This window comes from Xenopus laevis, chromosome 9_10L, assembly GCF_017654675.1.
Source record: "Xenopus laevis strain J_2021 chromosome 9_10L, Xenopus_laevis_v10.1, whole genome shotgun sequence".
Lineage (NCBI taxonomy): Eukaryota > Metazoa > Chordata > Amphibia > Anura > Pipidae > Xenopus > Xenopus laevis.
The window spans coordinates 78,479,135-78,551,223 of record NC_054387.1 but is presented as its reverse complement, the minus strand read 5'-3'; the positions used below and the strand labels follow the sequence as shown (position 1 = coordinate 78,551,223).

General features: G+C 38.3%; 6 protein-coding genes across 7 annotated transcripts in view; all 6 read left to right on the top strand.

The window, feature by feature from the left end:
• LOC121397930 overlaps positions 1-16,506 on the top strand; it is a 26,680-nt gene extending 10,174 nt beyond the window's left edge. Inside the window, exon 2 of the mRNA XM_041576216.1 lies at positions 15,263-16,506. Within this exon, the coding sequence (XP_041432150.1) occupies positions 15,330-16,082 (753 nt within the window). The 5' untranslated portion in view covers positions 15,263-15,329 and the 3' untranslated portion in view covers positions 16,083-16,506. The remainder of the gene's footprint in view (positions 1-15,262) is intronic.
• On the top strand, positions 842-4,209 carry hoxd10.L (homeobox D10 L homeolog). Its single transcript, NM_001090166.1, is given in 2 exon segments — positions 842-1,588; positions 3,477-4,209. Coding segments are annotated over 2 exon segments (1,014 nt in total). The 5' UTR covers positions 842-852; the 3' UTR covers positions 3,755-4,209.
• On the top strand, positions 6,948-10,607 carry hoxd9.L (homeobox D9 L homeolog). Its single transcript, XM_018235933.2, has 2 exons — positions 6,948-8,411; positions 8,756-10,607. The coding sequence occupies exons 1-2, from the start codon at positions 7,829-7,831 to the stop codon at positions 8,995-8,997; spliced, it is 825 nt and encodes a 274-aa protein (XP_018091422.1). The 5' UTR covers positions 6,948-7,828; the 3' UTR covers positions 8,998-10,607.
• A 3,649-nt stretch (positions 16,507-20,155) lies between the features above and the next one.
• On the top strand, positions 20,156-23,285 carry hoxd8.L (homeobox D8 L homeolog; the record flags this gene model as incomplete). Its single annotated transcript, NM_001089872.1, is given in 2 exon segments — positions 20,156-20,601; positions 21,816-23,285. Coding segments are annotated over 2 exon segments (702 nt in total). The 3' UTR covers positions 22,109-23,285.
• Positions 23,286-25,489: 2,204 nt separating this feature from the next.
• Positions 25,490-49,739, top strand: hoxd4.L (homeobox D4 L homeolog). 2 transcript variants are annotated; one of them, NM_001173995.1, is given in 4 exon segments: positions 25,490-25,653; positions 42,764-42,790; positions 47,384-47,801; positions 48,167-49,193. In NM_001173995.1, coding segments are annotated over 2 exon segments (714 nt in total). In that variant the 5' UTR covers positions 25,490-25,653; positions 42,764-42,790; positions 47,384-47,389; the 3' UTR covers positions 48,469-49,193.
• Positions 42,760-64,639, top strand: hoxd3.L (homeobox D3 L homeolog; the record flags this gene model as incomplete). The annotated part of the gene is given in 4 exon segments (NM_001097687.1): positions 42,760-42,790; positions 58,378-58,459; positions 61,589-62,118; positions 63,527-64,639. Coding segments are annotated over 2 exon segments (1,242 nt in total). The 3' UTR covers positions 64,279-64,639.
• Between the last annotated feature and the right edge of the window lie 7,450 nt (positions 64,640-72,089).

Sequence of the window (72,089 nt, the reverse complement as noted above, 5' to 3'; positions counted from 1 at the left end):
TTTAACAATCACCAGAAGGTAGAAATGGACCAAGTATCTCAAGAATGTAGATGGGAATGGTATTGATCGCCCCTGATTCTTCTTAATATGTATTAATAAATTCCGCCACCTTTGTGCCTTTAACTTGTCAGGAATGAATGCTTTTACCAAATCCATAAAAGGAAAACACATCTGTCTTGGCATTATTATAATGACACGTTAAAATGCCTCTGTGTGGGGGATGCTTTTTTTAAAAAAACTGCTAAAGGTGTATGGAAACATTCCCAAGTGGATCTGCACTGGGGGGGACCTCCCTCACCAACTTTCTGCCTTTTATTCTAATGGCTGCCCACAAGCTGTGAAGTTCCTGGCAAGGCATGAAGTCACTGGGGTATTTCATTTACATATAAAACAATGAAAAGACAGGTTTGATCTTGTTTTATTGGGGGGTAGACGTGAGTGTATTAAAAAGCATTGTCACCAGGTTGTTGGTTTTTTTTTTTTTTTTTTTTTGGGCTAAACGGTAGCCCAGGGCTGTCAGTGGATCGGTGTAAATGGAATAATCTTGTTGGTATTTAAAAAAAAAAGTGTCCTTAAATCAGCGCAGTGCGCCAGGATGGCTGAGAAGCAGCGCTCGGTCGCACTTTCGCTCTGACGTCGTAGGTGTCGCTGTTGACCACGGTTTGAGCGCAGCCCAGGCTGGCCGAGCACCACGTGACCCACAGGGAGGCAGCAGCTCAAGGCCATTTTCAAATCTCATTGGCTCGCTTGTCATGTGGTTGTGCAGAGGCTTCACAATTACACAGGGAATGTTTTGCTAGAGATGTCAGCCTACAAAGGACACAATCCCTCTTCTCCTAATTCCTCCCCAAAATGTCCTTTCCCAACAGCTCTCCTGCTGCAAATACTTTTTTAGTAGATTCCTTGATCAGTGCCTGTAGAAGTGACAGTTTCTATTCTAACAGCGCCAGCATGTACATGCCACCCAGCACAGAGATTGGCACTTATGGCATGCAAACCTGTGGACTGCTACCCTCTCTGGCAAAAAGAGAAATCAATCACCAAAACATGGGCATGAATGTGCATCCCTATATACCTCAAGTAGACTCTTGGACTGATCCGAGCAGGTCCTGTAGGATAGAACAACCTGTTACACAGCAGCTCCCCACTTGCTCCTTTCCTACCAACATTAAGGAGGAGACCAACTGCTGCATGTATTCTGATAAGAGATCCAAAGTGATTTCTGCAGAGTCCTCGTACCCGAGGCTGGTGCCTGACAACTGTCCTGTGGAGAACTCAGAGGTGCCAGTCCCAGGATATTTCAGGCTGAGCCAGAGCTACGCCACCGGCAAACCCCAAGAGTACAATAATAACCCAGAAAGCAGCTCATCCCTAATGTTACAGCTCAACCCTCGCTCCAGCTCCAAACAGCAGATCCCTCCTCAACTTCACATGGACAAGAAAATGAATGAGAATCCGGCCAGCCAAGACTCATGCAAAGTCCCATCTGGGGAGAGTCCCGACCCCAAGTCTGCGCTGCAGGAGGACAGGAGCTGCCTGGCTGAGGTGTCTGTGTCCAGCCCAGAAGTGCAGGACAAGGAGACTAAAGGTTGGTACTGTACAACTTCTATGTTCTCTGCTCTACCCCTCCAGCTCATAAAACAACGTATAAAATACTAGCAAAGCATTATAAGCCATAACATTTAATGGTAACTAGATGCTGGGACTGAGCTGCCCCTCTCAACTATTTAAAAATAGCATTGAGCCCCAGCAGAGACTAGAAATCAATATATCTGCTCATATGTGCCTTATAAACTGGAGCCGGCATGTCAAACATTAACTTGGAAGCCAGCATCCGCATGTAACACTAAACGTTAATTGTATATAGCCATGCCAAGAGAGTACTATATGATCATAGAAATGCCATTTCTGGGTGCCTCTCATGTAATTGCAACACTACTGCTGGAAAGTGGGCGCAGGGCTAATGCTACGTTTCTCATGCTCTGTCCCATTCCCAATTTACCAAAATACGTTTACATGTAAGTTAAAAACAAAAAAAAAATAGCTACAGGAAAAACCACACTCCTCTCTATTTTACAATAAGAATTCATTGTGCCATTAAATGTCCATTATTAGCCAGAATGGAAGATATGTCTTTGATTATGAATGTTATTACAAATGAAATGCGTGGCCAGATATACAGCCCTCTCTTTTCTACAGGCTCATCTAGTTTATTCCTCCATTCTTTCAATACAGGGTTAATGGTGGCATTTAGAGAAATAACCATGATTATTATTATTCACCTTTTGGTTTCTTACCCACACTTGGGGCTCATGGTGTATTTCTGCATCATCTGTGCTGAAATAATGGCGAAAACATTTACTGGAGTTATAAATTGTACATGGAATTATTATGCATATATTTGAGTAGATACAGTAAAATAAATTGTTCTTACATTCATTGAATTCATTAATTCATGTATACACACTAGTGTAAAAGTGTGAAACATAAAAACAGTTGTATTTGTTTGTGTGCTGTGCGTATCCATCAATCAGTCCATCTGTCTACTAATGCATATATGTTGTATATAATATGTGTGCGTTGCATATATGATCTATATATATATACACACACACACATATATATATACATATATATATATTTTTTTTTTTTGGTACCAGAAACATTTTTTGTGTGTGCAAAAGATAACTAGATAGCTACTAGGATGGATAGATATATAAATACATATATATTAATATATTTTATATTTAATGAGGAGTGAGTTGGTCATAAATACATAGATGGCATTATAGATAGATAGATGATAGAAAATAGATATGTGCCTCTACACTATAACAAACATAGAGAACAGTGTGTGGGTTTATACTTTTAATAGCATAGATACCTATTAGAAGGCAAAAGGGAAAGAGACTAATAGAGTCAGAAGTGGATGTCTGAATTGAATATTATAAATAAGTTAAAGATATAAGCTAGAAAAATATAAAGGTCAAATATAGATAAATAGACATATGCATAAACAATATTGGTAAATTAGATATAAAAGCATGAAACAAATACAAACAGAGAATAAATAGACAGACAAATGATAGATAGATAGATAGATAGATAGATAGATAGATAGATAGATAGATAGATAGATAGATAGATAGATAGATACCAGATAGACTGGTAATTATAGAAGCCTAAAAGACGATACATAAATTAGTGATATATGCTTGTGGATAGATGATAGATAGATAGATAGATAGATAGATAGATAGATAGATAGATAGATAGATAGATAGATAGATAAGTATGCTGCCATTCGTGATTACATTAATTGTAATTGGCTGAAAAGCAGGTAGAGTTGTCTGTAGCAAAGTCTGACATTTTGCTTTAAGGTTCATTGTCAAGTCTGCTCAGCCAAAAGCCATGCACTTCATTCTCTGCCTCCTTTATTTGTGCCCTTATATTATCATTTTGTTTGTTTATGATAGAGGAAATCAAGTCCGATACCCCAACAAGCAATTGGTTAACTGCAAAGAGTGGCAGAAAGAAGAGGTGTCCCTATACCAAACACCAGACATTGGAGTTAGAGAAGGAATTCTTGTTTAATATGTATCTGACGCGAGAGCGCCGCCTAGAGATCAGTAAGAGTGTGAATCTCACTGACAGGCAGGTCAAGATCTGGTTTCAAAATCGCAGAATGAAGTTAAAGAAGATGAGCAGAGAGAACCGAATCCGCGAATTGACCGCGAATCTAACTTTTTCGTAAGAACTGACCAACATGCTATTTAACCTTTGACAAAGCATCAGCCATTGCAACACTCTGAGAGACTTTAAGAACATTTCACAAACATATCTTTTTTAATTTCTGTGATAGGGAATGTGGTCCATTGTCATTTTTTAGTGCTTCAAGTGTCTCTATGTATTTCCATGGGACTAGTAATAATGAAAGAATAAATCGAGCACATGTAATTTATTTTTTTTCACCGACTGGCAAGGTAAATGTGACAAAAAAGTTTATCCTTTGATCTTTAACTTATTGGGACTGTTGGACACATCTAAGCAATGTGACTTTTTATGTTTTTACTCAAATGGTATTTCTGTGTGCTACTTCATGGACCTTGGTATTTTAAACCATGAGTACTCTTGATGACTTTTAGGGGGGGGAAAAAAGCACATTTTTTCTGTAAATGTCTGCTCAGATGAATTGAAAAAAAAAAAAAACCATGTTCGTAGCAGTGTAGTTTATTCCAGTCGTATTCCTGGTGATTCCATTATTGTTCTATGTGATATTCTGGGACAGCAATATCTTCACACAGTGCATGCTCCCTTCGCATGTAATATGCAATAAACTCTGTAAAACTCCCAGGGTTCCTGTTATTTCCTTTGCAGAAAGAGAGGGATTCTGTCAGTAACCATGTGACTATTCTCATAGTATTGCCTGGCTAATGAATCCAGCATTGCCTATAAAATCATGTGAATAACATTTGTTTTCATGCTTTGTGGTCATTAAAAGCATTTTAGGACAGGGAAGGAAATGTGGTGAGATATGTGCTGGTATGAAAAGGCCAAGCCAGACAGGTAAGTAAGTGGTACCTTCTCAAATTCCTTTGGTAAAAAGTGAGTGTGGTAATGTGCTAGATATCCTGATATTAATGTTTGACATGTGGAGTTTGGGAATAAATTGCCACTGTTTGCCCTTGCTGCAATGTGTATATATACCTGAGTATATGTTTTATGCGTTTCTGTTTTTCTTGGTAAACTGTCTAGTGTCTGGTGTGTGATGATAGAGTGTACTTGTGTGTATGTATTACAATACACAAAATGATATACATACAATATCATCTATGTGTACACACATATATATATCCATATGTCTCTGTGTAGAGAGAGACAGACACCAGTAAATACACAGACAGGCAGGTAACTAAAGAAAAAGGAGGAAGGAAGGAAGGAAGGAAGGAAGGAAGGAAGGAAGGACAATTTCTGAGGTGTCTATAATGTGTGTGTGTTTGAGAAAGGTATTGAGATGCGAAACGTTGGTTGCTTGTACAATATGCTCTTGAATAAACGACCTATGTGGTTCACTAAGAGATTGCTGATCCTAAAGACATGAATACGTTCTATAACTGTATATATATATTTTAAGCCTGTTTAGAATCTATCATTAACTTTTGCAAAACTGCCACACCAATATGATGCTTATATGATATAACTCAACTGTAGATCTGTTTACTTGAGGGTATATCTATGTGTGTGTTTGTGTGTGTAAATAAATACATGTTTAGCAGTTTACCCATTGCACCTATGTCTATGTGTGTTGTGTTTGTGCGTTGTTTGGGTAAATATATATATATATATATAAAACTGTATATACACAGAAACCGTGAGTAATGTGCCTGTATTTCAGCGATATACACGTTTTTCTTCTATATTTAATAAACAGCTTTAAGTATTTCGAGGCTTTCGCACACACCCTCTACAGTTAATTTGCCGTAATTGGCAATATTAACAATGCTGATGACTTTTCCATTACACTTGCGTTATTCACTTTTAGCTACAATATTAGATGCACTAAAATGGAAGTGGAATTGCTGACACTGAGTGTGACTGATGACTGACATGCCACATATTTCCACAGTAAGAGGCAACATGTAATACTATTATAGCATGCATGAACAATAGTGGCTTTAATGCAAAGGGTTTGATGTCAGTCTGTGTGTTTGTTTAGGAGTATGACTACACATGACATTTGTATTTATTACAGCGTACCTACCATATGCTCATGCAATATCTTTGATTTCTTTGCTATAACAGCATTTGGTATGATAACAAGGTATTAATAAGCTTACTAACAGCAGTATTAATAAATCCAAAGTGTGTTTCATTCTTTATATCAAAGTAACAATAGCTAAATACAGTTAAAAACTATTTTATATTTCCCTCCAAGAGAAAAAAAAGAGGTGTCCAGGTATACAAGGAAAAGACAAAATCAGATTTAAGCGGTAAGTATATCGCATGGGAGGCCAGTTCTGTGTTTCTTACCCTCGATCAATGGTCAGGGGATAATATTGCAGTGTTGTTTCCTGAGCCTCACATAAGCGTTTATGGCAGAAGTACATACAGCTCCTGCTTGTTCAGGTTAAATGCACTTTTATTTCAGGAAACAGCACCAATAAACCAAGTGTCTTCCTGCAAATCCTTCCAATCTCACCGAACAACGCTAAGGCTGAAATGTGTTTATTGCAGGAAAGTACACTCAGGGTGATGGGGCTAAAATCCTGTTTGGCTTGAGGGTTTCTTATCATTGTGAGATCTGCTAAGGTTCTTTCTCTATTTCTTTTTACAGCGTATAAAGTAGGTAAGCGTGTCCAATAACTTATACATACTTGTATAATGTATGCCTGTATATAGGTAGATAAAGGTCCCAGGTGTCAACCGAAACGTTGATCTGCTAAAATTAGCAATATTATTAGATGTGCATAAGCCTTACCCTATATGCGGTTGTCAATTTATGTCGGTACATTGGGCTCGATTATTCATTTAGGTTTTGACAGTAGGAGTGTTTGTTTGCTTGTGTGTGTAAGGGTAGGTGTGTATTTTTGTGAATGTATACGCATTTGGTTCTTAAAATATGTATGTGTATGTGGGAGAGAGTGAAATATTTAATTGAGAAAGATAGATGATTAGATAGATAGATTAGATAGATGATTGATAAAGATATATAGATAGATAGATAGATAGATAGATAGATAGATAGATAGATAGATAGATAGATAGATAGATAGATAGATAGATAGACAGACAGACAGATAGATTAGATATTTAGTAAGTTACATGGATAATGTATGGGCTTGTTTATCTTAAAATCTAAATGTGTGTGAGACAGATTTAGAAATATATACCCAGAAAGATATATATATATATATAATAGTGTTTTAAACGTTTAGTATGGATATTTATATATACACACACACACACACAAACACACACAAAGCAGCTTAGTGCAGTAAATACACAAAGAGACACGGTGGAATTGAACACAATGGACTCACACTGCCCCTGCTGATACTAACAAGAACAGAGTCCAGCTACAGATTCGGTTTAGTGGAGGGTTTAATGTTGCCTCAGTCTATTTTACTATAGCACATATTAATGTATAATCAAATGCACCTCATAAAATGTTTATTGAAAGCCATTAAAAGCCTGATAGTTCTCCTCCACCTGTTTGGAAAGACAGAAAGGATTTTGCGCCCGGGCAGCCCTGCCCTGTGTAAGTGAATAGCAGCTCCAGCACCACGTTGCCCCTTCCCAAGGCGCTGCCTTCTCTCACATGTCACTGGGGCTCCCTGGATTCTTGTTTGTGCCTAGTAAAACAAGTTTTATTTTCTCAGGTCAATAATCAGAACATGCCCCTCTCTGGTGCTGCCATGTGGGTGCCTATGGTTTAAAGGGTAATTAAACAAATTCGGCAAAGTGATTAAAAATGAATGGCAGGCAGGGCTGAAAGGGATGGCAAGAAATAGTCCCTATTTAGTGCTGCTTTATATTTTTACAAGGACTCCGAGTCTTTGTGCGCAAAGACGCAATGTGCCCCCTGTCCCCCGTGCGCCTTTCTCTCTATCTGTGCGCACTTACACTTTGATTCTTAATTGTATGTGTTTTTAATCACATCAGCCCCGTTAAGCGGATTGATTTACTCAGTATTGGTAAATATGATCACGTGGGCTCCGCAACCAATGGATGGAGGTTGCAGTCTGCAAAATACTATGATTGTTCTCAGGGAGGGTATTGCATACAGTTAAGAGTGTAACCTTTTATATGAGGGAGAGGGGAGCCCAAAATGTCGTCAAGTGGGACCATAAGTAACTATTATGTGGATTCTCTCATAGGACATGAGAGCGAGGAGGGCTACGGGGGTAGGTTTTCCCAGGGAGGTCAGAACGCGACCTCTAGGCCATCAGGTGACGGGGACCCTTCAGACTTCCATCCCTGTAGCTTTGCTTCCAAATCCGGTGTCTTCCCCACGTCCTGGTCAACGGTTCAGCCTCAGCCTTCTGCAGGGATGACAGGGATCTACCACCCGTATGTGGCCCAGTCCCACCTTGCAGCAGCAGCAGCAACAGACAGCGGCAGATACACAGTGCGCTCCTGGCTGGATCCCATCTCCAGCGCTGCGCCCTCCTTCTCTGGATTCCAAGCTAACGGGCGCAACTACGGGATCAAACCTGAGAGTGCTGCAAAGAGGACAGAGTGCTCATCCTTTGCTTCCCAGGGACTCAGCCTGCCCGAATACACGTGCAATTCCTTCCCAGAAAGCACAGAGAAGCCCCCGGCCAAGGAGCCTGCAGCACCAGCCAGCGAGGAGTCCAACAGCACTGAACTAAAGGAAGAGAAGGAGCAACAGCAGCAACAAATTGACCCAAGTAAGTATAAAAAGAGAGGGAGAGAGAAAAGAAATTGCAGCTTGATTTACTGCCCAAACCTGCAAGGCTCTAAATGTGCAAAACTGATAGTTTTACTAACCTATAAAACCGTCTAGACGCCTACCATATAGCCCAAGCAGCAACAAGAGGCTATAAAAATATTCTATTACTCACATAACCACCTCGGATCAAGACATCATTTGTACTGTAAACACTTTCTCTGCATTAAGATCCCTTTTTATGATAATTCTTTAAAAGTGGAGCGAGTAGGTCATCCTGATTGCCAACGAATTTGCCACCATTTCACCCCACTCTCCTCCTCTTCTTCTTCTTCCCTTCCACAGATAATCCTGCAGCCAACTGGATCCACGCTCGCTCCACCAGGAAAAAGCGATGCCCCTACACCAAATACCAAACTTTGGAACTGGAAAAGGAATTTCTCTTCAATATGTACCTCACCCGGGACCGCAGATACGAGGTGGCCAGGATTTTAAATCTCACCGAGAGGCAAGTTAAAATCTGGTTCCAGAACAGGAGAATGAAGATGAAGAAAATGAACAAGGAAAAGGGGAATAAGGACCAATAACCCGTTGGGGGATGCACTGATTTCCTTGTGTAAAAACATGGAGCAGTTAAATATAAATATATATATATAAAACGGTCTTTTTTCCGCAGTAGATGTAAATGTGTAATTGTATTTGGTTTTGTTTTTGTTCTGAAAACTTAGTTTACTGCCAGTGCGCATCGAAAGGTGCAACATTTTATCTGTTAATTTTTTTTTTACAATTCACTGTGATTGCACGTTAGGTCTTACAGGTAGGTATTGCGATTTTGTTATGAGTTCTAATACATCGAAATTGTTGTAGGATAGTAGATTTATGTACCTGGAAAAGTTAGGAGGTGCAGATAGGAATGCGTTGGCTGATGTTAGCATTAGGGCCACGGTTCATAAAACAAATGTTCTCATTAGGAATCTAGGCGCAGGGCATTTTCAACATATTTACACGTAAACAGAAACCTATAATTTGCATGGGCCGCCACAGATCGATTCTTTCTCTTCGTGTCATGAAATAAAGTGCATATTTACCTCTGCAACATATAGGAAAGGCCTAGGTTTAGATGGCAAGGCTAGTTATTTATTTACGGTTTTCTTTTGAAACAGTTCTTAAAAATTCAACTCGTTTCGTACTGAATTAAATACGGTGTGGAATCTGGTTCATATTTTTGTGCTTGTGGATGAGAAAGTGAATCAGATTGCAGGAAGGCGGAGGGGTGTTAAGAAATAAATGCCCAGTGCCGCTAGCTTTTGTTTATCCTATGTACAAAAATGTCATTCGATGGTGTTTTAGAAACAGCACAGCTTTGAGATATGTTGAGGATTTAAGGGCGAATTTATAATAATCTGGGGCATTTAGATAACTCATTTTTCTGATGGTTCCTATAACCAGTGAGGCATTCCCGAGTTACACTGGACTGTACTATTCTCTGGCCAAATGTTCTCATGTGAATCAGATATCCTTGTGGTTCTGTGTTTCAGAAGTTCCTTGAATTCCCATCTCTTGTTCCACAATGCTCGCCCAAAGTTCACTGACTGATACACTAATATATATATTTTAATTTAAACGAAAGCACTGAAAATGGTTTTATATGTGTATTATTGTGGTTTGCTATGTAAAAATGACATCCCTAGGAATGGACAATCTGTTGGCTGTAATAAGGAGGAAACTAAATAGTTCCAGCATCTGTGCTTGGGAAGAATAAGAGAATTTAAGCAGTTGGGACCCCCTCATTGTCTTATAATTCTTTTAAAACAGGAAGAAGCACGGTGCAATAAAGCCATTTGGATGGCTAGACGTCTGGACTTAATGGTTTTACGATGTACCATTGCGTTTTTTCTTTGAAACCAGTTTATTTTGATGTTTGTCTCAACTGACAACAAAATCCTGAAAAACTTGGACTATGTTTACGGTCAGCCTTTAGATGCCCAGACTGGGAAAATAATCTGTACAATGAGTTACAAAAAAATCTCTACTTTTGGGGACCGGCCTTACAATTTGAACTGAAAAATACTGAAATGGAGAGACAATTTTTTTCCTAATAACTGATTTTTTTTTTAAACAGATCAACCTATGCTTGGTCTTTAAATATTTTAATGGAGTAGCGCGTAAAACGAAAATAAAATGTCTGTGATTGTGAGTGTGTTTATTTTTGTTTCAGCTAAATTACGCATCGATTTTCTGTGGGATTCGTTAGGGCCCAGCTTTAATTTTTTAATTTTTGGTTCCCTCATTTATTTTGCAAATGACACAAGGGTATGAAAGAATCAAGACGCCCTGGTTGGATCAATGGCTATATTCGTAATTACGAAAACATAAAACGCAATAAAGCTAAAACAGAAATAATTTCGATTGCGTCTGTTTTGATAGATCCAAATTTCACAACATCCTTATCATTTGAATTTGACCACGTCTTATTTATGCAGATGTATTCAGTGATCCCCCTCTATGTTTAAGTAGTTTATACAACCATTGGGTCATTAGCAGGGGGGACCTCATTCTTTGAACATGAACAGTTTATATAACAAAATCTCACCCACCGCCAACAAAAAAAGTGCATAAAAAGGAACCACTAAAAAGGGAACAGTTGCTTTGTAACTCTCTGCTGAAACCTTCTATAAATGACAATTGGCAGTCAGGTTACCCTTGTAAAACCTACACTCGGCAATAACTCCAATTGCTGTGAAATAAACATTTACTGGAAGATAAAGAAATTTATGGTGTGATCAACTTGCCTGTGACCACTAGGTATCGCCCTTGCTCCATTTGTTTCCTTAATACGTTTGCGAGCGCTCATTGCCTTAAACTTTACAAAGTAGCCTCAAATAATATGTTTCATTTGTGAAATTCTGTACAGTTGTTTCCATTGACGGGAATATATGTACACGAGATTAAATCATTTCTAATGAGAAAAAAAACAGGAAATATCTTATCAAATCCATTTTCTTATGTGACTTCAGACAAGGCTCATCCTCCTCTTACATATTCAAATATAAAATCTCGATTCGTTTGCGATTATTCATAGAAGGATCAGCGTAAAAGCAAAATCGTTATTGTACTTGGCACTCCGTTCCTCGGGGAAATGTCGCCTTAATGTACCGAACCTGATTTCAAGATTTTAAACAAAACTTTTAAACACATCTGCTTTTTTGTGTGTCTGCAAGTGGGTTGTGTGCAGTCATTGTCGCTTACTTGTTGTTTGCGCTTCATTTAAGTGGATGAAAGGATGGGGACTGGAGCTGAGGGGGCAAGGTAAGAAAGCTGGAATTAAATAATTTTACAATCACACGAGTGTAAATTCATGGTAATCATTTCTGAAAAGTTAAATTAAACCCCAAACGAAATTTCCAATCTCATACCTCTCAGCCCCTTTAAATCCATGCCCTGCCTTTGCCTCACCTGGCCATGGCTTTTTCAGTTTCTTATCAAGGGTGAAATGATGGGAAATCTATTCATAGACATGATTTCCATTTAGTATCAATTAACCTGCGAGTCTCAGCCATGCGTGCAAGCAGCCAAGGGGAAACGTTCATTGTATTTGCAAATGACCTTATAACTACAATGAGTTACTCTGTACTCTGGCCAAATGGAACTGCAAGGACATCAGACTTTCTGCCTGCTTCTTTGTGCTTTCTCACACTCACTTGTTACACACACACACTCACACTCTTCCTGTCTCTCTCTATCACAAATACACTCACACTCTTAACCCTCACACATATAAACATCCTTTCCCTCTCTCTCACACACACTCACAAACATACTCCCACACATATGTGTACACACACACACACACACACACAATCTCTTTTTAGCACATACGCAGACACTGTAGAACCTTTATCTGAACCTTGCAATATTGCTCAATTACTGCTAGAGATCCAATACTTGGATCTGGCCTATTATTCATTAGAGTGATGGTTCTGTACAATGTGCTGCTTTGTGTGTTCCTGTACACAGTACATTGGAGCTGCTGGTTTGTGCATTTGTCTCTGTTGGTGACAGTGTGTAAACATGGGGGGTATAATAGAGATTTAGGAAAGATGGGTCTTTCTTAAAAGGAGCCAAACTTCTATCTCTGCATATATCAGTATTAGTTGCCCAATGAAATGCTTTCTGTTGGTAGTTTCCCCAGACACAAAATTTCTCATACTCCCCTGTTTATTGAATTAGTATGAATGTATGTGGGTACACAGGGAGGGTGAATTTCTATTGGGCAAGTTGGGTGCTCAAACTGAAGGCCAATTATTCTCTACTTTGCAGTGAATGAATGTTTGCTTTCCTAGAGCACAGCTTGAGAGTTGATTAGGTTAATATTTGCTCCCAAATATTCCTGGAACTATACTGTAACTGGGGTACTGGTAAACCAATGTTTCCCTATGTCCATAAACTGATAATAAACTAGGGAGGCACTGACCCAGAACACAGGCCCAAACAGACAATCTTTAGATTCTGAAGGGCAGCTCTAATATGACACAGGCATAAACGGTCACAATTTATGTTGATATAATCTATACATATATACCATACAAGTATATCTTGTTTGGGCCTCTGTCTGCTTGAAATGTCTGGGCCTATTTTGAATCATAGTCTGGACCTGGTTGGACATCCAGAATGGAACTGACCAACAACCATTGCTATTAAAGTAAATATGTGCTTGTTTTGTTTGAGTGTGTTGAAGCACATGGGCCTGTGTGCAGAAAAGATGTATGGAGAGAGTGTTCTGCTAGAGCATGGATAGCATTTTGTTATGCTAGTATATAGGGTGTGTTTTGTGTAAATATTTAGGTTGTGTGTTTAGGGTTGTAGGTTTGTGCTAGTATTTAGGGTGTGGGTTTGTGCTAGTATGAAAGGATATTTATGTTGCTTGTGGGTGATTTGCAGGATGAGTGTGGGGAGAGTGTGAGTGTTTAGTGATTTGTGTTTTTGCTTTAATTCGTGTTTGTTTTCCTGTGTGTAATGATATAAGTGTGGTGCTTCACGATGTGGTGGGAGAGTGTGTGTACTTGCAGGTAAGGTGGTCTGTGAGAATGGTGTTATTATTCCAGTGTGTGTGCCTGTGCCACTCTGTAAAGCTGTTTGTGATGAGTGGGTGAAAGGATGTTTGTGGCCTTGGGTGCATAAATAGGCAACAATGCGGCTTGGCAGATAGCACTTTGACTTTAAAGAGATTGGATCCAGTGTTGATTTCAAACTGGGCACTGTTTGCTATAATTTTGTGTGTTTTCCCTGTGTCTGTGTTGATTTCCTCCAGGTACTTTGGTTTCCTCCCACACTCCAAAGACTTACAAACAGAATCCTGATAGTTCATACTCTTGTTAAACTCAGAGTTTAAGGGACCGAAGTGAATGGTGATCTATTGCCAAAGCAGTGGAATATGTGTTGTTGCTATGTGTATATATAGTGAATAAAGTACCCCCTCTTGTAAAATATAAGGATATTACAAGTTACCGAGGAGTTTCATTACCATATAAAAACACGAGGACGAAGGCCGAATGTTTTTATACAGGTCATGGAACTCCGAGGTAACTTCTAATAGCCACATATTTTAAAACTGGGGGAACTTTATTTATTATAATACACAAATTTCAATGAGTCATGTGACTGAAATGACATCAGAACTCATCGTTTATATCTGATGACACCAGAACTCACTGTTTATAAGGATTTAATTTACAAGATATTCATGGCTTTTGTGTATTTTATATATATATATATATATATATGAGGTTTAATAACAATATGTCTAAAGATGACCGTGAATCTTTGCATGCATTAATGAGTGATAAGTCTGTTGTGTACAAACCTGCCGATAAGGGTGGTGCTTTGGTTATTCTGGATAAGGAATACTATGTACAGGAGATTATGGGTCAATTGAACGATGGGCATACATACACACGCCTAGAAGGGGATCCCACAAACCGGTTTGTAGAGATGATCTCAGAGGTTTTGTCTAGATATGTACAAACTGGGGGTCATCGATAATGGAGTAAAAGACTTTCTCACACAAGAGTTTCCCTGTATTCCGGTGTTTTACACCTTACCAAAGGTTCATAAGAATCTACAGTCACCACCAGGACGTCCTATAGTGGCGGGTGTGAATTCTGTCTTTGCTCCATTGTCGATTTTTCTAGACAAAGTATTGGCCCCGTTTGTACCTTTGGGTGATTCCTATATTAGGGACACGTCACATTTCCTCAGGGCAGTTCATGACCTCGATTTGGGGGATGAGCCAGTACTATTGGCAGCGTTTGATGTATGTAGCTTATATACGGCAATACCCCATGCCCTGGGAATTAATGCGGTACACAGCACACTTAAACATTCGGAATATAATCCGACGCAGGTGAGTTTCTTTATGGAACTCCTTACATTGATTTTACATAACAACTATTTCCTGTTTCAGGACACGTTTTATCTCCAACTACAAGGGACAGCGATGGGATCCAATGTCGCCCCTACTTTTGCCAACATCTTCATGAATCGGTTTGAGACGGAATATGTGTATCCACATTTACTCTTTAACACGCATTGTGTACAATGGTGGCGCTACATAGATGATTTGTTGGTGGTGTGGCGGGGCGACATTGGGTCCCTTCTGCGATTTAAGACATATTTGGATGAGTGTATTCCCAGTATAAAATTCACACTTGAATATAGTGAGGAAAGTATCACGTTTCTTTATCGTAAAGGAAACTCGCTATTTACGGATTTACATGTTAAATCCACCGATCGCAACAATTTGTTGCATTATGACAGTGCACACCCAAGGGCTAACATTTCCTCTCTTCCTAGGTCACAACTCTTGCGAGTTAAGAGGATAGTTACAGAGGAGGATAAACTTACTTTACGATTGGACGAGATGTCTTCTAAATTCATTCAGAGAGGATACCCTAAGGAGATGCTTGCACATGAAGTGGAAAGGGTCAATGCATTGGATCGGGTCTCTACTATACAGAGCAAGGCACAGAAACCCAGACAGCAAGCCCGTATACCTTTTGTACACACATACCATCCATATGTACGGAAATTTCATCGTATTATACATAAACACTGGCCCCTACTGAGGAAAGCATATCCCGATGTTCCGGAGTTTCAGGCACCCCCACTCCTTTCCTATAAGCGCCCTCGGAGTTTGAGGGATAGATTAGTGAAGGCTGATCTAGGCACCACACGTAATGATCCACAGAGAGTTCTAGCACCCTTGAGGAATGGTATGCACAGCTGTGGTAGATGTAGTCAGTGTTCAAGCGTCATACGCACGGACACATTTACCCACCCACATTCAGGGAAAAAGTTTTCCATACAAGGCCACCACACATGCAACTCGGAGTATGTGGTGTACATGCTCAAGTGCCCGTGTGGGTTGGCATATATTGGAGAAACGATACAACCCATACGTGATAGGATTAGCCAGCATAAGTCCACAATTAGGAAGGAGGTGGTGAAGTTACCAGTACCTGCACACTTTAAGATGGCCCGACATTCAGCAGCATCCCTCAGGTTTCTTGTCATAGAGTCTGTTGCCCCCCCACGTCGGGGGGGGCAACAGACTCTTACAATTCCAGAAAAGAGAAAAATTTTGGATACATACATTACAGACCATGCACCCTAGGGGTTTGAATAAAGAGTATGATCTATATGCATTTACCTAGTTTATATTATTCTGTAAGTTATTGTGGAATTTAGAGAGTTAAGGGATTGGGACATAAAGATGTATGGGCACACAACCGAGCAATCTTTGCAGATCACCAAATATTTCACATGTCGATTGAATTTAGTCAGGTCTTTTATCCTGTAACTAATCTTTATGAGATGATGCATGTTGTTGAAATATACTAAATGCTGTTTAACTTTCTAGATTGAATTGATCTGTAACATAAGGGCACTAATTTGCATAATGACGAGAGGCGTGCACTGCCTATGCTTTAAATGAGGTTGTGATGTCATGGCAATCATTTATGCTTGAGAAAGAAGCGGGAGCTTCGAAACGTTGCATGTTTGCTGTTACCTGTTGGTAAAGAATTTTTTTAATTGCACTAAGTTGTCTTGACTTTTTTGTTGGTTATATAATTTGTCCACGAACGTGGACTAAGTCATGGACTAAGGGTGAGCTCCACTCCATTTTGTACAGAAATATATATATTATATTATATTATATTAGTAAATGGACCCGCACTCCAATGTATAGATAGATAGATAGATAGATAGATAGATAGATATAGATATATATACATAGCAACAACACATATTCCACTGCTCTGGCAATAGATCACCATCCATATTGGCCCCTTACAAGTATATATATATATATATATATATATATATATATATATCTATATATATATATATATATCTTCCTTTCAATGACGGCACTCCAAATACAATCAAGCTTAGACAGTCAGTTCAATTCATATAGGTTTATTTTGGTGGACCAACGTTTCGATTCCACACAGGAATTCCTGTGTGGAATCGAAACGTTGGTCCACCAAAATAAACCTATATGAATTGAACTGACTGTCTAAGCTTGATTGTATTTGGAGTGCCGTCATTGAAAGGAAGATTTACATATTTAGCAGACTGGCACCCAGCCCTTGGATCCTTTTTTGGTTGTGCGTTTCTGTTCATTTGGTCTATATATATATATATATATGTACTTATCAAGGAGATCCCCACTCTCTCTCTCTCTCTCTCTCTCTCTCTCTCTCTCTCTCTCTCTCTCTCTCTCTCTCTCTCTTTACAGGAAGTACATGTTTGCACTCACTGCCCACACACGCAGGCCTACTTTTTGGCGCCATAAGCTATCATAAATCTATGGATTTGGGTTCCAGTATGTTGACTGGGAACAAATTAGAAGCTGTGTTCTATATGCATTGATCTTACACTTGCCATATACATGAGGATCTCATGTGGGGATCTCATAGGGGATCTCATGTGGGAATCTCATATAGGGGATCTCATGTGGGAATCTCATAGGGAATAGCATTGGGTATCTCATTTAGAGGATCGCATGTGGGAATCTCATAAGGGATCTCTGCCCAAATTACCCATTTTGGTGGTCCAAATTGGCTTGGAAAAAATGTTCTAGGAATGAGTGAACTTGTGAACTTTGCTTTACCCTAAATCTTGCTGAAATGCATTTACATATATAAATACTTTACCAAAAAAACGCACTCCAAGGACTTGTAAGGTGAAAAAATATAGTCTGAGTGATAGAGCCGAAACGTTGAGAAATAAATCACAGACTGTACAAATCCTTAGAATGTGTTTTTTTTGGTAAAGTATGAATTGTTTATTTGGCCAGCACCCAGGCAGTTGCTGTTTTTAAAAAGGGCCTGTGACGCCCGAAACATGTCGTGTGGATATCAATAAAATTGCACATTGCCAGTTATCCTGCATATTGTCCTTTTGTTCTCCGCTTTGAATTTATACATTGGTACAAAAAGGTGCATGGACGGAGCACCTGTGGGACAGCTGGACTAGCTATACTTCGCTTATATGTGTATAAATTACAGACTGAAAGCTGCTTTTTTCCTGAAAAACAGACCACATGGCCAAATTCTACTGAAAACTTTGGGGTCTGGTAAAACTGTAAAGTGACCTATCACTAAAAAATCCAGATGCATACCTTTTTGTTAAAGTTGTATCTAAAGTAGTTTATTAAGCCCATATACATGACAAAAGGGCAACGTTTTGGACCCATTCAGGCCCTTTCTCAAGCCATATCATAGTGACCTATCAACCCAGGCCTGGACTGGGATCCAAAATAGGCCCTGGCATTTCAATTACACAGAGGCCCAATTAGCCCCCACCATCCCACTAAATAGTGACTGTCTATAGTATTTTACTACAGCCCCTCTGGCATTTACCAGAACCCACAGATTGCCAGTCCGTGCCTGCATCAGCCAATGTCTGTTCACGTATAGGCAAAACAAACCCTGGTGGCTTTCAAGTGCACAAAAGGGCCAGGACCCCTGCCCTCATGGGCCCTGCTGACCCAGGACCACTGTTTGGCTTTTCAGGACCCCAAACCTGGTAATTATTCAGTGGCCACAAGAGGGACAAAAGTACAAGTTTGGGGCAGGAGTAAGTTACATAATGGGGGCTGGAGGGTGGTGCTGGTTAAGGCAGGAAGGTACAATGTGGGGTAAGTTGCAATGGATGGTGGAGTTTGTGGCAGTGGGTAGTTTGACTTAGGTGGCAGTGGTGGGCTCATGAGTTGAAGAACCCAGTGGACCCTGGCTCACCCAGTCCAACACTGCAGTAGCCAATATGGGTTTGCATCATTGACTTATTTCTCTTTTGTTAAAAATTCTGGGTTCCCCAAACATTTTTACCTCATGGGCCACAATCGAAATGTATAAATAGTTGAAGAGCAATGCTAGCATGCAAAAAGTTCCTGAGGGTTGTCAAATAAGGACTGTGATTGGCTATCTAGTAGCCCTGGAGGCTCTGTTTGTCAGTACACCTGGTTTTTATGCAACTAAAACTTGCCTCCAAGTCAGGAATTCAAAAATAAGCACCTTATTTCAGGCCACTGGGAGCAAAATACAAGAGGTTGGTGAGCAACATATTATTCTGGAGCCACAGGTTGGGGATCATTGGTCTAATTAAACAGGTCTGAGCCTCTCAGCAAATATTTTACAGGGCCTGCGCCATTCCTCAAAACAGTGAAGATTATTTGTTTCACAGACATATAGAAATTGGATCTCCATCAGGACCCCAAATGAAACCCCCAAAAGCCTCTGGACTGCCTATTTAAATATTTTTTAAAAATACCTGATTTCATTGCATGTAATCTGATTAATACTTGCAATTATTTTTCTTTAGCAAATATCTTGTATTTTCATAAAATGACATGTTTAGGCCTATAGCACATGTTGAATTATGTTACTTTTACACTCTTGGGAAGTCCTGGGTTCTATTGCACATACTTTAAATATATGAGAAATGTTTTTCCTATAGAAGTCAGGTGAAGATCCCTGGTACCTGTTATAGATGCAGTTCAATAGGGAAGGGGGCTTTGACCTCTCTGGTTCCCCTAGTGGTCGGAGTACTGCCTTTGACATGCTGAGGTTTTGTTTCCTTTGCTTTGCCAAGTTTTCTTATTTCAGTCACTATAACAATTAATCTCAGAATTGGATCTGGGACCACAGTGGTCTGAAATGTCTGTTATATATATATGCACAGGATGTCAGACATAAAGTACAAGAGGGGTGGGGAGGGGGTGCATGTGTGTGTCTTAGCAGTTACTTTTATTTCTCAGATGTACAGTGTTTGTACAGATAAAATCAAGGATAGAAAAGGAGATGGCTATATACAAGCACACAGACCTGCACCAGGCGTTGGAGAAACATATTATTATATTACTAAACACATAGGATTCTGGGGCTCAGCACTAGCAATAAGGCGCATTAACGCCGCTTTGAATCTGTGCTCGGTTAATGCGCGAGTATCCCTCCGCCAGCTCTGTGGCCCCAGTCCCTGCGCTTCCTGGTATGTGGAGCACATTCCCACCCCCCGTGGGTCCTTGTGGTGCCTGAGGAGAAGTAATTGGAAAGTGCGGCCAGAGAGGGAGAGAAGTAGATGGGCGCAGTGTGCCTAATAGGAAATGGTGAGGGCAGTGAGGCAAGTCATTATTCCATAGCGCTCAGCAGGATGAGCAGCAGTGGGACTGGCGGTGTTGCTGGGCTCTAGTCACTCACTCGCTGCTGCTCCAGCCCACATGAGTTCCTACTTTGTCAGTCCCATGTATCCCAAATACAAAGACGCCATAAATCCAGCTTTCTACGAGTGTCCCTATGGGCAGGAGGTTGGCAGCAGCAGCAGCAGGGCCCCGTTGGTATATAGCAGCAGCAGCAGCGCCCCTCAGGACTACTACCACCACCACCCCGGGACCCTCCCGAGTCCAGGCTACCAGCCGGCACCCTGTGGGATTACTTGCCACGGTGACCCCTCTAAGCTTTATGGCTACGATCATTTCCAGAGGCAGCACATTTTTACGACCCATCAAGAGTCTGAGCCGGTCCAATATCCTGACTGTAAATCGCCCTGTGCGAGTGTTGGAGCGGATCCAGAGCACTTACATCAGAACTCGCCTGCGTCTCACATGTTCCCCTGGATGAGAGCACAAGGTGGGCGCAACGTGGGCTGTGGGACTGGGCATCTCCTGCACACACTGTGTACATGTCAGGGCAGCTCTCTGCTTTTTTTATACACACACACACATATACTACTTCATGCATGTGCAACATAACTCTGCCTCTCTCTCTCATCTACTCACACATTACACCCATAGTACACGCCAGAAGTACTCACCACTCTCCTTCACTTTACACATTAGTGTACACAACTCTCACCTTACAATCCGTGCAAACTGCACATACACGCAGCTCTGTCTTACACACTCATCTTCCTCTCACCCGCCCACACAGACACACACAATGTACATGTCATGCTAGGTGTACACATCACTTACATTACACCCAGTATACACACACAGCACTCTCTTTGTTTCTCCCTCTTACACACAGAGGACTTCTACAACATACTTACTGTACACAACACTGTCACACAAGTATATTGCATTTATTACACGTTAGGCATTCAGAACATTCTTAACCATGAATACATTCGTTGTGTGTGCTTAGTACTACCAGGTGTACTGTTGTACTTTGCTCATTCTGTCACTGTGTATATAGTATAGTTATCCCAGTGATTCACACAGCCCTCGCACACTAAACTCAGGTACATACAACTTAAACACACGTACAACTAGTGCCCACAATACATGAGTTCATCAGGGTACAAACATTCCCACAACCATGCTGCACATTTAGTTCATTCAGACACTGCATCAAATGTTTGGAATATGCATAGAATACAGTATACGGGTGTTTACAGCGCCTATATGTTATATATATGTGTGCACACAGCATTTGTACACACTCATTGAAACACACAAGCTAACACAAACACGAATACACTAAATTCATCTTTCGCTACAGATAAACGTATTTATGTGGGTATATGTGTATATACACAGAAATCACTAGTGATCAATATACTCCACATTTCAACACAAATACACAGGGCACAGTTGTGCTTGTATTCATGTATATGTTTTAATTAAAGAAGTAACAGGAGTCAGTACACAGAAGCTAAGGATGAGGCCCTTAGTACACAGGAGGTACACGCCATCCCAGTCCAAACTCCCCTTATAAAGTCTATGAGGGAAGGCAAAACATAGAAATAAGGAGCAAAGAGCACATCCCACTGTACTCACACAGTACACGTAGTAGTAAACGCGCAGGATCTGAGTGTCTCTCTCTCTGTTTGTTTTGCTCAGTTGCCCCCGGTAGAAGGAGGGGAAGACAAACCTACAGCCGCTTCCAGACCCTGGAACTGGAGAAAGAATTCCTATTTAACCCTTACCTGACCAGGAAGAGGAGAATCGAGGTCTCTCACGCACTGGGACTCACCGAGAGACAGGTCAAAATTTGGTTTCAAAACAGGAGGATGAAGTGGAAAAAAGAGAACAGCAAAGACAAGTTCCCAGTCTCCTCTCAAGAAGGGAAAGAGGAGGCTGACAAGAAAGAGGGGATTCACCTGGAGCAACAAGGCAGAGAGGGCACTAACTGAACTTATTGGGGTTAATATTCCAAATTGTGGTATATGGGATGCACTGCACTCTGACTGCACCTCTCCTTCATTCTGCACAAGTCACCGGGGTGTATCACTACCTAAGAGACAGAAAGCAACGTCTGTGTGTATATGTATCTGCACACGCGCAAATGCACACTAGGAAATATGCCAATGTGGTTTTCTGTCACAGGGGCAACAGATTTCAGGCAATAAAACTGCAAAAATTAATTTCCTATCAAATAATTTTATATGTAGTTGTAATATACACGTTTTGTAATCAAAATCACGTGCACTCGAGGATCAGGGGACCCTATTTTTGTATATTTGTATGTTATATTTACGCAAACGCAAAATATATATTTTAAAATGAGAGGCGATAGCTCTAATGATTTTTTTTGTTGCCTAAAATGACCAAATTCAAGTTTATGTGTATTTTATTATAATCTATAATATGTCTTTCGATGCTGGAATAGCAACTCGTTTTCAAACTATAATGTATATATTTATGTTCTAATTTCAACTGGAATATTTTTTTAGTGAACATGTTACAATTGGGCTGATTAAACTTCAGTATCGCTGAGTAAACCACATTTCTAGAGGATCAGCTGAATGAACTGTTAGATCTTTATGCACCATAAACTATTATTTGAAATATAATTGAAACTATTAGGTAAAAATGAAGAAAAACTGCAGTTTTTAAGCTTAACAATTAAGTTATTAAAATGCACTATGCTATGTACGTATGTATGTGACTATAGACATTATATATATAATATATATATATATATATATATATATATATATATATATATATATATATATATATATATATATATATATATATATATTTACGCATTTTGCAATTAAACAAGCAGCAATGAACAATTTAATAGATGGAGTTAATCAATCTAAATATTTTACTTCCTGTCGTTAATTTATCTTGTTTCTCCCTATGATTCGAATAAGAGAATTGCTATTATTGTGATGTGTAATTATTTCGAGCCCCTTTTTTTCTTTGTGAAATTTCGGTTATAAATGAAATGTGTCTTATTCTATTTGAATCAGTTCTAATTAACTTAAGAATGAAATGTATTTTATTAGTACACATCGATTTTAAAAAAAAAATACAAACTGCTGCCTTTGGAGCCTTTGTTGAAATAAACGATTAAACCAAGGGTTGTATTTATTTTTCCCACTGTGGGGCTGGGAATGAATCCAGTTGAAGTCAATGGACATTCTGCACTTTATTGCTTGGGGGATATAAAATAGATCTGTGCTTTGAAGGGAGGGAACAAGGACCAACCACTTCCACCCTTAATTGGCAATCGCCTTTTCTTTAGTAAAAAGCAAGAGGCTGTGGCAGGTGACAATAAAATCCCACAATCCTCTGTTGTTCTAAATGACATTATGATAGGAAACAAGCCCATAAAATGCCCCTGTCACTATGGCTGTGAAGAGGGAATCTAATAAACAATAGGGCGAGTCTTTAAATGACCCTATCTCTCTATATTTCTGCTGCATTGCTGACTCTGGCTGCTGTAGAATTTCACTTATCACCCAGATATTGTTGTGCCTGTACCCAAATATGAGCAGAATCCACATAACGTGTTCCTGTTGCATTAACAATGGGTAACAGGGTGACATTACACTGAGCAAGTGTCAGGGAATTCCAAATATACTGCCCAAAACTGACTCTGCTAATTTATTACGCATATAAAAAGCTTACATTTAGAAACCCCCTAAAAAATATCTGGCTTTCCAGTCACCTTGGGCAAAATGCAAAATGCATAACCTTGAGTAAATACACCTAAATCTGCCCTCGACTTACCAACGTTCAAAGCCTCGCTGGTTGTTTTGGCTAAATAATAATATGTAGCAATGTGGTGTGGAAATGAATATGTGAACTTTAAAATGCACACTTTATGTGTGTCGTGGGTGTATTTTCTATAAAACACACGCACAGACTCAAGTGATGCACTCTGGTTGTGCACAGAATATTCGCACATAGCCACTTAATTTATTATGCAGAATATTTGGCATTTTATTTTATTTATTTTAGATGAGGATTCGTACCATAATTTGGATCAACATACCTTATGACAGCAGAAAAATAAATAACATCCTTTTTTTGTGGGTCTTTTGTTTTTTTTTTTGTTTTTTTTTTAGATTTATAGTTTATTTTAGATCTTACTCCTTAAGAGAAGTATATGAAGATACAATGTATGTATATGTTGGAAAAACATTGAATAAAAAAAAAAGAAGAAGAAGAATCGTTTAAATAGATCTTGTAACTGAAATAAATCGTATACCAGGGTTTTAGACCTTTTTCCAGATAATACATCCCATATCTAAACTAGCAAATAATTTACTATTACGTTTTAGGCCTTAAATATCTAGGTTGATGTATGTATTTTGTTTTCAATATGTTTATATTGAACTGTTCCTATGTACACAGGTCTAAGCTCATACAATGTGTTCGTATTTATATAAGTGTGTGTGTGTGTGTGTGTGTGTGTGTACACAATCCATATATTTAAGTGCCAGTAGATACGATATACATGAAGACCCAGAAAAAATAAAGATACTGTTACATTGGGTATTTACTGCACACGCAGCTTCCATTTTTTATGTGTGGACAACAACATAATATTAAACTGGCATTCAGTAATATAAAATATATTGTGTATTTTTAAGTCACATGTTCATTTCTGTAGACAATCGGTGATGCCAGGGCCGAATTAAAAATCTTTTATGTACACAAAGTGCAACGTTGCGGCGCCACAGCCTTCCCCACTGCAGTGCTCGGAGAAAGAGAACGAGAACACTCCCTTCCCTGCAAAGCAGCATTTTATTTTATTTATTTTTCAAATCGACGTTTAATAGAAATAGAATTTGCAAGTGTCATTTGCCAAGTTCTCGGTGTATGCCAACAAGGCTCATCCCTTCTGGCTGTTTAAAAAAAATGAAATTAACAGCAAGAAAAAGCACGGATTTAAACAAGCAAAAGAAAATGGCGCTTGTTGGCAAAATCTACAAAAATCCGCAAGGAATTGCAGTAAATTCCTTTTTTGTTTGAAGAAAATTTACAACTTGGTTATAGACCTTTTTATGACCTCTGAGGGGCTGTGATTGGCTCCTCCTGGTCACATGCAGGCTGGGATATTCTTCATGGCCTTTTGCCTGATTTCCCTGGCGATTTTTTTTTTCTGCTCGCATTCTGCCTTTAGAGAGTCTCAAACCTTCTTTTTGTAACCTTTGTCTCCGATGAGGTGTAGTTAGCGTTATGCTCGTGTGCAGAATCGCTTTTATTCCAGCTTCCTGTTGCCTCTCCTCCTCTGAGTCGCAGCTCCATGGAAGCACCAGTCTGACTCTTCCTCTCTCAGAGGAGGAATCTACCGACAGCCACACACACAGCCGGACCAGCAATCTGCTTTCCGAGCCTCCTTTGCTAGTTTGATCCGTTAGAACCTGATTACCTCGAACATGGCTAATGGATTACAGATCGCAGTCTGTCTGTGCGCTAGGAAGCGTCTACTGCAAGGGTAAGTGAAGAGGATGCGATTTTTCTATGCAAATATCTGTATAGCAACAAGGAGAAACAGAATCAGTTACTGTGTATATATTTGTAAGTTTATATATTTCTTTTCACCTAGCTATGATGTTATAAACGTTAAATCTACTTTGCACTGCGTGCTGTGGATCGCTGCCTTTGTTTTTTATTATATGTATATTGCATTGCCTGTAATAGATATATTCTATAATATCGCAGTAACCGATTTTTGTTTTATTATTTCAAATCGTTTTTAATATGTGAAATCTAAATACAAACAGCCTGTGAATGTGCTGAGCTCACTCCTAATATGTCTTTGTGCTCATGGGATCATTAGTTGTGTATATTCTGCCTATTTGCCTTCCTGACCAGAGATTATTAATGACATTAATGTGTGTTTAACCAGGGCTGCACATACACCTTTAGACAGGTGTGCAGAGAAATGTGGGCTCTTCCCCACCCTATTCACCACCGAAACTAAATCATTGTAAAAGAAAATAGTCCTGTACAAATGAATTGGGGGGAATGAAATAATATTAATAATTATTACGATGTGATCTGAAATTGCACAATAAGGTGAAGGTGCAATATCTCTAGTGTGACTGCAGCAGTACATGGAGTGTGGGTCTGTGTGTGGCAAGGTGTGTGCGTTCCACACAGCAATTCAAATCAATGTCATGCCCAGAATATTGTGAGATTTTCAGTGAAACATGTGAGTTACTTTCAGTATGTTAGAACAATTATAAACAAAATACATAGTCGTTATTTGTGGCTATTTGCACATTGTATCTTCCATTATCAAGCTTGTTTCAGTCTCATAAGAGCACACAGTTGGGTGCAAAGCCTAAAGGTCAAAGAATGTTCCAAGTAAATAAATTGTATTAACTACATAATTAAAGCTTATGGACAATGTTACTGATTTTGACACAGTTTGCTCAATTGTGCCATTTGCAAAAGGAATTACAGTTGTATAGATTTAGTTATAAGGAGGCAAGTTGTTGGACAATATTATACAAGGTCACATCATTCTGCATTGAAATCTCCCTACATAAATATTAATCAGGGATGATAGGCAATAGTGAAATGTGTGGAAAATATTTCCTGATATTTCCTTTATTGATCTCAAATAACTGGGGACTCCACACATGGTTCACTATAATCTATATATTCTGCTTGTATGTTGGACATATACAGATTCTTCTTCTTTCCCTCCTTCCGTCCCTCCCATATCTATCTATCTATCTATCTATCTATCTATCTATCTATCTATCTATCTATCTATCTATCTATCTATCACCTCTCTCTCTCTCTCTCTCTCTCTCTCTCTCTCTCTCTCTCTCTCTCTCTCTCTATCTGTCTTTTATTATCTATCTATCTATCTATCTATCTATCTATCTATCATCTATCTATCTATCTATCTATCTATCTATCTATCTATCTATCTATCTATCTATCTATCTATCTATCTATCTATTCATCTATCTTCATCTATATATCTATTTATCTGCTTATTCATTTTGCTATCCATCTCTGTATTTGCCTCCTTTGCAACTATCATCTGTATATGGAAGCATCTAGCTATTCATTTCTCTGTTGATATGTTTGTAGCAACCCACTGTGATGTACATGTCTCCATTTTATTCTCCATCTTTTTTCAGACTTCCATTTTTTCTGAAGGTTTAGAAATCATTGTTTTGAGAATTTTACTCACCAGTAACTCATGCAACAATCACATTATGATCTCTATAATTTCATCTGCATCTGAATACTATTTCTTTAAATTTCTACCTATCTATCTGTTGTCTGTCTATCATTCTTTTTATCTGTCTATGTGTAACTTTCATCCAGCTAGTATCCTTCGATCTGACTTTCAATGAATAACTAGGTCTTTTCACATGTTAAGGTGTGTGTTGCCTTGAATGTTTGGGACAGTGAGATATTTAATGGCTGGTGTTGGGCTGTAGGAGAGAAAGCAGAACAAAGAAAGTATTTCAGGCTATTTGGCAGACAGCTGGGAGAGGTATTTACAGCCCCTCTGCACTGCGGCAGTATTTGCAGCTGTTGACTGTATTAGAGGAAGTAGAGGAAGTTCAAGAGAAAAGGAAACGCTCACTGATACAAATGCAAATTCTAAATAAAGTGCAATCTGCAATAAAATACTGTAGAGAATACATGACAAGGGGATATCACATTCATAGCTATGGGGAAGTTAAAAAAAGAAGCAATTATAGAATTGTTCCTAGTTTAATGAAAGGGGGGTATTGATTGCAGATGGCAAAATACACAGCACAATTACACTGGCACATATGTGTCTGAGTGTGTCAGGTATGTGTGAGGCAATTACGACTGGTCTGGTTCGAAGGGAAAAGGATATTCCAGATCAAAATAGATAAAATAAAAGAAAGATGGTGAGAGAGGTGATAATGAGATAGATATAACATTGATAGATAAATGATAAGCTGATTTAAGGAATACAGATGAGATGAATGAAACAAAGATACAGAAAGAACATAGACTGATGATGGAGGTAGGTAAATGGTATAGCGAGATAGACAAAAATAATTGATTACCAGACATTTAGATGAGAGACACATATGTTGATGGATGGAGTGATAGTCTGATATATAGATAGACACACACAGATAGATGAAAAATAGATAGATAGATAGATAGATAGATAGATAGATAGATAGATAGATGATATAAACTATAGAAGATAAAACTTATGATAACATTACAGCTACAGCAGCTAGGGGTAGTGGTAGAGATGATGAATTGGAAATACAGGCAGCTACATTTGTAAGAAGACAAACATGATCATTCTAGAATTTGCTGCAGTTTAGCTATACAGATGTTATAGACGACAGACAAATAGATATGAAAGGCAAATAGGTAAAAAGGTATACATAATGGGTTCTCATTTAAAAATTTACAAATTATTACTAGTGTAGTAACCAACACAGCAACTTAGCATTCCTGCAGTTGCCGGAGCATAGCTAATTACTAGTTGGTTGATATGGTTTACTGCCTAGGTGCTCAGATTTAATAAATGAGCAAAATAGATGAAAGAAATTGCTATAGCTCAGAGCTCAGTTAGGAGATATAGATAGGTAATATATGATAGATAGATAGATAGATAGATAGATAGATAGATAGATAGATGATAGATAGATAGATAGATAGATAAATAGATAGATAGATAGATAGATAGATAGATAGATAGATAGATAGAAAATTGTAGGGAGAGGGAGAAAGATAATGAAAGCTCGATAGATCAAAACATTGATTGATAATAGATTGATAAGATATATAGATAAAACATTGGAGGGATAATCAAAATGTAATCAAAACAACTGGGAAATAGATTAAATTATATTTGACAAAAACAGACAAATAACAATTCACAAAGATAGATAGCTAGTTAGCTAGCTAGCTAGCTAGCTAGATAGATAGATAGATAGACAGACAGACAGACAGACAGACAGACAGACAGACAGACAGATAGATAGATAGATAGATAGAAAATTAGGGAGAGGGAGAAAGATAATGAAAGATCGATAGATCAAAACATTGATTGATAATAGATTGATAAGACATATAGATAAAACATTGGAGGGATAATCAAAATGTTGCATTATTTATGAATCCTATAAATTAAAATAATACATGTTTTTGATTTTTTTTTTTGGAAAAAGACTGAGGTTCGTGTAACATTATTTCATGTTTTGAATTACATTCATCGCCCTTCTACAGAAATATGTTCCAAATCCCTGTGTATAGCAATTTGGGGTCAGGCAGTTGTTAAATTCCTTCACCATAGCCCATGTGTTTGGATCAGGGCCAGTAAGCCTTGCCAGATCCCTGGATCAAAGTTCCTAGAATTACTCCAAGGCTGCTGACTCTTATTTTTTTAGCCCACTATCTATCCATGTATCAGTACTTAGTATTATTTATTCTGTATGGGTATAGCTCATAATAAACAAATCATGTATACGTTTACAAAACAAAACATGTCAGATGCACATACATATACACACATTCTCTCAAAGTCGTAATGGAAAGTTTTTGGTGTGGAATATCTATTTGTTCTCATCCATATCTATCTATCTATCTATCTATCTATCTATCTATCTATCTATCTATCTATCTATCTATCTATCTATCTATCTATCTATCTATCTATTATCTATCTATCTATATATCTATCTATCTATCTATCTATCATCTATCTATGTATCTATCATCTATCTATCTATCTATCTATCTATCTATCTATCTATCTATCTATCTATCTTTGTGAATTGTTATTTGTCTGTTTTTGTCCTTCAAATATAATTATCTATCTATCTATCTATCTATCTATCTATCTATCTATCTATCTATCTATCTATCTATCATCTATCTATGTATCTATCTATCTATCTATCTTTGTGAATTGTTATTTGTCTGTTTTTGTCCTTCAAATATAATTTAATCTATTTCCCAATTGTTTTTATTTTTCCAACAAATGTTCTTCATTTAGCGGTAGCTCTTCCCTGTGTCAGTGGCACTAGGCATGAGCAGAACAGTACCCGACTCTGCTTTATTATTATATATCATTGATCAGTTGACTTTGGATAAGTGCTTGTGTTATATTTCTCATATCATGTAAATACCTGTGTTAGGAAGGTTCCAGTTATCAGGGGTTATGTCAAGCAGTTTAAATTATAAGATGCAGATACATTAAATACCTGATGCCTGATTTATATGAAGAACCACTGGGTGATAATTGATCCAAGGAATGGAACACTTCCAACATGGAATGATTGTCAACTGCAGTCATAGTGGTTGCAGTCTGATATTGGTCCTGCTTTGCATCTACTATACAAATATGTAGGGCATACTAGAGATTGATAGATATGTATTAGAGAGATAGATATTTCACAGATATATCTTTTTTTCTATCAACCAATGTCTTTATTTGTGTATCACATCTTTTTTATGTGTCTGACTACCTACAATAAAATAATGCAATGTTCACCCAGGTTGTTTCCATGTGTGTCCCTCTGCCCCCAGCTTGTATATACTTTCCCCCTCCTTGCTATGTGCTTTGATATCAAACCATATGTTAAAAAAATACTGTTCTCACATTGAACCCACTGTTCACAAATTCTCAGCCTGTGAGCGTTAGTTTCCCCCATGTGTCTGAGCTGCATTTATGACTGAATATAGGTCAAGGACTCATAGTAGGCATTTTACTAAATAAAGATACACTAACCTTCAATATTTTTTTTGCAAATATAGGTTTCCCGTTGTACACTACTGTGGAATATGTTGGTGCTTTATAAATATGTGTTTAGAAAAAAAACAGAATTATACATTTCAAGTGGGATTCTCGTTGGAGGATTAATTTGCATTCTAATAAGACCACTGGGTCTGGTGAACTGGGAGAATGTTATACTGAGCAATATTTCTTTAAGAGTACAAAATTGATGCTGCTGGACTATAGCTCCCAGCATGCTTTAACTTGTGATAATATGCTGGAGTATGCTGGAACATGCAGTTTCAAAGTATGGTTGAGCATGATTATACTATGGTCACCACTCTGATGTTTAATTATAGTGTAATATGAGCAAGCCATAATTGTATAGTGGCCTGCATCAGACATTAAAGGGGTATTTCACCTTCACATTAACTTTAAGCATGATGATGTAAACAGTGACATTCTGAGACAATTTGCAATTGGTCTTAATTTCTTTGTAGTTTTTTAATTATTTCGTTTTTTGTTAAGCAGGTCTCCAGTTGAAATATCAGTAGCTAGCTGGTTGCTAGACCCCAGCTAAGCCTAGCAACCAGGTAGTAGTGTGAATGAGAGAGAGGAATATTAATAGGAAAAGCCATGAATAGAAAGATGAGTAATATAATGTAACAATAACAAGAAAATTGTAGCCTTGCAGAGCAATAGTTATTTGGCTGCCACAGTCAGTGACCCCATTTGAAATCTGGAAAGAGGAAGAACAAGAAAATAAATAATTAAAAAAACTATTTAAAAGAAAGACCAAAAGTCTGCTAGACCAAACGTTGCTAAGAAAAAGCAAATGTATAACACACTAAAATTTAAATTAAAAGCGAATTACCCATTTGCCTACATTGCTTGAGAATGCCATGGGAGAGTTATAAAAAAGGTTCATGTTCCCTTTAATAATATTTGATATTGATGCCTCTTCAATGTAAACTGATATTATTTTCCCAACTGCATAAACATATTATAATCAAGACAATAAATCCTGCCCCAGGTCCCAGGTACATAAAGAGTTGGTGCATTGCCTGTATCATATACTTATATGTCATGCTCAGTGTCGCCACCCAGAGGCTGCACATGTGAAGCTCTCTGGGAGCCTCATGGGACACTTCATTGTAAGGGGGAGAGACTGGTGAAGCCGCAGTAACTATAAACACAAAAAAGATTTTTTACATTTTATTTTGCATTTCAATTTTAGCATTACAGAAGCATATAATTACATTATTACTCTAATGAACAAATACTACAAAAATAAGGGCTTGTGTGTATTCTGTATTTCACTGGCCTTAAATGCCACTTTTTCTAAGATTTCTATAATTGGAGATTTCTGTCACTCAACCTTCATTTATCTTCACTTTCTGCTTATCAAATAAAAAGTCTTAGAGGTCATTTATTAGTATTTTTTTTTTTGCTTTACATTCATGCAGAATCCTTTTACTGTCAGATTTCCATAAGCTTCCATTGTTCTGTGGCTTCATTGGAAGAATCTTACTTGCCATAAACCCCAGTCCTTATCTTGTGTGAATGTTTTCCTGAATATGTTGCGACAAGCATTTGCAGGGATGAGATGGCGTCTCCAGCTCAGCAATAAGGAAGGCATTAATAACAGCAGAAGTGTGCAATTTGATTGGAGCAAGTAGTGGCTATTGATGCAACCCCTGGTGGGAACCTTGGAATCATCACTGTGGATGCTGTTAATTCCTGATTCTAATGGGGCACTTGATAACTATTCATCCCAGTAGACTGGACAGTACTTTGCTGGGAAGTCCATATATGTGCATGAAATTGCATTCATTTTTTCCACCCTGCACTTTAATGAGGCTTGATATTTGCTTATCTCCTGTATAAATAGATGCCATTAATTATGTAAGCTCAGGTTTTCCCTATGCTAAGCACAATTCTGCTTTAGTGGTTCATGGTTTTTAGGATGCACCGAATCCAGGATTCAGCCAAGATACAGCCCTTTTCACCAGGATTCAGCTTAGGCTCAATTTAAATGCCTGGACGAACCGAATCCGAATCCAAAAAGTCACGACTTTTCGTCACACAAAAAAGGAAGTCAATATTTTTTTCACTGCACACAATTCTCTTTTCTCCTTCTTTCCCTAATTTACATATGCAAATTAGGGGTTGGATTCTGTTCAGCACTCGTTCAAATCCTTAACAAAGGATTTGGGATTCGGTTTTAGTGTATCACCAGTTAACACCCAGCCGAAAAGGTACCTGATGAAGGCCCAAAACCTTTTTGTTCTACCCCCAAAATCGATTGTATTGGTGCTTTGTGTTCCTGTTCTGCTATTCAGTATATGAGTCTTGGGCATGGTAGAGCAGAGCATCTAAGAAGAATATTGCATCATATTTCCAGCAAAGAAGCATCAAGCACACACCCTGCCTGTAACTGATATGAGTCTGGGTTTAAAAAGGAAATTATATGGTTCTCTATACATAATTGAAGTGCTTTTCTTGGTAAAATGCAAATTTGTTTACAGCAGCCAATAAGGTGATAAAAGCTTCAGACCATTCCCAGCAGCTGATATATAGTCACAGGCATATCAATATTGTTAGATTTTGCTCTTTAATGAAAACAATGTTGAAACCCTTTCCAAGCACCTGCTTGTTTGCCACTTGGAAACCTGGGCTCTGAACATCACACATAGAAATGAGCAGACAAGGCAAAATATTTTGGATATGGAAAGCCTGGCTGGCTGGTTGACCTTGGCTGCATCCAGTGGAAACAATCACTTAAGGCCATAATGTATTTAAAAGAATGTTCTTCCTATTAGGTTGGTTTAAATATGATCTCTAATAGTTTTTCAGTAAGTCAATAACATTATTATTGGTGCTGTTTTGCGAGGCCACCAATTGCCCTAAAAGATAGTGATCCTAGGACTACATTCCTCATGAGAAAACTTCGATTGACTTCAGAAAATGAAGCGCTCCAAGTGCCATCCCATCAGTGATTTAGAGTCTAGCCAGCGGAAAGGCTTTTTGGGGAGATTAGTCGCCCGAATAAGAGGCGATTAGTCACCAGGTGACTAAATCTTCCCAAATCTTTGTGTGTCTCGGCCCTAAGTGTACTAAAAATAATTTAAACATTAATTAAATCATATAGGATTGTTTTGTCTCCAATATGGATTAATTATATCCTAGTTAGGGTCAAATACAAGTCAATACAAGGACACGCGTCCAAATAGTGTTTAGGCGCTGCGTTTATGAAGTGAGCGACATTTCAGACGCGCGTCCAAAATTTTTTGATGTCGCAAATTTATTCACCAGTGGCAAAATGTGGAAATTCACCTCAAATTCGCTCCAGGTTAATTTTTTTCGCCCACCACTAGTATAGACTATAGCAACAAAGTGAGTGACTAGAGCTATGGCACATGTGCTGCTGTGATTGTACCTATTTGTGGGGTGGAAATAAGCACATCACTGCCTGCTGTGGTTTCCCTTCAATTATCTAGAATGAGAGATGCCTTTGATCACTTGGTACCCATGATTATCACTCAAAATTTAACTGTGCACATAAAAGTGATAATCACTTTTTAGGCTACTCGTGCCATGTAATGCTCAAATGAACTCTGGGAAATCGCTGCTAATGATGCTTTGATCTCTGCCACAAGTATTGATCAAAACACTGTGTGTGGTATAGCCCTAAAGGGTTTGGAAGTCAGAAGTAGATGTAACATAAATAAAACCATCCCAAATTGCACTGTTTAATACAACACATAACAAATGTTATATGTATTATTACAGTTCTATTTATCCATTCTAATTGCTATTAAGAGCAGTATTTGTCTGTGGTGGTGGCACATGCTGCTACTTGGGGAGATTAGTCGCCCAGCGACAAATCACCTCATTTTCTGGCGACTAATCTCCCCAAAATGCCTTCCCACCGGCTAGAATTGGATTGCTTAGTCTTTCCGAAATCACCCAAGTTTCCAGGTGAGGCAACTTCGGGCGACTTCGGAAAACAAAGCGTTCTGAGTGCCATTCCAATGTCAGGAAGGCATTTAGGGGAGATTAGTCGCCCTCAGAAGAGGCGATTAGTCGCTGGTAGCCACGTCTGCCACCACCATAACTGTTTTACATTCTCTGCACTACTGGCCCTGACTCCAGAAACAATCTAGCAGATGCCAGCTAATTAACAGACTTGGAGCATAACTGACTTCTGCAACATTGTTTCAAGAGTCAGAACCAGAGAACAGAAAGGGGATAAAAAAAACATTGTTTTTAATAGCAATGACATTTAAAACTCCCTTTCCAAATTATTCAATGAATGTACATTGGAAAGTTATAAGAATATATTCTTTCATTATGCAAAAAAAAATATATATATATGTTTTTGGGGTGAAGGACCTTTCCTGAGTCTGAATGGCAACTCCCTTTAGTTATATAACTTTTTACTTTTCCCTGTTCAACCATGACAGTATTATAATGGAGCATTCGGATGGGTTACAGACTTCATCTAAAACACTAGTTACATAGTATCTGCCTGTGGACATGTTATAGATGTGCAGTATGTGGCCAGACAGTAGTACCCCTGTGATGAATCATTCTTGTAGCGAACAGATCCACAGGCGGCTGCTTTAATCTCATGTGTTTCCAGTTTAGATCAGATCCCCTGAAGCTCAATCAAGAAGCCTGACTAGAACTTTATCACTGCAGCTAACAGAGAGAGGGCCAGGGAATCTGTATCAGTTATAATAACTTGTCTACACTGAATATAAAATGAATAATGAGCAGCTTCTTCTAAATGGAACCAGTTGAATTGATTCCATTAAAAACAAACCAGCCCAGAAAGATGCCACACTCTCCAGTGATCTTGAGTCTTGGCCAACACAGTTATATTATTATTGTCGTAATATTAGCACCTTATACTGTGCTGTCACTTTAAGGAAACCAGAAGCCATGTGCTGTACTGTAATGAACTTGCTCAGACCCCATTCTCTCTGTGGTATTAAATGGATTCTTATCTGTGTCTCTAACATTCACATAATAATATCCCAACTTCCAGGGATGGAAAATACATTTACTGATAACATACGGGCACTTGTTTCCGTTGGCTGCAGGCCTGTGTGATGGAAATTCTGAAATGATCATGTAACTTTTCCACTGGATGACAGAGAATTTTCCAAATGAAAATGCAAAATGTATGACATTCCAGTCTGGCTTCAATTATCTTATTGTGCCTATGGCCCACTACACACTATGGGGTCTATTTATGAAGCCTTCATTTTTTTCTGGTTCAGTTTTTTAGGAGGATTTTTAGAAACATTTTTTTTTTCAAGATTTATTATGCTATAGAGCTGCTAAAAATCCAAATCTGAAAATACTCCAGCTAAAACCTGCCAAAGTCATGTACAAGTCAATGGTAGATTTAATATGTTTCTTGCCCTCATGATCTTAGAGGGTTTCAGGCTGGTTTGCGTTCAATAATCCAAAAAAGTCGAGTTTTTCGGGCGTCAAATTGAAAAAGTTTATGATTTAAGTGTCAGATCCAAAACGTTGCACAATTCGATTTGACGCGTGATTTTGTTGCGACTTTATCCAGCACTGACTTTTTCAAGCTGATTTTTTTTATAAAATCATGGATGGGAGTAGGTTAACTTTGTTTTAATAAAAGAATGGGCAAAATGTGAGTCTTAGTAAATACCCCCTATATGTGGATGCTCAATGTGACAAACCTATCTTCCAGAAACCATGTGTGTGTGTGTACTGTAGATAGCATTTGGTTTCAATATCCATGGAACATAGCTATCAGTTTAGAGCATGGGTCCCCAACCTTTTTTTACCTGTGAGCAACATTCAGATGGAAAAGATTTGGGGTGTGACGCAAGCATGAAAAATGTTCCTGGGGGGGTGCCAAACAGGGCTGTGATTGGCTATTTGGCAGTCCCTATTTGAACTGGTAGTGTACAGAAGGCTCTATTTGGCAGTACACCTGTTTTTATGCAACCAAAACTTGCCTCCAAGCCAGGAATTAAAAAATAAGCACCTGCTTTGAGACCAGTGGGAGAAACATCCAAGGGGGTTGTGAGCATCAGGCCAGTGTATACTTCTTGCAAATTATGTGAAAGGATTTGATTGATACATGTATGGCCAGCTTTAAGACAGAAGATGGTGTCTGCCATCCAAACTCTTCGCATTAACTAAGGAAAGAAGCACTTCCCTGCATAGACTGGCACCTTAAAAGTAAGAAGGGTCCCAGAGGCCAGGCTGTTGATTAGACTTTGTTGGCCAAGCTCTACAGATTAAGCTTTGACAATTAAGACTTCCAGTAGTGGCTCAAATTATTTTAACTGGAACCCAAAGAAAGACGAGAACTAAAGTTCAAGAAATAATTAATATAGACATGTTGCACCATGTGCTTTGGGCATCTGTACCAGCCTAATACCGACATAGCCGTGATTTACAGGGCATGCTCTGGCTGCTGTTATGTGAGTGTAAAGAGCAATCAATAATAAACAGAATATACACAGTATAAGACTAATAAAACTTATTAGTAATGAATTTAAATTCACATTACATGACAGCATAGCTATAGCTTCAGATTCGATCATAAATGCAGAGATTCTAACCTGGATCCAAAGTGATCTGCCCTGCCCCCATTCAGCCCGAAAAAGCCCAGCTGCATTACCTGCTCCAATTCTTCTGATGATACCGGAGGACTTTGGATATGATCCCTACATTTCAGTGGAGCAGGTAAGTTAGGTTTCAGGTGCATGGACCTGTTACTACCTGCCATTACTGTTAAATGGCTGATGAATCTCTGGACTGGTATACTAGGTACAGTTTCTAAAATACAACATTTCTAGCCATAATAATTTTTAGGTCTTAATTCTCCTTCCAGACACTTTACCTTGAGGGCCATTATCTGTTTTTCACACAGCTGTACTGCAACAGTGGATTAGTTACGGGCCCCTTTTGGCCTCTGTATACCCCTGGCTCCCTCATGTCTGCTGTCTCAGTTACACCCAAAAACACAATATCATCATTTATATATTGTTGTCCTTTGGCCTGACTTGCAAGCTGAAACAGAGAAACAACTGTTTATCAGATGACTGCAAAGCAGTCTCTGGGTGTGAACCAGAAGTGACCTCCATTACAATTCTCACACTGTAAATCTGCTCATACACCAGAAAATTAGCTCTTTAGTGAGGTCACTAAATGAGCAAACCTTTCCCCAATTTGGCTTCACTTGGGCACCCTCTTGGGCAATATTGTCTAGATCTGTTTGTTTGGAACCCAGGCCAATGATTAGATCATAATAGAGTCCAATAGAAATCCATTGGGAGAGGGCCTTATTAGTGAGCCAATGCTGCTTATGCCCGACAAGTTTTTTTGAAACCTTCATGAAAGACATCTGGCTGCTTTTCAGGGCTAAAATTAACCAAAGGGCCCATGATATACTGTTCATTGGAAGGTACAATGATTATCTGAATACTCTTGAATCAAAGAAACACTTTATTTTAAAAATAAATGTTCTTGATGTTTTCTTTTTTCACCACAAATAAATGTTTTTCTTTTGGTAATACTTAAAATATTTTCATCTTTTTAATGGGTATTTGTTATTATTTCTATCAATTTTATGTTGCTTATACATTTTTGAGAATGTTTTTACCAAATGCAAATTTCCCATGAGCCTCTGATTTTAGAATTTATCAAGGGTACATTTCTTGTGCATCTTTCAGAAATCATAAATAAAAATGTTTTCCTGAAAATCTGTGTTACGAGTGAATTTTTAGGAGGATGGTAGTAGGTCAGTCCAGAACCCCTATCCATTTGCAGTATGGGATAGTCCAATGGTCAGGGATTGCTGGCCAGAGAGTGCTGAAAAGCTGATGCAGGCCAGAAAGCAGTAGGTAGCAGGTTTGTGTGGGAGCTGGTTGGATGACCTTATCAATGGAACCAGGTTGGGTGCAGGTCTACAGATCATGCAGGTCTCTATGCTGGGGGTCACTGACTTTTCATTACTGTCCAGCTTTTTTTTCTGAATTTCCTGGGGGCTTCTTTCCTATAAATCCAGATATACAGGGCAGGCCAATATAAGCTTCTGACCAAACTCCTCCAGACCAAATTGTACGTTTATTGACCTGTGTATGGCTTTCATGCCTGTCTGCCAATTTGAAAAACAAGTAAAAATGTATTGATCAGATTAGAAAAAAAAATTGGACAAGGATTGCATCAGACCATTGATGGGCTACCATTGGTGGGCTTAAGTATGATTTGATCATTGGCCTAGTGGGTGAACAAACTGAGCAAAATCCTTTCATTTTGGTGACCTTGCATATATTCCCAACTTTACTCATTTTCACTTGATAATTTCATATTTCATTGATGATAACATCAATAAGAAACAATGTTACTGGAAGTAACACCTGCATCTGCAGTACCATACTCAAACAGGACAGGGGCACCTCTGTGCAGACTCACTCTGACATATACATGGGCTGTTAGCTTTAGTGTTAAAGAATTAGGCTCCATTCAATGCCATATAAAGACAGAAGAGTTTGCTTCTAATGCAGTAATAATATAATATATTTCTGATCTGGGCCAGCCCTTTCCTGTGTCTGTGGCTTCACACATGCTCAGTTGTTTTTTTGGGGGTTTCTGCATAGCACATGTACCCACTGGAAAAAATGTTTACATTTGCATTATTCTGTTGTATTTCTTTTATTTTAGCTGCTGGTTTGAGAGATAATAAATGTAAAGAAATAAAATCCACTGCAGGGAATTTAAGAACCAGAGACACATAAAAAGCAAATAAATCCCAAATAGCTGGCAATGTAATTAGATGCTCTGTAAAGCACTGGAAACTTAATAAAATAAAATTTGAATGTCGAAGTGCTTCTTTTTGGTGTGGGGGGCTGAATTCTGAGCTGTTTGGCTATTCTTTCAGGAAACAGTGTTATTAGTTCATTTAGATTTATTTCCTTTGATGTGCATTTTCCTCCTATCTCCATAGGAAGGCGCTGTTGGACAAGTCTGTTCAGTTGAAAGAATTACTGTTCAGATGCCCTTTAGTTAACCTGAGAGGCTGCTCCACGTGACCTGGTATTCCATTTAGGATGTTAAATTTCCAGGCAATGCAAAACACCCACATGGACTCCCAAAACATGAGCACAGCCCCAGCACAAACATCCCTATATTCCTGCCAGTGCATAGGGCTGCCTCGCCTTTATTGTGCCTAGACCTTATAAGCTTTGCAAGGCAAAATTTACAGAGAAACCAGTCATGCAAAAGCATTATTTTAAATGGTCCCAAACAAAACAATAGAATGATTTTTTTATTATTATTTTATCACTATAAGAATTGGGAAATGAGAAAGCAAAGCAAGAAATCTAGTCCAGATTGTTTGCTTACATACAATTCATGTTAGCATTTAAATTCAAAATATTTCCTCTGTTCCTCTTGCAGGACTTGCAGGTCCTTAAAATGCAGCAAAGTAAAGGTTTAAAGAAAATATCAACCCCCCCCCCCAAAAAAATGAAAGAAATTGTCATTTTAAGCAACTTTCCACTATACATGAATTAAACATTTAAAGTTATTTGTAAATGTGACTGTAACAAAAAGCTGTGCTTGTTTATCCCTTTCTGTTCCTTGGCTCCAAGTCTTGAAACAATGTATCAGAGGTCAGTTCTCCTTCAGGTCTGGTAATCTGCTGGTTTCTGCAGCATTGTTTCAGGTGTCAGAACCAGTAGTGCAGAGAATATAATTGCACAGATTATTTCTGTAGCAATTTCATTACAAATAACAATAATGCCATAGAATTTTCTTAATTGTTATAAGTAAAGTCGATTACAATTCTTTCATTAAGGAAAAACTGTTTCTGGGGGGAGGACCCCTTTCATAGGTGGGAGCATTAAGTAACTTGTACCCTTGTAAGGGAAGTTACTTGTACTTTTATATCACTCAAGTGTTCAGCTATTGCTAAGTGAAATTGGGCAAAAAAGGAAAAAACTGAGGGAAAGAAAGAAACGACCTTAAAATTCTGATGAAGCAAAATCGCAGTGAGAAATTAGGAGTTCTTCCAGTTTCTGTACATATAATATATATATATATATATATATAAGAACATTTGTCTCTTTTCATTTGTCTCTTTTCATTTGCAAATTAAATATTGATTGCCCTTGGTGACTGATGCTCTTACACTCACACCCAGACTTTTAAGTGTCGGAAATAAATATATGGACCTGGTATTGATCTCTGCCTGTAATAAAAACTCCATCTCTAGAAAAGGCCGATCCAAATTTCTGTGTTGCGTCCAGATGGAGATCTTACTGAAGAATATTTAGCAAAAGTACAAGATATTTAGGATAAGATCCAGATTTTAAGTGGCTTGAAATCCATAAATGTTATATGTATTAATACTACTAACAAATGAATGTCACCCAATGAATGCGTGCTGCACATTATTCTCCTGATTCATTGCATGAAGTTGTGAACTTCCTACACTTTAGGGCTTTCAGGAAGTGATTATTTTAGGTAGTTTGTATGTCCAGCTATAATTACCGTAATGACTCATCTACTGCGCACTTGTCTTTTCTTGGGACTGTACAGTCACTTTGTCTTTTTGCTTCATTGACTTCATAAACTCCAGGTTTCTGGCACCTTTTCTTTAAGTTCAAAGTTCAGCTAAATAGTTCACTTTGAGCTAATGTCAAACTGAAAACAAATAGGCACAAGGTTGGTGTTAGTTATTGCCCCAGATCTCAAATTTAAGGATACAAATTTAAAATCCGTTTGGAATTAAAGTCCCTAAAATTAGATTTGCAAAATCAATTTGAGGACTTTTTTGAAAGTAATAAAAGCAAACCAGTAATTTTCCTATTTCTCGTTCTCTCTTATTCCCCACCGCCCGCTTTTATTCACAATATATGCGCCCCAATATGATCTGCATGTTTCACATTATATTGTTTTCTGCATAGAAACCTTAATTCAGAACGAAAGGGAAAAGGGGAAACCACATATTGCCCCTAATAAGTAATTTAATATATATTGAGAAATACCTTCAGCACAGCTTCTGCAATGAAAAAGGGGAGTTTATTATTTTACATAAAAGTCTTTTTTTTCCTGGCTTTATTTTTTACTATTAAAGGCTTCTGGGAATCTCAATCTAGTGAATAGAAGTTTAAAGCTGATAGTTATTTATGGTCCCACAGAGATGAGTTCTGAGTGGCTGCCTCTCGTCACGTGATTCCAATAAACTTTGTTTTATGGCCTGAGAGTTGACAAGCTAAAATATAATTCCCACCATAAATTAGTTTAAGAGCCTACAAGTGCAGATGCGTTTTGTTCCTGGATGTAGTGATAGGGAGAGTGTTGGGAAGGTTCATTCTGCTTGGATCTCTTAACAACCAGCCACATTCTCTCTGCTGGATCTGCTGCTGCTGCTGCTGCACAAGGAGACAAATAATAAAGTAAGTGATTCTGTGTATAATCGAATTGCAGAATAGAATTTCTGGCCGAGGGCTGGACTCTTGCACACAGCGTGTACCCCAGAAATGAGCTTGTTATGCACATATCTGGGCTATTGTGTGATTGCTACAGATTAGAACACACACATAGGAAAGATCCTGCAACTACACAGATTATTTTAGAATGTGAACTTGAAGGATTTGCAGAATGAACCTAAAAACGTTTCACTTATGTGAAGCCCACTGTTTATTTCCCATAAATCAATTTTAAATTGTGTGTAACAGCTCTGCTTGGTAACTCGATACAAGTGAACTACAGATTCCCCAGGAACTTGAAACTGAAACTTTGTTACAGTGTGTAATTGTAACTGATGCACTGATTCTTTGTTTCTTTATTGCAACAGGTTTCCCCAAATGGAGCAGTACCTGCAGTAAGTACCCAGTCTTTTTTTCCTTTGTTCTCCCTATTTGGTATGAACATTAAATTGAAATGTAATTTATGTTGCAGAACCTTGCAGGATGCTTTAATGCATGGGGGGTTCTCTCTGCTGAATGTCGTGTAGATTTCAGGATGATGACTGGGGGTGAGGGGCTGATACAGGGGGGAAGAGTAGATGTGTTGCTCTTGGAAATTGGAATTTGGAGATGGGGAATTCTAAGGAAACCCCTATGTGTTTATGGGATGTTTGCCAGTTGGAGTAGTTACAATAAGGCATTTCCCTTGGACCGTTTACAGTGTATAGCGCCGCCCACAGCACAGGCTGCTGTAACATTACGTGGCTCGTGTATATAACAGTAGGGACGGCTGGATCTCCTTACTAATTTGTTGCTAATGTTTGGAACTTTGATACTTCTTGTCATGTGAGGCAACACAACGCCTGGAGGATATTTGTACTACAAATGCAATGTTTGTATTAGCAATGCACAACCTTATGAGGGGATGGGATCATTTATATGGACTGATAATCCCACTACAAACACCGGTTCATTTGCGGTTCCTACGTTTATAGCCAGAATATTACAAATCAGGCAGATCAGTATCAGTTCTTATCATTAAAAGATGTAGGAAACGGCAATACAGAAATTGGTTTTTTTTTTTAACATTCTTCTTCTGCAAAAATCAGTTACATGGGACTGAATATAAATAATAAAAACACAAAATTAACACCCCTGGAAAAACTTTCCCAAAGTAGATGATAGATGGATGGTAGGTAGATTGATAGATAGATAGATAGATAGATAGATAGATAGATAGATAGATAGATAGATAGATAGATAGATAGATAGATAGATAGATAGATAGAAGGTAGACAGATTAATAGATATCAGCAAACCATTGAACAAGATAAAAATAGATCCTTAGACAGAAAGAGAGAGAGAGAGAGAGAGAGAGAGAGAGAGAGAGAGAGAGAGAGAGAGAGAGAGAGAGAGAGAGAGGAGATAAATATATAGATCATATCTATAGATCAGTTTTAAACAGATTAACAGAAATATATGTATTTATACACATAGATATGCATATAGACACATAAAAAGATGGATACTGGATAGATAGATGATAGATGGATATATAGATGAATAGATAGAGAGAGAGATAGATAGATAGATAGATAGATAGATAGATAGATAGATAGATAGATTAATTGATACATAAATATGTACATAGATAAATACATAGATAAATACATAGATAGAAGATAGATAGATGTATAGCTATCAGCTATTGGACAGGATAAAAATAGATCCTGAGAGAGAGAGAGAGAGAGAGAGAGAGAGAGAGAGAGAGAGAGAGAGAGATAAATAGATATATCAGATATTAATAGATATTCATTTTAAGCAAATAGATTAACAGAAATATATTTATAGAGATATTTATACACATAGATATGCATATAGACACATAAAAAGATTGATACTGGATAGATAGATAGATAGATAGATAGATAGATAGATAGAGGATAAAGAATAGCTATAGAGAGATTAGATGACAGATACTTCTTTCTTTATTGATCAGGAATGAGTAAGCACCATTTTAAATCATTTGTAAAATAAAAATAAAATGTAGCCTTTGTTGTGGATGTTGCTTTTGCCCTGTGCATTAGTTGCATGACTTGCTGGCAGCAATGTTCTTCTGTTCCAGCTTTTGCCCAGCAAGTGAAAAATCGGGCAGGTTGCTAGAATGTCGATTTTGTTGAGCATTAGGAGCATAATAAAAGATAAACAATATGTAATAAACACTGAATATGCATGTTTTAATGAACTAGGCCACAAAAGAGAGAGAAAGAGATGAAAAGCGCTTGTATGGGCAGTTGAGCAGCAGTTGAATATTTAACGTCCTTGTTCATCAATAACCGTGTGGCTTTGACCTGTCTGAGCGAGTCGTGCGATAAGGTGAAATTCAGGTCACGCAGTCTATCAAATAGCAAAATAGGCACACAAATATCTGCCCTGATTTTATCTGCGTTTAAAGGTATTTCTACCCCACAGAAAGTATGTTTCTTTAGCAGCAGCAATGTTAAATGGTGCATTTTCATGTAAAAGTGCACAAATATTTGTCGACTACTTCCAGGACATTACTATTTCAAATGTAATTATCATGGCTCGGATTTAAATAATTAAGAGAGAATAATAACCTTTTCGTTTCATCTTGTTCCCACGTTGTATTCTGAACATGTTTTAATACAGGTGACTTAAGGCATTAACTATAGATTGATAAATAATGAATAGTTTCATGAAAACAAAACTATTCATGTCAAGTTCCTAGCTTATCATTACATTAAGAAAATTGTGAAAAATTCACATTTTCTAAAGGTGCCCCTTTGTGGGATCGGTATTTTTTTCTTTCTCCAAGTGAGCTGGGGAGGAGAGGAGATGTAGGCAACTCCTGGGTCAGGAACAATTCGTGAACTTTTGTACTGCACTGTGTGACTGTCGGCCACGTAAAAATAATGGAACTTTTTGATATGTTTGCAAATGATTTCCAATGACCTTTCCCCCCAACCTTAACCATAAACGCTAACATACTAAAATCTCAATATAGTCCAAAGGTTGGGCTGGGAGAACTTGAGCTACCACTGGATTCTGTCTAACCTTGAAGAACTCATTTTTCCTTACAAGCTAAGTATCATTTTATTCCATAAATTCATGCATTGTAGTAAGTTGTCGCTGCTTTATTTTGAAAATTCGTGATTTGGCATGGAATTTAAGATTTAAAAATGAGGGTGAATTTATACATGTACATTTCATGGATAATATTAAATGTTACGGATTTTAATTTATATGGACAACAGATTTTACAAAAAATCACATCACATCTTCCATTGAAATTTTAACTTGGATATCCTTCAGCTGATAATATTATAAATTTGAATAATATACAAGAATGTGCAATACAACTAGATTTGTTATAGTGTAATATCTTTTAAAATTGGGTAAAATTCAGTAATAATGTCTCTTTAAATAGGAATATTTGTAATACAGCATTCGAGTTATTGTCGTATTAAAAAGCGGTAAAATTTGGATGTGTATAAACCTGTGGTTACATTTCGTCACTGAAAACTCCATCTTATCTGTAGGTTAAACTACAAAGTGTATTGTGATAAAATGATATATAAGGAGCCATGACTATTTTTTATGTAGTTTTATTTACACTACTGTAACTCCAAAATGTGCAGTTGTGATAATACAGGTGATCATTTGTATTTTAAATCCTATTGTAAATGAAATGTAGGTTATACGGGCAAGGGACTCCACCTAAAGCACCTTTCTTCTCGACATACAATATTAAAACGTTGTCTATATGTACCCTGTAGAACCGAATTTGTGTGGTTTTAACATAGTCACAGATTCGATTCTAGGGGGATATATGGTCGATGCAAATACTTCGATTCCAGCAACAGTGCTTTCATTCCTGTTTCATGAAGGTGCTGTTTCCTGGATTTAAAAATGTCAAACCTTTCTATTGATTTTTCATATTACACCCAAATGTTGTGTATTTTGTATGTGAGGCAAAATTATTTCCCCAATCTTATCAATCATATACATGAAATGTAATGATCACCTAGCCACTCTATGACCCTGTAGTGCTGTATGATTTATAATATGAGAGAATTTGGTAGTGCCACTCACTTATAATATCATTGATGGTGCATCTATGGTGCCAGGCTGACCCTGTGTGTCCTTGTTTTGTGGAGTGCAGTGGATATTTTGATGGACTGATGTCACTTTATGTGGATTTCAGCTGATTGTGTCTGTATATTTCAATAAAGATAGTTAATATCAACCTGTATGGCTATTTAATGCGAAAACCCAATTTATACAAATCCATGCTGTAATCAATATTCTTATATTTTATGTGCCTATTGGGCTTGATGACACCTTCACACTGTGCTTGTGTGAGTATTGATCCTAAATTATTTCTCATTTAACCATGTGAAAAGCAAAGCACGAGTTACTGATTGTCTAATTTTTTTCAACCTGACTAGATGAAGTAACTTTTAGATGACCCCAGGAAGACAAAGCCAAGACAGGTCTTTTGTACATCTTATGGTCCCCCTGATGTTCCCTTGGCAATTTTAGCTCTCGGTTTCTATTTAACCCCCTACAATGGACTTAAGAATGGAAGAAAGGCAGCTCCTGGGCTTCATATACACCAACACATTTTATCCAAGCATCTGCACACTATCTTGATCTTGCAGGGTAGAACAGGATATAAAAGTCAGCTGCGACTAAATTCATAGTTGTCTGGGTGATTAGCCGAGGCTTTTTTTTATTAGCACGTGAAATGTGTAATTAAGGGGGGTGGGGTTGGAACGGGCTCATAATGATCCAATTAAATCAATATTATTTTGTTATTTTGTGAAAATTATGAGGTACAATTAACGCCAGTGATAAACTTTCTGCTCTGTGATTGGCTGGAGCGGTCACATGGCCACCTAACTTTATTCAGTTGACAGCAAGTAGGAGGGCTTTATGGAGGGAGAAAAAAAGACAACACGAGAAAAATTAGTATTTTCTATCCTCAGAAATTAATGGCCATGAGTTCGTACATGGTAAACTCTAAGTATGTGGATCCTAAATTCCCTCCATGCGAGGAGTATATGCAGGGCAGCTACCTGGCTGATCAGGGCTCTGATTTCTTCAGCCCTCCGGCTCAGGGCTCAGAGTACCAGCCACACCAGGGGATCTATGGCCGCTCACACTACAGCGACGAGTCGTTCAGTTGCAGCCAAGCTCAGAGCTCTGCTCTCCAGCCCCGGGGTCATGCACAGGAGCCCAGCGCCCCCCAGGAACCATTTGCAGCTGCTGATGACCATTGCCCTGCTCCAGCCACTCTCTCCAGCTCCCGAGCCTGCAGCCAGCAGCAGCACCCCAAAAATGGCACCCTGGGCAAACCCCCAGCCATAGTTTACCCCTGGATGAAAAAAGTCCATGTCAACTCAGGTAAGGAACAGCTACTTCTAATACCTACTGCATGGGGATCTGAGGAGCTTGCTGAAAGAAATAATAGTAATATTATTATTTATGGGCTTTAAATCCTAGGAAGCCATTACACTCATCATAAATTTTTATGGTTGAGGGAATAGGCCGTTAGCCATGTGGCTCTGTTTTTTTTCCCTCCCCTGCAGTAACAAACTCCATCTACAAAGTGAGTGCATGCAAACCAGATCCATACATTATGTATATTTTGTGGACTTGGGAACATTTACACTCGCCTTGATTGCACATGTTCCTCTCACCATAAGATCACGTCTAATAAAACTCCCCTTTTGTTCTTTCTTTTCCCCCCCATTTTATTTCGAATTTAGTGAATCCAAATTACACTGGAGGGGAACCCAAACGATCCAGGACTGCTTACACCAGGCAGCAAGTCTTGGAACTGGAAAAGGAGTTTCATTTTAACAGGTATCTCACTCGACGTCGCCGGATAGAAATTGCCCATAGTCTGTGCTTGTCCGAACGCCAAATCAAAATCTGGTTTCAAAACAGGAGAATGAAATGGAAGAAAGACCACAAATTGCCCAACACCAAAGGCAGATCCACTTCTTCTTTATCCCAACACATACAAACTGTTTCCAAGGACCATCAGACTGACCTGACCTCTTTATGAGAAAAAATGGCAGATTTTTATTTTCTACCTTTATATTCCCTACCATCATTCCTTTCGATCTGCAATCTGTGAGCAAGACTGGAGCGAATTGTGCAAAGAAAGCAGGAAATAATGACTCCAGGGCAGTCAATTTCATAGGTGATGCTGTGTAAAGGATTTCTATGGCAATAAGGGACTATTCAGTTCAGAGGCACAACCAACAAATACCCATGTATAGGAGACATTTTCAAATAAAACTAAAAAGTCAGATTGCAACAAATATTGAGTGTTTTGGGCACAAGAAACATATTTTTATTTCATCAGTGAAGATTCCAGAAAGATCTGCTGAGAAGGTGACATAGTTTATTGGGAATCAGTATGTATGTCCCATCTTATTGCTGGCCTCGGTATTGCGTTAACCTGGAAATGCAGATCAAGTTAGCAGCAGGTCTCTAAAATCTGAAAATGTGTTGGCTACATGGTCTTTACATTCGCTTGTGGATTTCTAAATCCTGCCTTCAGTATTAAACACAATATACCAAAATCCTTAAAAAAAGAAATACTATATGAAATAAACGGGTTTATTGTATTTGAAAACTGTTTTCACGTATTTATTTAAATTGAACTTATGTATCAAACAAAAAAACAATTTAAACCAAAAAAAAAAAAATGAAATACCACACTCACCAAGAGAGTTTTAAACGAATTTTCTTTTATTGCAATATCTCATTCATAAAAAAAAAAAAGAAAAAATGACTACCACTGCAATTTAACAGAACTTATTTATTATTTAGCCCTAATTTAGTATTTAGACATGACGATGTATATGATGTAGTTTTTTGTTTTGTATATGTATACTCAGATTTGTTTTGCTAGCAAACGTGTCCCTCAGTAAATATGAAAGACATATTTTCAATGTTGCCCATAAAAGAACAGGATGTAAAAGTGAATGTAGCTCTTTTTTTAGTAACATTTGTTTGCATATAATTTTACAAAATTATATTAATGTAATATTTTAGAATAAGTCTTCCAAATGGTAAAGGGAAATGTTTCTAGGAAACTGACCGCAATATTTATCCTTTCAGTTGTATTTTTAATCTGCCCCTTCCATAAAACAGTTTTTTTTTTATCAGTTTGTATACGGAATCATCATGTAAAGATAAAACAAAAGAAAATGTGATTGTATAAATGCCTAGCATAAAGGAAGGTATTGGCAGATTCATTTTTAACGCTGACTTGAAATCTGTTTTCCTTTAAATGTGATTTAACAAAATAAAATTACAGAGAAAATACTCGTGCCATTGTTCATTTTTATTGCATCGAATTGCTTTTCTTTTTGTAATAAAACAAAAAATGTATTTAAGAACATCCAAAGGAATGATTGTCATTTGAAACCGTATATGGTTTGCCTGGCAGACTTGGGGGTTCAACGAAATCGTGTAGTTACATGAATGTTACTATAGTGTTCAGATCAGATGAGAAAGAATATGTGCTGTCTACAAACGCTGGTTTGATCAGTCATACATTTATTTATATCATGGAATTTTATAAAGAGAAATTCCAGGACTTTTATTGAGTTGGGCTGCTTGGATACATTTATACCCATAAAACGTGTTTATAGCAAGGTCCTGTTTCTGTATTAGCGCCATTATTGTCTCTATGGTTAAAAGCTCATAGATCCCACAGAGCAGAGGGGTCTTATTCTAGAAGCTTTCACGTTGAGAAGTTGAAAAGGTATTTTACTGCAGAAACAGGTTCAACCGAGGGGCAAATTTTCTGTCCGATTAGTTGTATTTCAGCCGGGAGTGCTGACCTCTAAACCCTTGACCCCTTGGACTTTAACTCCCTTATTTTAGACATAGAAGCCTTTTAGATTTAGTATTTGTTAAAAGCCTTCTTTGTAAAACGTGTCAAATTGGAAGCATTGAGAGCACAATGCCCAGTCCCAGGTATACCACAAAGAAATACAGTGTGGCTATCAGACCTTTCATGCATCTGGGCTACATGCGGGGAGATGGGCTGATTTATTCCAATACAGAGCATATTATAAATTGCATCTTATAAATTATAAATTGCTTTTTTTTTTCGTTTTTTCAAACCATGTTTTCTTTTATGGGAAAGCACAAAAAACCTCATACAGTAAAAGTCCACTCCGCACATGAAACGGGGTTTCCTATAAATCTCCTTGGGGTGACCCTAGCAGTTTTAACAGCAGAGCTATAGAGCAGTGTGCAAATAATTCACGGGGATATATTATTGTAAAACAGGCACTAAGGACTAAAGGGCTATAGAACTGCAATGAAAAATTATCTTCAGAAATACCAGCTTTAATTGTAAAGTCTTTGGATTGTCCCTGTCTGGATATATTACGCCTTTATTTTCCTTAAATGAAAATAGCCAGAGAGTAGAAAAGAAGCAATTCTAAAACATGCAAAGAAAAGCGTATATATATATATATATATATATATATATATATATATATATATATATATATATATATATATATATATATATATACACACACACACAACTACAAGACCACATACACACACGTTCATATATGCACAACAAAGCTCTTTGTACTTAAATGCCCTCTAGTCCTCTCTATAAGTCATCAGCAATGCTCACTTCCTCTGTGTTTATTGTATTCTTATAAGCACCAAGGAATATTGGGTTTTCTGTTTTTCTGTGGCCTTTGCCTATATATATGTGTGTGTATACATGTGTGTGTTTGACGGTACACAACTACAGCTCTCTCTCGCCAGCCGGTAAACAAATCCATATGTGAAGTAGGCATTGCGCCTGGAGAAATATATATATATATTACTGTTGTTTGTCCTTCTCTTGGACATTCTTTGTGTATGTCATAGGATTAATAAAAGCTCATCAATAGATGCTTTCTAACCTTGATTTATAACTACTCCATGTCATATATAACTGGGCAAGTTGCACTCTTTGGCAGTGATTTGTTTGCGTTGATAAAATGCCTATTTATACACTGAGTGCGTTACAGGCTTATATAACAATACTTACCATATCAGGGAGTTCTGTTAGGCCGAAAAATCCATACATACACCTAAGTATCTGAAGGGTTAACATGGTATGTTAACCCTTCAGTATCTCTGTGGGGTATTTCAAACATATAATATGGCTTGGATTTGCAATATATACGATAATACGCTTTTCATAATTACAGCCAAACGTATTGTTTTTGTCCTTTAGATGCAAACACATTTGTACTTGATAAGTGAGGTTTGAGTGTTTCTGGTTTTAGGAGAGGGGTAGACTTAGTGTATGGAATGTGTTTGTTTCAGATTTGGTGTATGATGTGTATATGAAAAATGGTCAGCAAGAGGTGTCCATGCTTTTGGGTATCTGTGTAGGTAGGCTAGTATCTGAATATCATTTTATTGTATCAATAGCAGATCAATATCAATTCATGGAACAAAAAAATTTATACTCAGATGAGATAGATGAATGAGCAAATGGATACTTCATAGACAGAGGTAGAAAGAAACAGCTAAAGACTGACACAAATACACTCCTTAGTGTGTGTGTGTGTGTGTATATAATTATTTAATGTTAATGTAACACTTTATGCAGATGGAGGCAGGAAGACAAACACTCTGGCACACACAGAATTACTCAAATAGAAATATTCAGATTCAGACACACATACACATAAAAACACAAAGTTATAGATATAAAGCACACACATGAAGATGTATAATATATACTCATGTCACACATTCACATACATACATGCATACAAATATATATACATATATATACACACACACACATACATAAAACACACACCTACATGCATATTAATATATTGAATGCAACATATTAATATCTCTTTCTATACACACACACCCACACATACATATTCAGATAAACTTACACCTACATGAATATTCATATATTGAATGCAACATATTAATATCTCTTTACACACACACACACACAGATTTTTGTGCCAAAATGGAGAAAATGCACTACAGTCCACCTTGAAGAAAACTTGATTTTCCACTGTATATAATATGTGTGAGGCAGGAATTGCTCTGGGTGTCTAATAGCTCCTCCTCTGCTCCTAACAATACATCAATAAAATTCTGTGTATTATATCACCACTAGTCGTTAAGAAAAGAATGAAGGGAAAGGCTGAGTCAATAGCAAACAGCTTTCACTGTACAGTACAGTAAATCAGGATCTTTCAATGCACAGCCTCCGAGCTTTCCCAGCCATCTTGTGAGGCTTTTTTCATTGATTTTGTAAACACAGAGGCAGCACTGGGTGCTCTAGAAATGTTCCCAACATGTACAATATCAAAGTGGATTGAAGATGCCAAGAATAGGTTTCCTCAAGTCCTGACCCACGTGATCCACCAAATAATTAATTCAGCTCGTCCCTTAAGAAACACAGCGTCGTCATTAATTTGCCAAGCAAAGGACTCTATCAGACTTGAAAACTGAAGAGATACAGAGAATATAATATACAAAGAGAGCAGTCTGTATTCTCTGCACTCCCACCATCTCTTTCATAGCAGAAGAAAAGAGATCTTGGGTAGGTATATGCCTTATATTTTTATTCCTTGCCTATATAATTCTAATTGAACTTTGCTGTCATGGATGTGATAAATCGTAGTGCCCTCTGATTCATTCTCGCTGCAGTCACTAGTTGGCATAGGCTGATATTGTGACCTTTGTTCAGAAAAGCTTATGGTTTAGAGAAGGCAATGGGGCTGCTGTGCGCAACTGCTCCCTGAATCTTCTTGGGGAGAGTGTGACTTGGAGAGAGGGGATTCTCAGCCTTTACACTCGATTTGTATTCCGCTTTGAATGGCTCAGATTTAGTGGCCACTTTGGGTTTTCTTGGGAACAATACAAACTGTCAGGGCATCTGCTGTCTACTTTGACTCTATTCAGAAAGGCCCTTTCGTCTCTCTTTAAGCTGTAGGGTCGTAAATTTTATCCTTGCGTCATAATAGAAAAAAGCCATAAAATCCAGTTGAAATTTTACCCAAGGCAAACGTTAGCCAGCACATAATGATTTCCGGGTGCGCTTTATCTCTGCGGTAGTCATTATTATTGCACTTAAAATGGATAATTTTCAACTGGACATTACAATTTATTCCCATCATTTGGAACCATTTATTCTAGTAAAATGGATATTTACTGATTTGTCTATCTGTCCCAACAGACTAGAGGAGAAGGGATTAGTAGCAAGATTCATCTCTTTTCTTACAGCAGACAAGAAACACAGACATATTTCTATTTATCTTTTTATTAAAAGCATTCGATATTTTTATTATTGGAACTATATTTGCCATTGAGATGGCAATTCCTGGCGTTGCACAATTTAGATATTTTTATAGATAGATAGATAGATAGATAGATAGATAGATAGATAGATAGATAGATAGATAGATAAAAAAGATTTGGTTATTTCACCCCTAACATATATTTTTGTGTTAGGATTTCATTTTGGACACCAATCGTGGCACTTGCCTGAAGGATATTTCTGTGTAGGAAATCGAAATGCTCATTGCACATGTAACACAAACCACATCATCTTCTAACTACTGGGGTAGAATAACATTCATTTCCTAGATGTAGCTATGGAGGTTTTATCAGTTGACAATGGCCCGAGTTGTTGGTATAAATCATTGTAAGTAATTCCTAAAAGGGTGTGAATGTGATGGCGAATGTCCGAGGACTGTAAATCTCCCAGTTTTATTGCTCTGAGAGCAGATGCTGCGGTTGAAATGCTGCTAGTTCCACTCAGGCTCCTTTCTCACAACCTGCCCGGGATAATATTGTTTTATTGTCATTTTCCTAAACTTGGACTTACAGTCTTTTGTCTCCAACTGTACAGAGAGATTCCATTGAAATATTGTTTTTAAAGACTTGTGTATGGATTAGCGTGTGTGTAGACAATTGATTTGTTACATATATGTGTATATATTGACACACAAATGGGCTTTGCACAAAATATTTCATAATTTTGCACTTACAGTATTTGCATATATTATTGCTTTTGAAACAAGTTTTCTAATTCCTATTATACAAGTCTCATCATGGGTTTTGTGGTACACATTGTTTTGTGGGAAACAAAGGAGCACAAGGGAAGTGTATATGAAGATTATTTTATTTGTGCAGCCTAGAAAGAAATAGATGGAGGGGGGGGGAGAGAAAGGAAAACTGAGAGGGAGACAAATGAAAAGATTTAGATTAAAGGAGGATGCTAAAAAAAAAAGGAAATGAGACAAAAATGTATAATGGAGGCAGAGAGATTGCTATAGTCTGAGGGGAAGCAGCCAGATAATGTAGGGGTTCCGGATCGCTCTATTTTCCATTTTGCAAGATAAATAAATTGTGAATTTAGTGGGAAATGGTTATGAAAATATTCTGGAGTACCTCCATGAAACTGCATCCTGTGAAGCAACACATAGCAGAGGCAAAGGGAACTGGATAAAGACATTGCATGGAAAGACCATAACAAACAATTGCATTTGAGAGATACGTGTGTATATAGATATATATATATATATATGTATAGAAATATATGCACATAGGAATCTGCAGATCATGCAATCACATTCCATTTGCCACAAAATCTGTATCATTTGAATATCGGATTATCACTTCTTAAAGTGATCAGTCTATTGCCATGAAAGGCAAATGCCCAAATTCTTAGGAAATGACACGGATTTTTTGGGCTTGGTCGGAAGTATATAGGTACTGGTGAAATTGTACCGTGGTGTACAGATCACGTGAACAAATATGTTTAAATTGTAAGGCAGTGCTTATATTTCTGATTATAAGGGGGGGGGGGCACTTAACTTCCATCACCTAGGGGAAACTTAGAAATTGTTCTCATTAAAGGACCAGGGGAAACCCTCTCTCTTTCATACTTTCCCCAAAGTGTAGTAGTAAAGAGTAGATTTAAAACAAAATCAGAAGTTCATTGCCATGACTTTTATTGGTAGGTGAGAGTTAGGCTGTTCCCATTCTATCGGGAATACTGTACTGTGCTGCAAAAGCGCAGCATCAGGGTTAGGGCAGAAGCATCCACAGACAAAGGGGGATCTGTAGCACTCAGCTCGCAGCACAGCCAGACACACTGAGGAGACTGATGTTGATGATAAATTGATACCCAGGTAAGATATTGCATGACAAACTGATCTCTTTGAACGTTTCATTGTATAAAGCGCATGTACCAAGCCATCTTGGTGAGATTTATTATATTTTCAACATTTATAAAACGTATGGATTATACTGAAAAGCAAAACAACAACAAAACCATGAATGGTTCAGTCACTTACATATATGTATAGTTTATTCGACCAAAAAGATTTTATTCACCCGAATCCATCTCCAAATCGGATTTTTGCTTTTTTCCCCCCTTTTATACTCTTTAATATGAATAACAACCCAGTTGTTCTGGACCAGTCATGGCGCAATTCATAGAGCAACATTGTATATGATATTGTGCAACAGAAATGTAATAGCTTCTCCTTTTTGTCTTCTGTCAAAGTAAGATTGAGAGTCACATTAATATTGCGTCTTGGACGACTGGGCAGAGCAGGCGAGCTGATATATATATATGCATAGTTACAGTCGGTGCCATGCTTAGGCGACTTTGTATGTGTGAATCTCCAATATAAGATACAGATTTCATACAGCTTCATTTTTGACTGATTTTGTTCTTGATTTTTTGTTCTTGGTTTTAAAGGAACATATATTGGCAAATCTCATAGGTAATCATCCATAGATATATATTGGGTTCCTGTGGTGTGACAAATAGGATTTTTTGTTGTTGCCTTTTGGTATCTGATTCTGATACAGCACTGGCATATTCTATGTAACCCATCACTTCAGCCAGTAACTCTTTTTAAAACATTTTTCAAAAAATACCTGAAAGAGCAGATAATGTTGGGTACAGCTTTTGACTGACAATTACTGCAATGCATCTGTCTAATCAGAATCTAGGATTATCCCATTAGTGCACATTGGCTTGAAATTTACAACATTTTATATACATATTTGTGCAATGATTTTTGAAAAATTTGTAAAGATTTTTTGGTACACAAGGTGATGAATATCTCCCAGTAAGTAAGTAAGTGCTGTACACAAGCAGATAGGAACAGGCCTATACTGAAATGTAAGATGTGCTAAATATATCCCATTTTATTCCTTATTTAAAAAGTTCAGGGCCCATCGGCCTCAGCGAAGAGTCCCGTTAGAGCCACTCCATTCCCACAGACAGATCAGTACCAAGCCTGTTCCCAAAGTAGGCCCGGCCGAGCCCCATTCTCTGGTAGAACCAACAACTGCGGTTAGCTCGCATATTAATAAACAATGATATTTATGGTTTCTTGGGTCAAATCCTGGAAAAAAAAGTCCAACTCACATTTGCTTTATTTGCCTTCAGACTCCTATCATTTAAATTAAATTACAGCAAACTGCTTTTCATTTATCTCAGAGAGGTCCACCTACAGATCCCCCCCTATTCATTGTTAATATTCTGTATAATAAACACGCCTGTACCACTTTAATATCATAGTATTGGTCTCCCCATTCACCCAGCAATCACTTTACTGAGGGAACTGCGGTGTCACTTAATAATCCCCATAGCTTTTTATTTACAATAAATTGTTATAATAATTGTATAGCCACATTTTGGGATGGCTGGGAAATGTTATTGTCCCTGCTGAGGGTTAGGTAAGGTGACAAAGCCCCACTCACCAACTATCACACACTCCCAGGGACAATTAACATGTATTTTTACAGTAAAATGCGGTTCTTGTATCCCAGGGTTGATTCTTTTTGTATTCAGATATATACTAATGATTTTACTTCTCATCTGGTTTTAATTAGAGGCTATAATTCCAGTCTAGGATGGAAAAATAAGATGTAAATTGGCTCACGCCCACGCTTATTGCGAATATATTATATAAGATGTAAGTGGACTGTTCCTGCATGATAAGGACATCACAGCGACTATCCTGTACCAGCGATTGTTGCACCCTGATGTTGGGGGAAAAATAGGGACATTCTACTCTACGGCTGGTTAGGCTGTGGTAATCATTGGTATATTGTAGGAAGTTGCTGTGTGTCTTCTGATGGGAGCTACTGAAGGCTGCTGGTTTGGTCGTTCATTAAGGGGTGAGTTATTGCGATTCAAGCCAAAGGTCATTAGAAATGGATTATGGCTGTTGGATACTGGCCGGTATTATGGCCTACAGTTTCCTTTTGAGAGATTCCTTGTTACAGAAACATTTACCAATCCAGACAATATGATTTGTGGGTTATTACAGAACTTTTAGTTTAATGAGCTATGTATTGGCAGTTGTCGCTAAGCTCTGCTCTAGAATCGCACATAATATGTTGTAGAACTGTTTTTTTTTAATAAATAGATTTATGAGATGTTGTTGGCGGGGCCGCAAAATAGTATCAATTGTTCTATTCTCCAATTTTAACATGGATACATTTTGGCAACTATTGAATTTCTCCTAATCATACAAAGCCTATTTTATTTGCATTCACGTTAATGATGAGCGCATCCCTATTAAATAAGAATACTGGTCTGTTTCAACATAAGCCTAATCCTTAATGCACATTTGTTAAAATAAAATGATTTAATACACACATACACCCAGTCCATACCAGGATAGAAGGAAGGGCAAGTGTTAATCATAAACTAAACTACAAGGCATAGTAGATTAATGTCTTCCCATACATTTTAGCAGTTTCCATCGTATAACATCGTTAAATGCATTTTTAATTCGAAGTGAAAATAAACAAATATGGAGCTGCGGGGAGTCAATTTCTATATCCTGACGCAACAGAGTCGATTGCGACACCTGTAAATATGGCTAAACACCCAGGCAGAGAATCTAATCCTCTTTATTTATCTCCTCAGCAATTCGTTTGGGACTGGATCACACCAAATAGGACACTGTCCTAAAAAGGTCAAATACAAAAGCAAGGAGCACGTAAATAAGGTAAGCTAAAACAGAGACTCCAACATTCCATTTCTGATGCAGGGCGCTTAAATCGTGCAGGCTTTAGGTTGAGAGTGAATTCATGTTTTCTCCCTGACATGTAAACCAGTCTTATAGAGTATTATGAGTTATAGTTACTAGCTGCCATTTATATTCACACATCCCCCCCCCAAAAAAACTTTGTAGATACCTTTCTGTGCTACAACAAATACATAAATATAATCACAGTGCTGAGAGTCCACCCCTGAGCGTTTAAACAGAGGTTGTTGCATTATTTTTATGCGACTTTAGTTTTTTTTTTTTTCCTGTAAGCAAAATAATTAAGGACAAGTGTTCAATACGCGATTCCTAGAAAGTTAAAGACATTTATAACCATGTTAACACATACACACACACGATTAAAATTCCCATAAAAAATATTTCACTGAACAGAAAGAATTTCCATGCCCAGCGAGGCCCAAACATTTTCCATCTGAATTGGTCTGGATGGAAATAATACAACGTGAAAATATTTCCTCTGAAAACTGTATCCCAAGAGGCAGCTCCATCCTGGTTAGCAAAGTTTTCCCCAGATCCGAGATTTTACAGATAGAAAATAAAAATAATTATAATCCACAGGGAGATGAGGCCCAGAGCACTTTTTATCCAGCAAGCTGCTTAAAAACGAGCAGAATCCCTAACTCTAACTGCCCGGGCCACCTTTTATAATTCAGCTCAACAGGCAGTTAAATAGCAAAAATTTGCGGAGTAGGGGATTCTTTTCTAAGATGCCTCCTACGCTCTGCCTGTTTTACATTTCTGAAACTTCTAGCTCTAAGGATCTGAGTGTGAGAGTTTTTTTTTCTTTGCTGAAACGTTTGCTACCATAGTGCTTGCAGTCATAAATTTACCTCCCAAGCAAAATGACAGGTGCATTTATATGCCCTGTGTGGACCTTGTCTGCTTTATTATCAGCAGCCTCCAGCATATATTTATTTCTCTTGCTTGTTATGTATTGATCTTATACTGAATTAACAGAAAGTGTATGAAACAACAATAGATATTACAAGGGATGGCGTATATTGTACTGTGTGTGAGTGCAGTTTATGATGTAACAATATGCTGAAGGTATGATAGAGAGGAGACCACCTTTTAATATAAAAGTGCCATAGAATAATATAACAGAAGACAAAGTTATCTTTAAAAACATGTCTCCATCGAAAATGTGTTGTGCCAGAATCTAATTCAGCAGAATCATGAGGAGCATAAAGTGTATCCCCTTTTAGGAGATGTGTTTTTTTGTGGTCTGACTGCTGCATGTTTGCAATTTTTTTTTTTTATAAATGAACTTAATAGGACTAAACATTTAAAAGATGAACCACAATACGGCTGACCAGTGTCCGGATGATTTATTACCCGTTGCATCTTTTTTAAGGTTCAGACAGAGTTCAGAAGCAGTTGGTTTAAAAGGAAGAAAAAAGCAAATAATAAATCTCTTGAAGGTTTTCTACTAAACATTTCATATTGGACCATCCAATTCTTTTATATTTTTTATATTAGCTATCTAGCTCTGAGGAAGGCCTGAGTGTTGCTTGTATTTTTCATCAGACTGATGGATTCAACAGGCTGGGTAGCTAATCAATCTGGTTCCATTCAGTAATTAAGTTTAGTTGTAATTTATTTCATAGTATTTTTACCACAACCAGTAGATGGTGATACTACAAATGACGAGCTCATATATGAAATATTCCTTTATGATAATGGATAGCTAGCTGGTTTGTTTACATTCCCAAGATCCACAATTACTGGTACGGATCTGTGACATTTGTGTATGAAAAAATCCATACATAATGTTGCTTATTTGTAGGCTGTAATTATGGTGCGGTATATATATATATATATATATATATATATATATATATATATATATATATATATATATATATATATATATATATATATATATATATATATATTCTAGAGAATACCTTAAGTGTATGTAAGCATTTCAGTCACTAATATTGGTTTGATTCAAAACTGCCAGTTGAAATGCTTAGGTACAATAAATCTTGATATCAACAAAACTAAAGCTCAAGAAAATCTGCTGAAGCGTACCAGGGAGAATAGAGGGCATATTCCAATGTAAGACTAACGAAAGCCCTCTATACAAGTCACTTGCCAATTATATCTCCCCAAGAGCTGACACTGCTCTTTTCCCAAACGCCTGGAACGCCGAGCTATTGAATAGCGGTGGTTATAGTTTAACCAGGGGAGTAACAAGGCCTGATTTACAATGGAGTTTTTGCTAGTTTTTCAGGTTCTGAGTGTTGCCCCAATCCATCAAGTCATACACAGCTCACACAAGCGGCAGGGGGTGGGGTAGGGTAGAGTTAATCTTTATCCAAATATCCAGGGATACCAAACCATATCCCATCATTAGAGCTGCAGAGTGATGCAGGCTAGAGCACACTAGGCTGAGATTTAACAATCTGTTAGGGAAAGGCATGAATCCTGGCACTGCTGCACCTCGTCTCCCTGATATACCTAAAACATGTAGGTGCTGTAATTGTTAAAACTATGGCACAGGGCACTGCACTCAGGAGGAGTTATTAATGACTTATGCTGAGGGCGTATAAGAGTGTGAGGTCGAAACGTTGAACCATTACATGGCAGTTGCCAGTAGCCAGCTCCTATAAGTTATTAATGACTTGTGCTGATGGAGTATAAGAGTGTGAGGTCGAAACGTTGAACCATTACATGGCAGTAGCCAGCTCCTATAAGTTATTCATGACTTATGCTGAGGGAGTATAAGAGTGTGAGGTCGAAACGTTGCAGCCATTACAACTACTACATGTCCTACTATTACAGCTCGGAAATGTATAATTATAATAAACCAGTTTATTTTGGTTTGCCTTAAGAAAAGCATCGATTGGGCGTATCCAGCCCTCTACAGAAATTGATTCTAGCAAAGTCGTGGTTTTGTCCACACCCAGACAGTTACTGTGTTAATGTATATGCTGTGATGGGCTTTGAAGAAAGCCAAAACTTCCATTTGGTGCTTAAAGTTTTTTTTTTTATTCTATATTAATATTACAGGTAATAATAACAGGTCTGTATATTGTTTACTGAATCCATGTACTATTGATACAGGTCACGTGACTGGCCCTAGAAGACCAGCCTTTGGAAGTCAATGTTCATTGATAAGGGTGCCAGTCCCCTACCAATACGAGAGGCCAAGATGCAGAAAACAGCTTATTATGAAAACTCCGGACTGTTTGGAGGTTACACTTATGCTAAGCCAGAATCCTACAGCTACGGGCCCAGCCAGCAGCAGTACCCACAATCCAGTCTAGACAACGACTATCCCAGCACTGCCTGCTCTGTCCAGCCAGCTGCTATAAGGGCCCCCAACCACAAAACCAATGATATTAGTAACAGTTGTATGAGGACAACGTCAAGTCAGAACTCCAACCAGACCCCAAGTATTAGCAACCAGCAGCACCAGGCCCCATCTCTGCCCCCTTCCTCACCCAGTCATAGCAATACCTCTGCCCAGAAAAAGAGCAAGTCGTCCAATTCATCCGGCTCTTCCCAGTCCACAATGAATAAACAGATATTCCCATGGATGAAGGAGTCCAGGCAGAATTCCAAGCAGAAGAACTCCAGCAGCACCCCTCCAGGTATATTAATGACTAAACCTCCATTTGACAGCATCTCCGTTCAACTCAGAAAATTAGATTATGTTTGTCTTGTATATGTTCTTTTTGGTTTGTTCAATGATTTAATAACCTCCATCCTTTCACAACATCTGATAATAAGGTTGTAGGGCATTGTTAAGTGTAGGCATGTATGAGTCCATTTCTATCTGTTTGTGGGTAGAGTGGGAGCTGTCGTATAGCTTACATTGGCAGGGACACTCTCCAAAAACTCACTTACCTAGGGGATTAGGGACACATATTAAGCCACATTTTCTATGCTTATACAACAGACCTACAGTAAAGAGATACAGACTTTGCTATAGGTCACACATTGTGGATTTCGTTTTTTTGTGCTGTTACAGATAAAGGGCTATGGTAGTTTGCTGAAAGCTTTGCAGAATAGAGAGGGTGAGCAAGGGCCGACGGATGTTTTCATACAGGCAGCCTTTAATTTGGCACAATCGAAGCAATGGCTGCTTTTATACAATCCCTTTATAGCCAATGATATGTGAATTGAAAAACATATGAGGAGGGAGAAGAACTAAATTATAGTAAGCAGAGAGAACTGGAAAGAAAAGTAACAGAGAGAGTAGAGAAGTAAGAAAAGGTGTGAGAGGAGAAAGAGACTGAGCAGAAAGACAGAATGTCCCTATGTTAGTATCCCAATGCCTGGTTTGTTCCTACTGACAATCCTATACCCAGCTTCAGTATAAGAGATTGGATTGCAGTCAGCCAATGGTACCAGCCAAGGTCAGCAAAACCACTAACAGAGTTAACCTAATTCGGTTTTAGTGCCATTAGAATGCTAACATTACATCCCCTGAATGCAGAAATGGCTGCTATGTGGCATAATATATGAGGCCAGTGTGATGTTGTGACTGTGCTGTTGTGTGAGAGCTGCACGAGACCAACTAAATAAGGCCCAGACCCAGTGCTGTAAAGTCAGGCTGGGGATGTGTTTCGTAGCACTGTGTATTTGCATGGTTGTGATTGCGTATGTGTGTGTATTGCAGTTTCTGTTTGTAGCACATATGTATGATCAGTGCTAAGTGTGTGCAGCGCTGTGTGTTATCAGCACAACTTGTGAGTGTGTATTGCACAGCGAGTTGGGTGTAGCACTCATTTCACCTCATTTCTTGCTAAAGATATAATGCAGATATTCCGATAAGATTTCTGTATAAAATCAGGCAAGCTGTAGTTTTTAAGGTATTTGATATACAATACTCATATAGTATATACACTAAAGCTCAGATCGACATAGAGTGTAAACGTGTGTTTGAATGTGAAAGTGCCTGTATAGTGCACAGATTTATATACATTGTTCTTAAAATAGGAACTATTTTGCTAATATGAAGGAAACCATCTCATCGTGTCCTTTGTTCTCCATAAGCAGGCGAGAACTGCGAGGAGAAGAGCCCAACTGGCCCTTCCTCTAAGCGAGTCCGCACCGCGTACACAAGCGCGCAGCTGGTGGAACTGGAGAAAGAGTTTCACTTTAACCGCTACCTGTGCCGCCCCAGGAGGGTGGAGATGGCCAATTTACTGAACCTCACTGAACGCCAGATCAAGATCTGGTTCCAGAACCGCAGAATGAAATATAAGAAGGATCAGAAAGCCAAAGGGATCATGCACTCCCCCACAGGCCAGTCCCCAGACAGGAGCCCACCACTCAGTGGACCCAACCTTGTGGGATACTCCAGCCAGCTACCGACTGTGAATAGCCTCAGCTATGATGCTCCTTCCCCAACCTCCTTTGCCAAATCCCAACAAAACATGTATGGGCTGGCTGCTTACACAGCACCTTTGAGCAGCTGCTTACCCCAGCAGAAAAGATACCCTGGGGCAGAGTATGAGCATCACACCATGCAGGGGAACAGCGGCTTTGCCAACCCCAATTTGCAGGGCAGCCCTGTTTATGTTGGAGGGAACTTTGTTGATTCGATGCCAGCCTCTGGCCCAATGTTCAACGTTGGCCACCTCTCCCATCCTTCTTCTGCCAGTGTGGACTACAGTTGTGCGGCTCAGATTCCAGGCAACCACCACCATGGACCGTGTGACCCCCACCCAACATACACAGATCTAAGTTCCCATCACACAACTCAGGGAAGGATGCAGGAAGCCCCCAAACTCACACATCTCTAAGAAACTGTTGGCTGAAGAGAGAGAGAGCAATGATGTAAAACATACTCCTTTTAATTACCTCACTTTTTTCTGAAGGGAAATTAATGTACCTTATTGTGATTGTGCCAACGGCTGGAAGGAGGGTCTGAGCTTCTTCAGCAGATCCATCCCTTCCTCCACATCATTTAACCAGTCCAACAAGCAATGGACTTTCCTATGTACTATAAGCATGACAGTGCAATAAAGTGAGAACTAAGGCACAATAAAACTTTAAATAATGTACTTGAAGGTAAGTCTCTTAGATGAATTAGTATTAGCCAGCGCGTCATGCAAAAAGGTGTTTCTTTTTTCTTATTTTTGACCAAATGAGTAAAAAAAAAAAGAAAAAAAAAGGGAATTATGACTTGCTTGTAAACTTTTCAGAAAAAAAAGTTAATTTATGAATTATTTAGCAGTGTCGGAGATGCATTAAGTGCAACGTATTTATTATTTTTAGGGGCAAAAATATTATTTCTTTGTTATATTTTGTATCATTATTTATCCTTGTCTTATTGTATTTATGTGGATGAATGTGAAATGTAATCAATGCAACTTGGAAAAATGATTGAAGTCCATTGTGGCTACATTTCCTCCTATGTGATTGTAAACGTGGGAGACTTTAGATCTGGTTCTGAACAGTTGCAATGGTGACTGGTGCTTGTAGTTAAGGTTAAACTCAAGGCAGAAATGTGAAAAAAAATGTAGTTGTTTTCCACAATGGGCCTTTGACATTTGCAAAAGTTCTATTTTCACTTTTATTGTTTCAATTGTCTGATATCATTTCATCAGTATTTAGAACAAAAGTTATGTAGTGTATCTCAGTAGGCTAAACTAGCAGGACACAGTATTATCTTCCACAAATCTCTCACCAGCTGCACAATATAGTGGCTCTTGCTAGCTGAACCTTTTTGCACATAAACATAAAAGATTTTGCTAGTTTAGTTTACAACGGATCCTTATACCCCAATGTGTAAACGGTGAGGAGTTTCTTTTTTTTATTATTATTTTTAAATTATATTTCTTTGCAATAATAACTCTTTAAACTCTTCACTTATTTTTAATGCTTGTTTTATACGTTCGTGTGGCTTTCGTTGTAATACCTTCATGAACGTTTGTATATTAGATGTACATTTGGAATTTAAAGCTTAGCAATTGTAGAAAACTCATTAAAAAAAACGATAAAAAACGACAATCAAATGTGTGCAAATTGAAAAAAACAAAAAGAAGCCCAGTGGTTTTCTTTTTTTAGTTGAAACACGAAGTATTCTTTAGAAGGGCTTTTTTTTTTTTTAAACTATGACATTTCGTTTACAGGGTAAGCCTACAGTATTATGATGGGTTCATTAAGACAGGTTGAAATGTTGCATTTTTTTTTTTAATTTATGACGAATGGAAGTTCAGTGGTGACAATTCTTAGCAATGTGATGCAGGCGAGGGTGGAAGGGGCGGTTGTACAGACCCACGGTTATCTGATTATTTTCTATTCAAAGCAATTCTCTTCCTACGCATCCTTGTTTGTTTGGCTAGCTAACATAACTCCTACACTTAACCATGAAAAGAGATCAAATTCCTGTTGAGTGAATATCTGACCTTTAATGTTTTGGGAAAAAAAAAGGAAAACAGTCTGCCCACTTCAGCACAAGGAACGCACCAAAACGACGTGTTTATTGTTTCATGAAGTTCAGGAATCACAAATGCAGAGACATTCACTGTACAACTGCAAAGCATTAAATTGTCCCAATAAAATGAAAGTTACAACAGCTAAGAACTATCTGATTCCTTTTTTTTTTTTGTCTTTTGTACAGAGCTGCTGGGAAAAGCATAAATCTTGTAAATACACATACTAGTACACAAACATACACTATAAATGCTTATACTCGTACATATATATATTTATTTACATGCAAACACACCAACCTCATAATACATAGACTCACACGGACAGCTGAAATTAATTTGTAGCATGTACTGCCAGGTTTTTTTTTGGGGGGGGGGGGGGGGCTCTAAATATTTTGGGGCAAAACGGAACCAAAACAATCACAAATATATATAGTAATATGAACGTGCGTATTAGTGAACTAGAGCCTACATTTCTGGGTGTGATGCCTTATATGGTTCATTCAGATTTGCAGCCTAGCAAAAAACGTATGGCCAAAAAGATAAAGTTATTGTGTCTCTGCACAATAAATATATCGGATTTCCATAATAACATAGATCTCCCTGTTTAAATATATATTCCATTAACAGTGTCATACACAAACACACACAGAGTGATAGAGATGGGAGGTGTATATAAATATTCGATTATATATGCCTAGGCACTTTTTCCCTTATACACACAATCCATTGGGTAGAGTGTAAGCACTTTGGTAGTAAAAGGGTTACTAAAAACCAGGACCCAATGTAAAGGGGAAACCTCTGTTCACATTCTGATTAGTCCTCTGTGTACTGTATCTCTCCCTTCACAAAGCAATGTTCTGCTTTCCACAAGGACACACAGTGCATTGTGTGGGGAAGGAAACATTTGCAAACCAACTGAGAGTGTGTTCAGTAAGAGGAATGTTGCTTACAGATATAAACCCCTTAACCCCTTTGATAACAAAGGTATGTGAGCAAACGCTCCTCTAATACTGGTTTGTAGTGATTTAAAATTATCCTTTGAGGTCCTCTTGCAAACCTTGATGTTATGCAGGAGAACCTATATATACTAGGAAATGGCCCCTATGTGGATATGGTACATGTGTACTAGGATATTGTGCCTCTGCATTAGGATATGATGGCTATATGATGCCTATGCATTCGTATATGGTACATATATAGAACCTATGTTCTAGGACATGGTGCCTATGCATTAAGATATTGCACCTATATGATTCATATGGACTAGGATATAGTGTCTGCATACTACCATATAGTCCTTGTCAATGTTTTAAGGTATAGTGATGATGTTATGTGCTAGGGCATTTTGTCTATCACTAGCATATTGTGACTATGTTCTTTTAGGATATAGTGTTCATGGACTATGATATAGTGGCTATGGACTAGAATATGGTCTCTGTGAACGTGTATATGGTGTATATGACTTTATGTTTAATACAAAGAGTATAGAGGGTCTGTGTACTAGTATGTGGTATGTTTGTCTTTATGGTACCCATATACTAGGAAATTGTATTTATATCTATATGGGCCTGTATAATAGAAAATTGTGTTTATAGGGCCTATGTATTGGGTCTACATCATTGCACTGGAAAATGATATCTACAGTATGTTTATATGGTGTTTATGTACTACTAGAATATGGCACCTCATATATGTAGTAGCATGTAGTGCCTGTGTGCCTACTCCTATATATTGCTGATGAAATAGAATATGGAACCCATGTGGTAAATATGATGCCTATGTGCTATGATTATGTGGGGCCAGTGTGCAATATGGTGCTATATGGTGATTGGTGACTAGGTACTTATACACTCTATACTGGACAGTCACTGTAAATCCTCCATTGATCCCAGCTGGTAAGTATTAAAGCCCAGAGAATGTACTTATAAGATACATCCAGACTGGTTGCATGATTAGTATTTAATGACTAAACGCCATCTCACAGAGCAGGTGGTTAGGTTTCAACAAGAAGTAAATCAATGCAAACAGGGTTAATGGGGAAAGCACATACATGTTACTGGGCTGTCTAATTGAAGCGGTATGGGATATACAGGGTTCGGTTTTGGAAGCCTAATATGCACACAACGCATTTCTCTTCCCTAAAATAATGCTGGGTGTTATTGCTGAAAATGTCTTAAAATGCCATTGGCAGCAAGTAAGTTTGTGTTAATCCAGCACACAGTGTGAGAGCAAGTGGCACAGCTGTGAGTAGCGGGGCCCTAGGACACTCCCTAACCCTGGAATATTGAGCAGCCAATTCAGGCCTGTTCGACAAATGACTAAGTGCTTTTGTAAAGGGTATCTATTATCTTGCTGAGGGCAGGGGACCCCTCTGCTGCCACACAAAGCCCTTGCCTTTTCCATTATATCAGCCTGAGCAATGGCTAATCCAAGGCAGGGCGAATGGTTGCTAGTTCTAAAAGCCCAGTCTCCAGCTGGAATTGCAAGCTCTTATTTTCCAGGGCAGATCCCCCAGCATAGCACAGTGCTGACACTGCACAAGGGCACACTTTTGGTTCTATAGGGTGTGAGAGCATACATTCCATAAACATACAACAAATTCAGTGTCCCCACACATGGTCATTTATACTACATGTAACTTTACAGCACACATAAGTCACACATGGATTGCCTCTTCAGTGTGTGTGTGTGTGTGTGTGTGTGTGTGTGTGTGTAAACCCCATTACACAAACTGTGCACAAACACACTACCAAACACTTTCCCATTGCTGTAACATACTCTTTCTTTATTCTGCTGAAAGATTTATATTTCCCACAATGGCGCTGGAAATACAAAAGAAAAAAAAATCAATGCGATGAAATCCACTGCAGAAAATAATGGTAACAATCTCCCTCCCAACACACAGACCCCACAGGCTTAATCCGCATTACAATCCTTTCTGTACCGGTTCTACTCCAACAGCCACACAGTTTGCGGGTCTTGGCCAAGAATCTGTACCGAATTCTGAACTCTCCTATTCAAAGCCATAGTTGCTGTCATTTAGCCTTCTGTAACCTACGGATATAATGTCACGTTTAGCGATGTTACATGTTACATTGTAGCAAATATTTAGCGCCTGTAAGTGATAGAAAACAGTAACAATATTTCTGATCGAATAGCAGGAGCCTAAATAACAAGAGGCCATATGCACAGCGGTGGTGGTAAGACATTGGCTATGGTTTAAGGGAATCTGTGCCAAACAGCCAGCAGCCAAGCAATAGAAGGCAGGCTGGCCCGCTCAGAGCATAAGCAGGATCATTTACTGTATATGGCTAGAAATATTATATTGAATTACACACTAGGCACACCAGAGTTCAGTAAGGAGTGAGCCCCTTTATTATTACTGGATACACATAAATCAGGAGGGTAAATGTACTAAATAATAGCGCTTTTGATGGGACTGGGATGTAACTGTACAAGATGTGAGGATGTGCGTGTGTGTGATGCAGCCAGAATGATTTTATGTCTTGAGGAAGGTACCGTCTGGTGCCACAATATGTAAACACAATGATCCAGTACAGCCAATTCTGAATGGCTGCTTTATTCTGCTGTCTGGATTTCTGCAGGATTTCCCTTCATTTATCACCAATGAACATGTGCTAGTCAGGCAGCGTGAGTGTGTCTGTCTCCTCCCCAGCCACGCCAATTGAAATGTGTATTGAACACCACTCTGCTCTTGATAAAGGTACAAAATACATTTTACCATACTATGCATATATTCTTTTTTAAAATAACTAAATGGTACTAGCAGTTTTTAGCAGTGAAGTAGTCAAGATACCATGACCCTGATGTAGTGTCCCTAACAGGCAATGGGAAGAGTATTCATCTGTGAGATAGCAGGTATAGTAGGGAGAAATGGTATCTATAGTAGCAGTGGAGCTAATAGTATCTGGGTAGGGACTGTGGCTGTTGGATAGCAGGTATAGTAGGGAGAGATGGTATCTATAGTAGCAGTGGAGATAATAGTCTCTGGGAAGGGACTGTGACTGTGGGATAGTAGGTATAGTAGGGAGAGATGGTGCCTATAGTAGCAATGGGGATAATAGTCTCTGGGAAGGGACTGTGGCAGTGGGATAGCAGGTATAGTAGGGAGAGATTATTTCTATAGTAGCAGTGAGGATAATAGGTTCTGGGAAGGGACTGTGGCTTTGGGATAGCAGGTATAGTAGGGAGAGATGGTGCCTATAGTAGCAGTGGGGATAATAGACTCTGGGAAGGGACTGTGGCTTTTGGATAGCAGGTATAGTAGGGAGAGATGGTGTCTATAGTAGCAGTGGGGATAATAGCCTCTGGGAAGGGACTATGGCTGTGGGATAGCAGGTATAGTAGGAGGAGATGGTGCCTATAGTAGCAGTGGGGATAATAATCTCTGGGAAGGGACTGTGGTTGTGGGATATCAAGTATAGTAGGGAGATATGGATTGGTGCCTATAGTAGAAGTTGGGATAATAGCATCTGGGAAGGGACTGTGGCTCTGGGATAGCAGATATAGTAAGGGTAGATGATGCCTATAGTAGCAGTGGGGATAATAGCCTCTGGGAAGGGACTGTGGCTGTGGGATAGCAGGTATAGTAGGGGGAAGTGGTGCCTATAGTAGCAGTGGGGATAATAGTCTCTGGGAAGGGACTGTGGTTGTGGGATACTCTGAACATGTAAAGGAAACCAGTGAAGGGTTCAGCAGAGAAACAAAGCAGAAGAGAAACAGCAGGTAAGGTTGATGACTCTTACAGCAGCATTTGCTACACTACATTAACTGGACAGGAGACAAATAAGTGGTAAGGTCAACAGGGAGGTAGCTGCAATCATATTAACAGGAGATAATGAACATACAAGTAGTTCCATGCATCAATAAGGAGAACATTCTTGAGATTTAGATTTTGTTTGAGATTTAGCTGGTAGCCTTGCAAGATTTTGTAAGAAATTAGATGTGGCCATCATGTGCGGGGCCACAGAAAATGAACAATGATTTAATTTTCTGTAATTCATTGAGTGGGAATAGGGAATCATTTATGGGTGGAAGTATGCTCATTCTGCTTTGCCTATTTTAAATTAATGGTAGCAAGAAAACTTCAATAGAGTCCATCTATATCCATATATATTCTATTTCAGATAGTTAGACACTTAAAAGGGAAAAGAGGGCACTAGTGATCAAAATGCCCACTGTATTGCCCATATATTAAGACACAGAAATTAACACAGACAAGCAACCTCAGTCACTGCTGTAGTCTGAGAGGAAGCAATGGTGCAGGATCAGGAACTCTTTTAGCCTGGTTCCACAGCAGGGATACTCTGTTTCCCTCCCCAATGGGACATAACTCAACAACATCCCTTGGATGCAAAGACACAAGTCCAAATGGTGTGGATTATTGAAATAGGAAAATTCATACTGCAAACCTTAAAGGAGCACTATCATCCAACAAAACCACCAACATGAATGCCCTGCTCTGGCCCTTTATTCTGATGGCACAATGCAGTGCCACAAGGCTTTAATAACCACCTTATTTTAACTATTTTCTTGAATTTAAGGCCCTTTTATTAATGGGCCATAAGAGAGGCCCTAATGTCATGAGCTGATCAAAGCTCCTGGAAGCCCATACAGCATTTTGGTTCATTCTTCCAGTTGAGAAACCAACATTATTCTGCCATTTTTAAGTTGATTTAGCCACTGGAGGGCGCTGCTCCACTCAAGACATTGGAGGAATTTACCTTAACAAACATTCATGGCTGTTCTCATTCACATTAATTAATTCACATGTATTCTTATATGCTTTAATAACATTCATAGTAATAATAAAAAATCATGTAAAGTACATATATGTATAAGGTATAGTTTAATCTTAACTGCAGGGTAATAGTGCCATTTGCTTTAGGGTAAGGGCACATGGGCAGATTAGGGGAGAATATTCGCCCCGGCGACAAATCTCCTCTTCTACAGGGCAACAATCTGCCCGGCAGGAAGGTAGGGGAAGGCAGTTTGGCAACTAATCTCCCCGAATCTGCACGTGTGTCCTTACCCTTAAAGGCGAAAATGAGATGGCATGAAATTTACAGGACAACTAAAAGCTTTAAGATGAATATGGCTAGAAATCTTGCATTTTATATATAAACCTACTGTACCAGCAGAGAGAGAGGTTT

Bases quoted from the DNA above. Each gene is read 5' to 3' on its own strand.
- hoxd9.L (XM_018235933.2), top strand. From the start codon at position 7,829: ATGTCGTCAAGTGGGACCATAAGTAACTATTATGTGGATTCTCTCATA. The intron at 8,412-8,755 runs GTAAGTATAAAA...TCCCTTCCACAG, and splicing joins GCAGCAACAAATTGACCCAA to ATAATCCTGCAGCCAACTGG.
- hoxd4.L (XM_041575450.1), top strand. From the start codon at position 47,390: ATGGCCATGAGTTCGTACATGGTAAACTCTAAGTATGTGGATCCTAAA. The intron at 47,802-48,166 runs GTAAGGAACAGC...TTTCGAATTTAG, and splicing joins AAAAGTCCATGTCAACTCAG to TGAATCCAAATTACACTGGA.